Genomic DNA, 72,089 nt, shown 5'->3' with positions numbered 1-72,089 from the left:
TTTGGCATATTTCTCAATTATTATAAGCTAAAGTTATGCTTTTTTTGCTCCCCTAGGCAACTTAATTCTTAATTTTGTAATCATTTAGCGTGCATGGATTTTCTGCCCTAATTGAAGAGGCTTTAACTTTTTATCCAATGTTAACTATCTCGCTGGCCACCTGGCCCTTTAACTCTTTTTACTCAGGCACTGTGAGAGACAGCCCTGCTTAAGTCATTGGAAAGAGGAGATTCAGAGCTTTAAAACAATGTCCTGTTTGCGTGTTTCCGGTAGATGACCATATTACTACATAAGCATTGATTAATGTTTTACAATGTTACTGCTGCTCTGTAAGACAGACTTACTTGGTGCAGTAAACAAACATTTTCACACAAAATCTTTACAAAAAGAGAAATAGCGACATCGAAGGCACAAGGACCTATTTTCACATAAATATATATTTGTTTTTCGTGTTTGCAGAGACCAGAGCCATTTGGGTTATGTTGCCCTGGTCACCACCTTGTTGGCCATTCAAGCCACAGTGCACAGCCTCACCGTTTGTCACATGATCAGGGTGCCTGGGACGAATAATTTAAATGGGTTTTTGTTGCTTTTTTTGTTTTGTTTTGTTTTGCACATTTTCAATTAAACTTTTATTTTTTTTTTGGGGGGGGGGGGGGGGGGGGGGGGGGGGGTTGCTTTTGGTCCTTTTTGTATATATGGCCATGTGGAAGTGGATTCATTGACACAGGATACAGAAAGTTGCAATTTTAAACACCACTTGGGTGCATGACTTATTATTTTCCACAAGGTGGCACTGTTGTACTGTTACTACCAACGATGGTATAAGGCTTGGACCAATCACCTTCGGTATACACGCAGGTGCACAAAACAATAATAAAAACAGAAGGCACAAAGAAAAAAACAAAACAAAACACTGTTAACAAAACTACAAAATAATGGATCTGCACTCTTCAGCATTTCCACGACCGTCGCTACCCGTTACCTTAAAAAATATATTCTTTGGGGTCTGCCCAAGATTTTCCCGCTACTGCTATAATTTATTTTCTTATCTTGTTTGGTTCTGGTCTATTTTGTTGTGGTGTTCTCCGTCCTATAGGGACATATCTGAGGGATGAAAGGTGTTATTTTATAGGCCCAGCAATCCCCCAAAGCCCACCTCTCAGCCACTCAGAGAGCGTGGGAAAGCCAACACACCCTCTTGCCCACCTCTCCATGTCACTGCCATGACTGACAGGCAGATCTTACGAGGCTGCTGCTCTCCTCCTGCAGCACCATGCATACATCAGACAGTCAGTACAGATCTCCCCTGTTACACACTATAATTCCTTTATTTATTACCAAAGTTGTTTAAAAAAATAATAAAAATAAAAAGTCCATGTTCCCTACATGTTGAATTTTCATTGTACACTGTCAGATTTGAGCTGGCCAAGCTTAGATATTTTTTACAAACAATAATGTTTTTTTTTCTAAAAAGTGTCTCACTTTTTCTGTGTTTTTTGTTTTCTGTATTGGACAGGGTGAGCGTCAGACCATTTCACTTTTTTATGAAAGCCTAGTGTGTGTATGTTCATTTCATGGATGACATGTACCTGTAACCTAGTTACAGTTATAGCCACAAATCTAACGGTAAAAAATAAGCAGAAATAGCTCAGACCCTAAGCATTTATTTAGATTCCTGTATTACTTTTGACAATTTATTATCTAAAATAATTAAAAACTTGAAGCTGTCTTGTAGTTCAGAAATGTCCATTATTATAAAGCAAAACGTTTCAAAGGGGGACCATCTGAGTGCATTTTTGGCCCTCCAACTGCTCCAAGGTCTCGGACTAGAGCCCAGCCAGCTTGGTTCTAAGCATTCCTGTGGGGCCTCCATAGGGCAGCTTTATACTTACTAAATTGTTTATTCACTAAATTATTTATTTCTAATATTTTGCAAAAACAATGGATGCTCAAGGCATTATAGTGTACATTTCCAAATTGTTTGTGAGGATGCTAGCAATAGAGCATTTTCTGCCACTATTCTATCCATGTGGTGGTGCAGTGTTAAAGGAAGGGGCTTGTTATCAGGAGGTTCCACGTTCAATCCCAGCCACTGACTCACAGTTTGTGTGACACTAAACCTCCATGTGCTGTGTCCATGATGTAAAGTGCACCCCCTAGTCTCTGTAACTTACTTTGGCTAAAAGCATCTACTAAATAATAATAATAACTTTAGGGTAATGTTATTCAGGTGATAAAAATAAGAGACAAAAACATTTGTTTTGTTTTTGTTTTTAATGCTGCTTGTGTGTTCTGTGTCTGGTGAACAATCTTGCACGACTAGAAGCATTGCATTGAATTGACATAGTATTGGATCAAAGGCATGTCAGAATAGCATGCTTAAAGGCAATTTGGAGTTGAGTTCATACATTGTGATGGGGAAGGGGAGTTGGTCTTTGGCAGCATTGTCCGGTGAGCCACAGGGAGTTGATTTTAATTTCAAGACAATTATTTACCATTCATTTTATATATCTATATCTATGCTAATGTTTTGTAATAATTAAATTATCTTACATTATATGTTAGGCTTATTTTTAATTTTATACTGTGTCCCAATACTTCTGTGAGGTTTGTCTCATGCCGCACAACGTCCGTATATTCGACGCAAACAGACACCCTGTCGAGCCTTATTGCATACATATACATTAGAGGTCGGCACAGGTAGAAAATCCAGCACCAGGTATCCGCCGTGAAAGATCCGGGTACCGGGGTATTTTTATCGGGTAATGATTAAAAAAGAAAATCACATATATTAATGTTTTAGGTGCATGATACATATTTAAATACTATATAGAACACATACATTTAGTCCCTTCAGATCTGTAGACTTGTTTAACCTTTTTCAGTACTGGAAACATTTAAATAATACTAATAATAATAATAATAATAAAATAATAATAATACATCTCTGGGATTCTTTGCGACATATATTGTCCATGTTCCTTTTTAAAACTAATGCAGTAGTACAGAACTGCTATTACGTTATGGACTGTCGCAATAGCTACCGTAAATGGACAGCGGTCACAAAAGAGTTAGTGGGACATGTGCATCTGTTTGGTTGTAACAATAAAGTGCCTGATCACTAAATTCTGTCTTGTGACTACATCACAATGGCATCCAAATGTGCTGTGCCAACCTCTCTCTCTCTCTCTCTCTCTCTCTCTCTCTCTCTCTCTCTCTCTCTCTCTCCTCTCTCTCTCTCTATATATATATATATATATATATATATATATATATATTTACACATATACATATAATTTATTAAAGGATTACAAAGCAAGCATTACTGGTGCACTCCCAGCGTCCCAAAAGTAAAATATGCCAGTGAGTCAGGATTTTATTAAACATACAAAAAATACATGAGTTCAGAAACAGTAACACATTAAGATTAAAAACATACTGTATATACGAGAAAAAAATATAAATATATTGTATTGCTATGAACTGAGCTGAGTCCGTGTCAGATAGTGAACTATGCTGTCTCTGTATTGCATGCACATGATATACACAATGCTTGTAACAATTGCTACAAGGTAGTGTACCAGTGAACAGTGAACAGGGCTTATTTCTAATTTGACAAATTACATTTTTCCAGTTCCATTGAAAACCATGAACATAGAAATGTGACCTCCAAGTTTACTCATTGCAATGCTAAATGTGCTGGTAGGTTATACCAGCCTGTTGTGTTCAATTTGTACTCAAGGTCTGCAGTAGAAACCTATACTAATGTCTCAGCAGCAGAGTCATGAGATGCTGTGAAAAGGCCTGAGAATGAAAGGGTAGGAGGAGAATATATGATAGGGAATAAAAAATTATTTAAGAAAATTAGTTGTGGCCATAAATACATTGAGCACAGTTCACATATCCACTATTGAATTTTTATTTATTTTAATCACATCAGCTTTTTAATACTTTTTTAAAATTCTGTAACTGACTAGGGATTTAATAGAGGCATCTGGAAAGCTCCCACAGTAAGCTAAAAAACATTCATGATAATCACAAGCCCTGCTGAAAAATAAAACTCAACTTTGACTGACAAAGAAGTTCCTAGTTCCCAGTTCACTGTGTTGTGGGTTTTTTTTGTGATACACAAATATCTATTTGATTATTTTTAAGGTACAATTTTGGCTTGATTTTATGTGTTGTTGTTATTGTTTCTTTATAATCCAGGGGGTGTCCTGGAAAAATCCCCAAATCTATTAGGTCCAGTCTTCATGGTTCTTTCTGTTATATAAGGAAGGAATTAAAGTGAAATGGTTACATGAAACACAGCTGTATAGATTTAATGTTAACTGCTCTAACATTTTGACACTGCTGTTTTCATCAGGGGTAGGGTTGTAAAAATGTCCAAAATAGCTTATTATGTTGTAAAAGTTTTTTTTTTTTTTTAACTGTTATGGCATTAGACACATGGGACTGAACAATCCAGGTATTGCATGGTTAAAACCCTTAAAGAGACCATGTATAATACTTTACTTGTGAACCATGTCTTTAGTATGGAAATCCCATCAGAAGGCTACAGTAACTAATTCAAACCCTGCTTTGTGCCTAAAGCTTTGCATTATTTTTGCTGCATGTTAATGAGTATTAAAACCCATTCTACAGTATTTGGTCCATGGTCTCTTCCACAAAAAAGCATATTCTTTTTATGTATGCAAAGTCCCATTTCAGACATGCAATGAAAGAACCAGTAATTTCTGGAAAGAGAAATTAGAGCTTGCTGTCTATAATCCGAAGATTCAGCTTTGGGAGAAGCTGGTTAACCACAGTTTTAGTCATAATGTAACCATAAAAAAAATATTATTTTATAAATCAGATTTTAACAACGATTTAACAATTACTCCATTCACAAGGCCTGTCATATTTTTCTCAGTTCATATTTTTTTTTTTATCATTTTAACATTTAGAAACTTGGGAGAAAGATGGAAACCACATGTACTGTACATTAGCAACAGCCAGCATCAAACACAGTTACAAGAGTTTACAAAGCAAAGACTCAGCCAACACTATAGCTTATCAGATCCAGCAGGGCCTCACACAAAGTGCCGCAGTCATGTGGAAATCGGGGTTCTAGATTTTAAAATTCAATACGTAGATCAATTACTTATGCTGTCACGGCTAGCTTTATGCCCTTTTGTTTACAGCTGCTTAAGCACCATAATGCTTGGCTGTAGGTGGGTGCATGTGATGAATTATAAAGATTACTTGTTTTTGTGATTGGGTGAATCAACAAGTCAAACCCAGTCAGAGGGCTGAACAGAATTCTAAAGCACATGGTGTCAGAAGAGGTGCTACCTATCTCCTGCTGTATTAATTTGTGGAGGTTACCAAAGTGAAGGGAAAAAAAAAGCCATATAACAGGTATTGTGTTTTACCCATTAATATTGCATGTGGTTGCTTGGTGGGTCTAGTCTACCAGGTAGAAGACAGTGGTTGCCATGGTTATAGTGGGACACACACTGTTGGTGAAGCAATTGGAGGGGGTTGCAATTTTTCACGTGTTAAATAGTTGGTTTGGTACATCACATCTCAACAAAAACATGTTACATGTACAGGTACAGGTACAAGGCAGGGGATCAGACATGGAATGTGCACTTCCTGCTAAGATCACATTGCTTTTCTCTTATAACTGCTCCAATGGGGAGAGCTTTGCGACTGACTTCTGAGTCTGAGATACCAGTAAGGCTGAGATACCTGGAGCTCAGTACACAAGTTGCAGCAATAGGATATAGCAAATATGCAGCAATAGGATATAGCAAATATGTTCTTATTTTAAAATGCTGTAGTTCACATTAGCATCACACGGCATTGCTTGTTAATATAGCAACAAGATAACACTTTACTTGACATGCACAGCAACCAAAATATTCTGAAACTATATATATATATATAAATATATTATATATATATAATATATAATATATTTAAAATTAATTGTGGTCTGTGTTTTTGTAAGTACTGTAGCTTCTTTATTTATAAACCTTCCAATCTTCACATTTAAAAGATGGCTGTATAAGCATATTGTATGTTCTCCCATCGCCACAGAACCGAAACCTCTGGGTGGGTGAGGATCCCTCATGTCCTTGAGTTCATCACCTGCAACATTAAGGCACATTTTGACAGGATGTAAGGTGGGTCTTAGCCAAGGATGGTTTACTTGGCGCCATGACCAGGTGCTGCAATGTTTGGCCTTAGCATTGGAAGACAAACGTAACCTGACCAATAAATTGCCATCAGTTCCATCAAAGCATTACACACAAAAGAAAATATTCTTCCGTCCAGAAGAGCAACCACCAAGAAAAGGTGTTAAAACCAAGCCTCGCCCAGGACAACTGGACAACTGGAACTGCAATGGCTTATTTTTCCACCTGAGTTTTCCACCTGAGTTTGCAACCACTAACCTTCGTCCACACGTTGTCTTGTGGTCTGGATCAGCACACCTTGCTCATCTGGTAGAGTTAACAGTGCCATGGGAGGATGCTGTGAATGAGGAGTATGAGAGGAAGAAACTTCGGTATGCTCAACTAGCTGCTGAAGCGGAACAGCGAAGATGGAGAGTCCGAGTTTACCCAGTGAAGGCGGGTTGTCGAGGATTTGTGGCACACTCTACAACCTGGTTTCTCAGAGATGTCGGGTTCAGTGGCCAAGAGTTGTGTTCCACAGTGAATAACTTATCTGAAGCAACAGAAAGGAGCAGCAACTGGCTGTGGTTGAGACAGAAAGAGTCTGGATGGGGATCTCAAGCACAACAGAAAGAAAGCAATGCTGAAGTACAGGTAAGTAAGCTGGGCTGAGCTGAGTGGGGGATGGAGGGGGGTGATGCTGGGATGCCAGAATCACTGTTGAGCCCTCTTGAGGTGTCATGGGCTAGTCAACGAAACACAGAGGATAGAAGGTGCCCGCTTGAAGACCCCAGAGATGTACTCTACTTAGCTCAATCCAGGTGGTTGTCATGCTGATGTGCTGGGGAGACCGCACTGGGTTGATCCCCGGAGCCAGCATCGCAGCCGTTGTGTGTGCTGATGCGCTGGGGAGGCAAAATGAGCTGATCCCTGGAGTCAGCATTACACTTCAGCAATCAACACCAGACAGAAGGATATCTACATCATCAGATGGAAAACAATGCAAATGGATGGAGATGCAGATAGATCACATTAGTTTACTGCAAAGCTATGTCTTAGTTGGTGCTTAACTTGGCGAGAGCCGAGTTCAAATCAGCATGAAGTTCAACATTTACTGTCATGTAATGGAAATTATTATAAAGTAGGCATGTACTCTTGTTGATGTATACTGTTATGTGTCTTTCGTGTGTTAACTGTTTCAGTTGGTTGATTACATTTCTAACTGGTCGCTGCTGCTGTCTTACAAGACTGCTGTAAATTGAGCTCTATTAACAAGGGGAATTATTTGTGATTAAATGCATTGACAGTGACTTTAGCTAGAGGATGAGTGCATTTCTTGGTGTGGCTGTCCTTAATATTTACAGTTTTTTGTTTCTCCATTCATCTGTAATAAACTATTTTACAATAATTAAATTAATGAGTAAAACTGTAACTTACCGGAAAACATCAAATTGTATGACATTTAGAAACAGTTTATTGTCAAATTAGTTTAAAGCGCATTTGTAACCCAGCAGCAACAGGATTGAGTCATTATTCATCTCTTCTCAGTATCACGTTGAAGCAGTGCTGAATGTCAGTATGGCAAGTACTTCTGCATCATTCATGGTCTGTTAAGTTCAGTTGTTTTTTTTAAAACTAGCAGAACATAACTAAATACTTCTTAGCTTAATCCCAGACAAAACCTCACACTCACAGCAATGCTGACAGAAAGAGTGCACACCAAGCCCTAGTGCCAGTTACAGGACCAGAGAGCCTCAACATGGAATACAGAAATACACCACTGAGTCAATTTTAATAATATAAGCAGTGGCATATCTTCATGCTGCAGCTCATTAACCTCATATTAATCTTATTATTTATTTTCCAGGGTTAATAATGAAAGTAAAGAATGTGTTGCCATCACTGAACACAATAAGGTACAGTCAAAAGAGGTCCACAATATGGTTACAAATAAATTATATTTAATTACTTATAAATACTCTCTAAAGTAAAGAAACACACACTTGTGTGCAACATTATGCAAGAGAAGTCATTTATAATTTTTCAAAACTAAATATTACCATATACCGGTAAATGTTTACCATGGTAAAGGGCATTTATAATGCTTTCCACTACTTACAAAATTCTAAATTACAAAATGCTGTTCTATACTTAGCCATGGTTTTCTGTGATTTACCATGTTTTAACTATTACATACTTTATTAAACATTACCATATCATATTGCATGTATTTTTGCTCCCATGCTCCCTGGTAAACATGGTAGCTAGTTTATTCTGGTCCCTTTTTTCTAAACATGCTTAAATCTTCACATGTTTACCACAGAGATTGTGGAAGTTAGCTCAGCTTTTAAACCCTGTGCTTTGCTGGGGTCTTAAATGCTAGCGCGAGCGTGTGTGTGTGTGTGTGTGTGTGTGTGTGTGTGTGTGTGTGTGAGAGAGAGAGAGAGAGAGAGAGAGAGAGAGAGAGAGAGAGAGAGAGAGAGAGAGAGAATTTGTGTTTGAAAGATAAATCAGAATAGCTTATCAGTTTATGACATACTTGTTTTAATAACTCTGTTGTGGTCCACCTGAGGCAAGAAGCTGCCACAGCAAATTGGCTTTAGGCAACTTTCTCGAGTGATTTGAAAGCATAAACCACAGGAGCAGTTGCAGGCTGAAAGAACTCGTATTCCTTTGCATTTTTTATGAGAGCATCTGCCTGCACACTCCTCTTTAAAACCTGGCTTAATCACATGGTTTATCCTCCCAGTTCTCCTAACAGGTCAAGGAAAATGAGTGATCGAGTATCTCTGCTTGAGAAAAAAAAGAGATACAGTGGTTTGCAGAAGCATTTACCCCCTACCAACAATGTCACATTTTGTTGAATTACAAATAATGTGCGCACAGTTTTTCAAACTAACTTTTTGTATTCAAAGCTGTAGTGGTTAAACTGAACACTGTTATATGAGGAGGAGGTTAAATGTCATCAAAACTTGCAAAGAAAATGTACAACATGAAATTTACTGGTTGCACAAGTATTCAGCCCCTTAAGTCAGTACTTGGTAGAAGCACCTTTTGCAGCAATTACTGTGATGAGTCTTTTTGGTTAGATCTCTACTAGCTTTGCACAGTAGGATGGTGAAATTTTTGCCCATTCTTCATGGGAAAATTGTTCCAGTTCTGATAACTTTGTTGGGGATCGTCGATGGACTGCAATCTTCAAGTCTCGCCATAAATCTTCGATTGGATTCAAGTCAGGACTTTGACAGGGGCACTCAAGAACATTAATTCTCTTCTTGTTCAACCACTCAATTGTGGCTTTGGTTTTGTGCTTCGGATCATTGTCCTGCTGAAATGTGAATTTCCTCCCCAGTTTCAGAATCTTGGCTGACTCAAACAAGTTTTCCTCAAGGATTCACCTGTACTTTGCAACATCCATTCGCTCCTCTATTCTGACAAGCTTCCTAGTCCTTGCTGAATAGAAGCATCCCCATAACATGATGCTGCCACCACCATGCTTGACAGTTGGGATGGTGCTGACTGGGTGATGTGCAGTGTTGGGCTTGTGCCAGACGTAACACTTGGAATTTAGACCGAAAAGTTCAATTTTTGTCTCATCTGACCACAAAACCTTTTTCCACATGTCTGCAGTATCATCTACATGCTTTAAGATGAGGCTTTTTGAGTCATGGCTTCTTTCTTGCCATCTGTCCATACAGGCCAGCTTTGTGTAGGGACCAGCTGACTCCCATCTCAGACACAGAACTTTGCAGATCTCTCAAGGTCATTGTTGGCTTCAGAGTGACATCCCGAACAAGTTTCGTGCTTGGATCAATTTGGGAGGGCAACCTGATCTGGGTAGTGTCTAGGTGGTATGATGCATCTTCCACTTTTTAATGATGGACTTCACTGTGCTGAGAGAGATAATCAGCGCCTTTGAAATTTTCTTGTACCCTTCTCCTGCTTGTGCCTCTCTACCACTTATCTCTTATCCCTGACTTGTTTCGAAAGCACCTTGGTCTTCACAGTTGCTTTGTTGGATCACTATGTGAGTTGCAGCTTGAAGGTCTTTATATACCTGAGGGAAATTATCTACAAGTTAAACCACTTTGAGTACACAGAGGCTGAAACCATTTCACTAATTTTGTGACCTTTCAAACAAATCGTTTGCACCTGAGCTGATTTAGGGCTGCAGTAGCAAAGGGGTTGAATACTTATGCAACTGAGATTAATCTGTTTTTCTCTGTAACTCTTACTTATTTATATTCTATATGCATTTGGTTATCTTTATCAATGTGGAGTAGTTTGTGTAGATTCTACATCTAAAGTCTAATTTGAAAGCATCGTGGAATACGCTCAGGTTTCAACAAATTGTGAAAACTTTGCAGGGGGTGAATACTTCAGCAAACCACTGCATTCGACCTTTAACATGTTTTGATGTGAGTTAAAAGAGAAATAAATGGGTCAATTAGAGATAAACACTTGTGTTAGAGATGAATCTCCTTCTGAGAAGGAAGAGACGGGACAATGTCTGCAACCTGCTGGTTTGCTCTGGGTTAGATACTACTCTAGTCAAACTGATAGATGGAAGTGGACGAGGGCAGCCTTAGGCTGACAAATTCGTTTTCTGCTTATCCAGAACGGACAGATCTATTAACAGATAGGCTTCTATTATACAGTATACACAAATTACAAACATGTATTACTTACAGTAAAAAGGTAAACTTGCTGCAGCAGCGAATAGTATAGTTTGTGTAACTTTGAAATAAAGATAGCAGAATTCACCTGACTGAATTATAAAACTCACGGATTTTCTCAGTTCCCTCTAAAAGCTAAGAGGACTTGAAACTCATTTTAAACAACAATATAATTTGCAAGCTGCCAAAGTGATCCAGTCATGTTAAAATAAAAATGTCATCATACACAAAACATTTGTTTGATTTATAATAGTATTAATGTCTGACCTCATCTTTTGTTAAATGCCCTCTCCTACAGCTTGGGGCACCTATTATCTAGCAGGTAATGACCAGTGCAGCATACATGAATGCATAAATAAAAACACAGATAATGAGTGTGTGAACTGATAGAAAGTGTCAGATAAACTGAAAAAAGTCTGATCTAAAATGTGTACAGTGTAGTCTACTGTAGAACAAGAAGAATTGGGAGGCATGGAGCTAGTTGAGATTTAAAAAGGTCAGCTTGTTTCCAGACAAACAGGATCCCAGGCCTGCTCAACAATGCTGCAAAGGACCGAGCATTGCACAATGCATACAAGGGGAGTATTGCACCAATAAAAAACTGGTACAGCACCACGGAGCCAGCACTACCAACCGGAGCACCTACACTGTCACATCACTGCAACCTGGTACAGCACCACAGAGCCAGCACTACCAACCGGAGCACCTACACTGTCACATCACTGCAACCTGGTACAGCACCACGGAGCCAGCACTACCAACCGGAACACCTACACTGTCACTTCACTGCAACCTGGTACAGCACAAGGGAGCCAGCACTACCACCCGGAGCACCTACACTGTCACATCACTGCAACCTGGTACAGCACAAGGGAGCCAGCACTACCACCCGGAGCACCTACACTGTCACATCACTGCAACCTGGTACAGCACAAGGGAGCCAGCACTACCAACCGGAGCACCTACACTGTCACATCACTGCAATCTGGTACAGCACAAGGGAGCCAGCACTACCACATCACTGCAACCTTGTACAGCACCCTATTTGTTGTATATTGTTTATTTACTGTTTGGGACTGCAAACACACTGTTTGATCCCCAACACCATTGCTGGTAGAGGATAACCTTTTAAAAATAAGCAAGACAATTACTGTACATGTACCCTCTCTGTGGACATTATATCATTCATGCACCACTCACATCCTGACGGCTCCTTTCCAATTTGAACCAAAATCCAATGTATTGCCCCAGGGTTTGTTGATAAGAAATATGTTGTAATCTGTATATGTATCTGTGCATTGAATTCATAGAAATGCCTTTTGTAATGTTGCACAATTTAAAAGATGGAAAAGCCTGTCTGTTACTATGGTTACAAATATGGCTATCTGTTTGAAGATCCCAGTGTCCTGTTGGCGACTGGAGTGCTTTTGAAAGAAATAACAAGAAAGAAACAGACAATGCAGGCAGAACAGAAGCTTGCTATTTCAATAAAGAGCAGTACTGAGAAAACTGAACACTGGATTCAGTAAAATCTAATAAAACAGCTATCCTCACTGTGAACCAAAATAAAGGCCATCCATTGCCAACTAAAGAAGAAATAATTTGGTCATTCACAGTGTGTAACAAGCTAGTGCTGATAGCAATAAAGTGCTAGTGCTGCCATCAATAAATCATATTCTTTGAAGCCATTTTTGTTTATGTTCGGCATGAATAAACAGAAAAGTTAAAAGACATAAAAAAAAAATCCTTATTATTATAGTACAGTATGTCAAATTCTGCAGAGTTCATAAAGGTGAAGACTCCAAATTGTAGATACAGAACATAAAATAAAACTCAAGAATTTTGAATTTTGGTAATACCTTATATAGATATTTTAAAACATTACTGAAAACTACTTCAAGAGTGCTTCAAGACTTCCAGAAATAAAATAATACCTTTGTCGGTGTGGCACATTGGAAATGTCCTTGGATTAGCCTGGTTCAAATCCAGCCACTGGTTAAATTAACTGCATCCTGGTAGGCCCAGACCAACTTTAACTGGACATCATCAACCAAAGAGATTACTGGAAACAACTGGGACAGAAGCACTATTAGCATGAAACTCGTGCCGGTTTTGCCTGTGTTGAATGCTGCTTAACACATGAATGGTTTATATTCTCCTTCCGCAGTCACTGCACCTTGCATTGTATTTCACAAGTCCTGTAACATGTTCTGAGATGAGATGATAAATCAATGCTGTTAATTCGTTTTTTAAAGCTTTTGTGTGTTTTATATCTGTTATATCTGGCACAGAACATCGATACAATAACGATATTCCTGAAGTTCTTTTTTTTCTCTTTAATCTAATTTTTAACTATTCATTTTGTACATAAATTAACAGCATGTGCTTGTTACCATCTCTCTTGTGTTATTAACACAGACAATACAGAGCAATTGTTTGTTTTCTATGTCAAAGAGCTAAAAAAATTATAATAATTCAAATGCGTGTCAATATTTGCTGTACTTTCGCTTTTCTTTCATGGTATGCTGCAGTAAACTTTGAGGCTGGTTCTTTATTGGCTCGTTGTGTACCAATCATAGACTACATTGCCAAGGGCTTTTGTACCAAATACTGTTGTCTTCTATCAGAACGTATGAACTGTCAGCAAATCCTGTTATCCTGGGGGTGAAATACAAAATATGCAGTATACACTGGTGCCCTGCTTAGCAGGTGAAGAATAGTTATTTAGCAAATCAGTTTACTGTGTTCGAAAACATTTTGTTCTCTGATACATACAGCATATTCTTTTCTGTCAGTCCAGACGACTGAAGCTCGCTATGTTTTTCCAGTGCTAAAATCAAATGAGATTTTAAACCACAATGAAAAACACACATTTTAGAGTTAGGAAGGCTAGAGTTTTGTACTTGTTTTGTTATATATTATTACTATCAAACTCAGATAACATATTAGTAATGTGGCAGAATAGGGGATAATGAAGAAGTAGTAGTCCTGGAGGTTAGATTACATCCCCCAGATTGCCATGGGTTTGCTATTAAGCCAGAAGTGGAATCACCTGGCTCTACTTTAATGAGGGACATCTGATTAGGATTAGGCAGGCAGGTGTATAAAAGCAGGTCTAAATATTTGCAGAGGGATGCCTGTGTGGTTAGACTTGAAAACCTGAAAAATATTGTGTAAAACTGTAAAGTGTTACGTGTAGCACTCCTAGGTGGAGTTAGGCTTTTGTTTTGTGTATTTTGTTTTGTTACAGCGTGGTTGGGATGAATTCCTACAGTAACCATTTTTAGTTTGATATTCATGGAATTTTTTAAAACTGTTGTTAAATCAAAATGGGTCAATTGTTTTGTAAATCATATTGGACAAATGTACATCTAATCCAAGTCTCAATAAGAACATCTTTAATGTAGTTGTTATTTAAAAGTTGCATGCAGTCCCTTTTATATTTACATTTATGGCTGACTTTCTAGTGGACTGTCAATAGTAATATGACATGTTGTAATGGTTCCATCTCTGACCACGCATATTCATTTGATTCCATTGAAGGGGGTCATCGGAAGTGTAATTCTGATGGACAGTTGACTACAGAAAGTTTACAATAATGGACAACTTGGCAGTCTAATAGACAGACTAAATGTTGAATGGGCATAGAAAGTAAACTGTTCTTTCCCACTGTTTCAGGAGATCCCTCACAGGAATTGTATAGGCAGTGTAATACAATGGAAGAATATATTACAGAGTGCAGCTGTACAGTATGTGCAATACCTGGTCTGTGGCTATAACGAGTACTAATTCATTCTCCACTGCTGCACTTCTCACAACTTCCAGAGGCACTTCCTGAATTGCTCAGAATTAATGTAAATCAATAGAGAAAGCCAAAAAAAAATAATCGCATTAACCATACTGTGGACATGTTATAGCACGTATCTTATTTCTGTTCATTTTAGTGAGTTTCTAGATTTAATTTGATCGCTCACTTCAATGATTCCCAACAGTTTTGTTTTCAGATGGGTGTACAGTCACCTAGGAATTACATTTTACATTGAAACTGAAGTGGATAAATGGAGGATTTGAAGTTGTTTGAGGGAAAATACAAAACTATAAAAGACACACTTTGCTATTCCAGACAGAAACAGAAACAGGCTTGGTTTTATACTACTAACTGATAAATCCAGTTGCAGTTTCCCAAGCTGTAATGCTGACCCCCCAGATGTTGGATAAGCAAGATAACCTTGTAATAATATCCTTACCTTTTCATCACAGACCACCCTAAAGGAACACTTGAGGCTGCACATTTCATTTGTTTTTTTTCTTTCCTGATGTTTATACCGGAGGTGTAACTATAGATCTCAGGGCAAAGGGTGTTTCAAGCAGAATTTAATACATTTCGTTACAATGTAAATCATGCTAATTTCACAGTGGCATATTATAGCTACACATCTGACAAATACAAGTTGTAATTTGAATTATCATAGTATTTATAGGGAATTGTCAAAATGCCACCATGGGCAGGCAGGACAATGATATATATATTTTTGTAAATTGGCCCCTTTTGTAGATATCATATCTTTACACAGCTGACCCTTTTTTCCATCCTAATTTTTGAGAGGCATGTTGTAAAGAATCTGAAACCTTAGTTGCAAAACAAAATGCAAAATGCCTCATGTTATTTTGAGCAAAAAGAGTTCCCCATTGTAATTTAAACTCGTCTCACCATTATAACATTTCAGCACTTTTAATTTTATCAATAAAGCATCTAGTTTGGGTTTTATAACTGTTACAGATGAACTACTGAAACACAGAACAGGACTGCCATTTCAATCTGCCATTTTCTATGTTCAATGTAACCTTGCAAAGGGATTTTATTACAGGAAAATACAAGTATGCTGTTTTGGAAGCTTATAACACATTAATGTACGTATACACACACCGAAAGTCTTTTCAGTTTTACCCAATGCAGTGTAGTGAATCACATTTGCATCTTGACAAAAGGCTTAATCTCAAAAAAAGTATCTGTATCTGGAGCTTCATTTCTCTACTCTTTTTTTTTTCTGTGTGGCTTGGAAGGCAACTCCAGGGGTGAGCAGCTAGAAAATGAGACCTCCCAGCCCCAGTCACTGCACATACCTTAACAACGATCTGCCATTACCACTCAAAAACCCCGGCTTTCTCCACAACGAGCAGAATCTTATTAATCGTTTCTTCATGTGTAACTTTAAAAGCTCAGGCATAATACTAAGTAAAACTAAATATTTCATGGATAACATTTTAAAGGTTCCATTATAAACAATCATTGATGAATGACAAAGATTCTCCCCAGTGGCTCACCCAGTGAAACTGTGTGAGTGCCCTCCCTGAATTTAAGTTCTCCATTCTCTCTCATGCGATTAAGCTCACACATAACCCCATCATAAACAACTTGCAGGCACTAAAAACTGTGAAGGAAAACATTACAAAAACACGGCACCCAAAATTAGACAAATACCAAGCATGTCTGTTTACCACAGGCTTTTTTCTAATGAAAGTAGCATCTGTGCTTCTTTGACAGTTAATGCACTCTAGATAATGTACAAGTAGACCTTGAAATGCAAGGTCTACTGGGAAATAAGTATATGGGGATGGTGGTTTATTCAATATTGCACGCTTTTAAAATTAGCTACCCCGCCGGTTTCACAGCTGCAATAATGGCAACAGAGGCCCCATTGAATTTCTTTCATGTAATTCATATTAGTCTTTTAAGTTGCTCTGGCTTTAGACCAGATTGAGTGAGATTTATTCTCTCTCTCTCTCTCTCTCTCTCTCTCTCTCTCTCTCTCTCTCTCTCTATATATCTCTATATATATATATATATATATATATATATATATATATATATATATATATTATTATCCCTGTGCAGGTGGAGTTATTATTAACATCACTACTGCCTCTGTCATTGTTCTTTCAATCTTTTGGTTAATTTCGTGTTTTTCAGGATTTGCAAAAATACAATACTAATGATAAACTGTGGCATCCTGATTACAGCTAGACCTTTGGAGTGAGTTAAAACTCAACACATTAAATCATTATGTATCAGGAAGCAGCAGAAACCATTCATAATAGGTTTTCATGAGAACAGAATATTCCAAATAGAGTCTAAAATATAAGCAAAGACCCAGTACTTCAACAGTTCTTCAAGAGACAAGAAGGGGGGGGGGGGGGGGGGGGGGCAGTGATTATATAGCTGGTGTTAATAAGTATGACATGGATTAGTCTCACACACTTTCTTTTGTATTAACTTTTTTATTCTCAGGGGCTATTTTAATGATCCCCACAGAGGCAGATCTTAATCCAGCCACAATTAAACTCATCACATACTTCTTTCCACCTTGTTTATTTATGTTATTTAGGGGGCAATGGAACTCCCATGGAATTAATATAGCGTTAAACAGTTAATTTGATCAACTACAGTTTTGATTATTAAAATAAATATTTTAGTCTTTGACTCACTGAATAGCTACAGATGCATTTCAATAACACCAGTATGTAGCTTTACCTCCATGAATTTGTCATTTATCAGAAGCATGGGTGGGCCTTGATAGTACTTGGGATTGGGGATTTGCAGGGAAAACCTGGTGTTATGGCAGCCATTTTTATTTTTGTCAAACCCATAAATGGCTCTGACGAACAAAGACTAGCTAATAAGAAAGAAGAGCTAATAAGAATTCCACTAATTTCTAATCAGAAATGTTTCTGTTTTTATTTATTTATTTATTTTTGTAGAAATTGGTGAAGAAAGCAAATCTGACTGCATTCCCACATAGCCCAATGGTTAATATTTCTACAGTATGACATGCTGAAGTTGTATGGTTTCTGTACACAGCTCTGCTAAGCTTGTATTTCTACTTCTGTCAGAAATTGAAGGAAGATTAATGCACTAGCTGGCACCGACTGCAATATAACACCACAGTAGAAGAAAATGTTTTTTGTAACATTAGATGGTAGTTTTAAAAACATACCTGAGGGAACATACTAGATAACAAGAAGAAGAGACTATAGTATGAAGGGTCGTGCCCCATATATTTACTTACCCCTGGAATCAGACTACTTTACATCAGTCTATCTAAGGGCTTCTGTAGTCTCTGGTTTAATTTGGCAAATGCCCCATTGCATCTGCCATCTTCTGGAAGTTTGCTTAAAAATAATATTTTCTTTCTAGTTGGAAAATTACACATTTCGTATTGAGCCTATTTCTAATTAAAAGAAGAGTTTAAAAAAAAAATCCTGGGTTGGCTAGAGACTTTAGGTCAGAACTGTTTGTTCTCATGGAATAAACAGCAAAAACATACAAGACACAGTTTAAGTGCACTGGCCTTTTCTTTTTTGTTGTTATTGTTTTGGTATGGACTCTTATTTAACTTAAGAACCTCAGATCCTGGTATGAAAGTCTTGGTTTGGATATTTCTTTATTTTTGACATTACACTGGGGTCAGTACTGGATGGGAAGCATGGGTAGGTCGACAGCCCAGTACTTGACTGGGGTGCTGGACATAAACAGGGGTGAAGTCAGGACAGGCTGCTGCAGTTGTGCTGAGAACAGAAATACAGAAGTGGTACTGCACGCTTTTAGTTTTGTGTGCAGGGTTTAGGCTGCAAACTATTGCATGCAACCAAAAAATGGTAGCAGTAGAAAAATGTAGGCAGCATAACACTAATCAGTGTTAATAATGTATTAATGAACACTTGTTAATATACACAGATTAGTGTAACCAATCACGGCACAGAAATGTATCCTAGTCTCACGACAAAGATTTAACCTTCGCATCTACAACACAAACTACATTATCTCTCTCAACAGATGGCCAAACTGACCAAAAAAATGTAAGAAAACAAGGCCTAATATTTTCTTAGTATCAAGTGTAAAATTACCAGACTCAACTACCAATTTCAAATCACAGTAATCAGGTTGTATTATCAACACACAGGTACAATTGTACAGAGAAATTCACTACTACTAGAGTTTATAAATTAACCCTGACACAGAGTAACATAAAGTAAAATACTTACGTATTAACCCTGGACAACTGGACACACGCACACAAACCGTGATGCCCATGGATGGAAATAAGATTCCTATTGCATAGCACTTTCACCCATTCCTATTATTGAACTAATTCAGTTATCAGCAAGAAATAGTCAATTCAATTATTAAAAGTATATTACAAATACTAAAATTGTCAAAAATACCAGATGTTACAACAACCAGGCTATGAAATATTCCCATCCCTGTTAGTTGAGGCAACATTACAAAAGGGAGATACTGCCAAAGTGAAATGTTATTCATTTCCTTTCATTTGGAAAGAATCCATTTGCTAGAGGAAAAAATACTTCACTTTATTTCATCTTTCTATATAATCATCATTTTTGTTGTCCACACTTTTTCCTTTCATCTATCACCGCTAATGCTGGCTAAAGCAGCCTTCCTACCTCTTGATTCTTAGATCCTGTCTTTCTACAGAGATCAGAATATCTCACCCTCTTGCAGTGCTGCTTACTGAAACACTTAGTGCTCCTGCATGTCTCTGCGTGCTTGCTCACACTCTGGCCTGACAGGGATAGCCATAGCTACTTGTTTTTTTGGTTTTTTATTATTATTATTATTATTATTATTATTATTATTATTATTATTATTATTATTATATTTATTATTACAAACTATGCCTGCTGATAACTTATCAGTTTTTTTTTTTTTTTTTTTTTCTAAATCTATGCTATAGCTGCCTGAATTTATGAATGGAAAAACCGTTTTTATTTTTTTTAAATAAATGGTCATGAAAAATGAAGCTGGCAATTCCAGTGCTGGATCTGCTTCCTGTCACAGCTGTTAACCATCTACAATCCAAACACTTCAGTATTTACACTACCTGTTCCTAGCATCCGTGCCTCCAGGATCTTTTACAGCACTTCTACACATAAACTGATCATGTTCTGTCACCTCCAGTAACACAGCAACTCCTTCCTCATTATGCTCTAGGAGGATATTCCTTTTAACCGATCTAATTGCAACACATGTACAGGACGCTCCTGGAATTTTTCAAATATTACTGTATCCTAATCTTGTGACTTGTTAATATAATTGCATGTTTCCCTTTCCCTAAACCTACAGTAAGGCCAGTAAAATATAAAGATTTCAATTTCTTCAGCTCCATATCTAAATAAATATCCTTGTCCCAATCCCATTCTCCTCCTCTGGGTGTAGATGGCTGTTGATCACTGGTACATGGCTCAGGTTCTCACAAGGATAGGCTATTGGAACAGCTCCTTGTTTTTCTAATGAAGCAAGGGCCTTTTGAAATATAGTTTGTTTCTGTGTTTGATCTGGATAGAAGAGTGCTTAGGTTTGTTTGAAAGCCAAAATATTTGATACACACCAGAATTCTCACCAAATCAATCAAACAGTCTTTGTAAGTTTACCTTCCTGCTTTCTTTGTTTCTTTCTTGCAAGGCTAGTTTGGGGTGAAATGATTAATTGTCTATCAACGTATTGTGATACTTTCTTCATGTTTATATAATTTGTATTGTGACCAACAACACTACAAAGCTACTTGTTGTCCACCATCTAGCGACAAAGTTGCTAAGTTGGCAGCACTGCACTTAGCCTACCTAGCCCCCAAGAGAAACTGTGATGTTCACTACTGCAGCATCCTCAAACTAGACAGTACTACTAATACGTGCAGCACTGTTGATGAGACCTACACATACTTAAAATAAGAGGCACCACACCTATTTTAAATCTATACAGTTTGATCAAGAGCCCTTTAAACCAAGGGGGTTGTGAATATACATATTTTAAGTTAAGGCCCCAATTTTCATTCATCTTTCAGATCCCTGACGAAACTCAATTAAATCTCAGGAATAGCAATTTCATCTGAAATTGTCAGAAAATTATGATTTATAGCTCATTCTTTATTACTTTAAGAGGCAATAGACAATAAGTGGTGTGTCACTTTCAGCTGAGTTATGACTAGTTTTCATCCAAGTAGAATTAGTGAGCTTGGGCCTGGGGAGGTCCAATCTGGTTGAAATTTATAATGAGATCTCACAGCATGTTTAAATATTTAGCAACTCTCTGTTTAGCCGGACTGTCAGCCATTCAGGAGCAGCTAAGCATAATCACAGTGAAAAGGTTTATCACCTCCACTTCTGTAATTGTTAGGACATTCATTAAGTAACTAATCGACAGCATGGAAAAGACAATGAAGGGCAGTGCAAAACAATGAAGCGGAAAATAAAAACAGGTTCAGTGCAAATTCAGACATGCAGCAATAGATCTGTATAAAACGTTTACCATGGTAAATGGGTATTGTCATTTTACAGTTGAACATTGGCAAAGACTAATTGTATTAATAACTGTAAGTTTAACTATTCTATGCTGCCAATAGATTAACTTCACTTTGCAGTGGTTTTACCATTGAATATCCAGTATTGTAAACATAACACTTTAAGTAGAATTGTGTATTTTGGTATCTGCAGCTAATTCCTTACATACAACTATGGCCAAAAGTTTAGCATTACATACAATTTTAGGATTGAGACATAATTAGAAAAAATAAAAAACTAAATGAACATAATTTAGATATTTAATTTAACAGTGTGTAATCAACAAAACTGCAAAATGACATCGAAAAAGTCTAACAGAAGCCATAATAGTAGTACAGTTAGATTTTGAAATGACACATTTTTAAATTTGCCAGTTTTTTGTTAAGTATATGAAAAACTGCAAACTAGTATGTAATTCAATATGTTAACGTAGTATTATTGTGCAGGTTTCATTGGACCTTATGAAGCAAAATGAGTTAATTCTATAGGTTGATGCTATACTTTTGGCCAGAGCTGTATATAACATCATCATATGATTTGCTCTGTGCCTTGTGAAAGATGATGGACTTGAGCTTCCCTATTTATAGATTGTAATTGAAAACGAATTGGAACCTAATGGTTTATCTATTTTGAGAACTGCAAAAACAAAAATAAGAGGATTGCTCTAATGATGTCACAGATTTGCTTGAAATGCAATAGGAACCAAGTTTGGACCTAACTTTCAAAGTTATCCATTGTGGACCAATTGTTCTACTATCAATGAAAACTGGATCAGTCTTGTATTTTGTGACCTTGACCGAGGTCGAATGTCAAAGGTTTTTCACAATCCTTATGTGTATCCTATGTGATAATGGCCTTCGTGACCCACTCATTCACAGCATGAAGCCTGTTTGTACTTATTATTACACAGCTGCAAAATGAACCAAGAACAACTTCCTGTTGCATTAATATTTAATTTATATAACAAAAACCTGCCATATAAAGCATTAACCCTTTAACACTATAACCATGAACAGTTTCTTCTTTGGTTAATTCTTCAATTTTTAATAACTTGAATTATTATTGAATAACTACTCCACTTTAATAATGAATAAAAAACATTGATTAAATTACAATTGAACTTAGATAAAATACTCCTACCCATTAATTATTTTCTCAACAGTTTTCCTTTCAATAATTCAGATGTCTTGTTCTGTGGCTTTTAATTTACTGTTTTCTTTCCTGTCAACATAAGTATAATGTTTGCTAACATGTCAAAATGTTGTTAATTCTATACAAAGTGCATTTATCCATTTGAACTTCATTTCATAAAACATTTAAAATTCAATTAGAATGTCTGTTTGTTTTCCTTTGCTTCTCACATTAATATATATCACCCCTCTTCAAAAGAAATATTTATCATGAATAACAAATGCACTCGTATCATATATCATATTTTTCCTTTTATATAGCTATCATCTATTTAAAAGCAACAAACATATTTTCCAGTTAGAAAAACATGATTTGGTATTTATATGTAGAACAACTAAGTTAAAAAAAAAGAAGATTTGTGACTATGTGGCATCTACAGGCCCATATTAGAAAAATCCTGTGATGAAAATGGTATTTCTTTTAAATTGCAGTGAAGTGTTGACATGCAGCATCTAAGACCTCCCAGCTTCAAATTGAAAGATTATCTTGTTTTAAAACAGGTGTGACAAACCATAGATATTCCATAAAGACTGGCCCCGCATACTGTGTTTAGCAACATGCGAACTATAGTACCGATTGGTACCAGTGCATTGATGTGATGTTCCAGGTGAAATGATGCATTATTGAGAAATGAAAGTTGGCAGGTGAGAAGACAACCCTAGTCCATGGTGAAGAGGCAGGTGTGCTTAATATGACCACCATTTATTTCCACAACAGCTTGCATCCTTGGGATGTGATATAATTAGGGTCCCAGCTATTTTCGCCTGTTTTTTTTTTTTTTACTGTTAGATTTGTGACTATAACTATTTAACTATAGAGGTTAAAAAGAAGAAAAAAAAAACATTTAAATTATTCGCCCCAGGCAAGCTGATCATGTGGCACAAGGTGGTGACCAGGGCAACATAACCCTAAACAGCTGAGGTCTCTGCATCTGATACACAAACACGAAAAATAAATATATTTATCGGAAAAATAGGTCCTTGTGTCTTTGGTGTCGCCATTTCTCTTATTTTGTAAAGATTTAGTGTGAAAATGTTTGTTTATTGCACCGAGTAGGTCTGTCTTACACCCACATCTACCGGAAATACACAAGTAGGACCTTGTTTTAACAGGGCTGTCTCTCACAGAGCCTAAGTAAAAATAGTTAAAGAACCAGGTTGCCGGTGGGATATTTAACATTGGGTAGACCCTAAAGAGTTTTTTAAGGCAGATCGAAAGCCATTCATGCAGGTTTGCTGTCTTCCGTTGTGGGTAATATCATCTCAAGGAAGCAAGTCATTGTATATGACACTAAACACCTGCTGTTGCTTCTATCTCAGTTGCATTGTCCAGCAGTACATACCCACCCCCTACCTAAACTGTATATTGATCAGTATACCATCTGTATATGTTAGATATAACAGACTATAATAGACAAAATTATTTATTGGAATTATTCTCTTCTATGTCAAACTTGAAATGTAATTGGTAGGCATTTTTAGAAGCCATTTTAGAGTACCAAACTGATCTGACCGAATGGATTAGAACAGTCCATGCCCCCCTCTTTCTCTCTTTTATTCATGAAAAGCAGTGAGCTACAGCAAACCCCATTACCTGTATTAGTCTTAGCAAACCAGCTCAGATTTACAACACTGTGGCACCATCTAGAGGTCTACTGTCCTTCAATATGTAGCAGGCGTGGAGGGAGACAACACAGACTCTGTTACAAATTACAGTGATTTTGAACTAAGAGTAGGACTTTACTTAGAACTTCTTCCACAGTGACACAAAATAGCACTTCATTTAGCAACCCAGGCCAAACAATTAAAGTTTTTAAATCTACTGTTTCCATAAAGGAAGTCAGGGATGTATACAAACATGATTTAATCAAATGTAACCCTGACCAAGGTGACCGCGAATCCTTCTGGTCTGGCAGTGGTGCATTTCTCTGACAGACTGAGAGGTTGCAGTCTAACTCTTTGGTCAGACTATTATTCACCACAACTGGCACTTTTTGTTTCAAAGGGACTTCCTTTTGAGAAATTGAAGAGCATAAATTACTGCACCTCTTATTATGGTAGAAAAAAAAAAACAGTACCAGTATAGCCCACAAACATGCTTTGTTTTCACCTCAAAAGATAACTGAAAAAAAGACCTGGCTAATCGAATTGCTGTCAGAATATCACATTTGTTGAAAACCTCTTATAACCACAACTTATGTGCATTCTTAGCCATAGCTTCAGTAAAACCCAAATTCATACAGTAGGTTTCCACAATGTCAATTCCTGGCTAGACTCTAATTACTCCACACCTGGTTGCAGAAGTGCACAAGCACTCTTTCATTAACATGTATGATTTAAAGGCATTATTTTTGTGCTATTGTAATTTATGGATAGACACAGCATGCTTGGTGGACTGGCTGTGCTGTTTGTGTATGTGTTTGCTGTGCAGTGCAGCACACTTTACCCTGTCATGCTGCCTGCTGTCTGGCACTGTATGACTGTATTTCAAGTACACTGCCACATCCATTGACAGCCTGGGACTTTATGCAGAAGTCAAGACATTCCATTCCTCCCAACACACTCCCATGTTTTTGTCTGACAGCAATTTATTGAGTTCCAGTTTCAACATCGCCACGAGGCTGCATCTCCCTTGCTTTCAGGCTCAAATTCTTTTAAATGGCTTCAGGATAATGTGAATGTGAAACCTGTGTACTCTCGGGTCATTTGCTGTAAAATGATCCTAATGCAATCCAAGGGAAAGTTTAGACTGGTGATAGTCTCTGCGCTCATTTATATATGCAATAAGCTTCTGACAGGACTCATCTGGTGTGGCATCCAATTGCACATTACTGGTTCTAAGGTGCTTTGGAGTTTTACATACTTATTGTGAATTTGAATTACCTTTTTAAACTCCTAAGGTACAATATGTTACAGCTTGCTGATTGTGTCACCAGGCTTCCTTTTTCAGTGGGTGCATTTCTGCTGGCAACATTTGCAGGGTGAAAGGTGGAAACCTGCCCCTTTAAGTGAAGGAAGTATTTAGTGAACAGATCAAAAATGTAAATGTCATGTGTGATGATATCAAACCCCACCGATTAGTTTTGCTGCCTAGGGCCAATGTTCAAATCTTGGTTAGTGAAGTTTGAGTAAATAAACTCTTCTAGCAATCACAGTCTGTCTGAAAGTAATTTTTTCTAATTTTCAAAGAAGAAAGGACTTTTGATCAGGTACTTGCACGAGTGTCTTTTTTTTTTTTTTTTTTTTTTTTTTGCCAGTAGGAAGGAAGCCAATTACAAATGTGTTCCTATTCCAAACAATTCCTGGTCACCAACAGTGACACTTAATTAATCACACGTAAAAAATTGTATCATAAACGGTCTACCTACTTTTGCCTGAACAGATTGTTTGCCTCCAGTTCTGCCTCCTCCCTTGTCTTCTCCACTCCCCGTGCATGTAAACACCAGGCCCGGTCCTCTGGACTTCCTGTCAGCAGCACCACTAGATCTGGTGTCAGCAGGTCCCTGGGCCACCGGTACAATTCAGAGTGAGAGGGGGGCAGGCTCTCCAGCATCCCCCCGACCTCTGTCGCAGTGGCGTAGGCTGCAGTGCTGTGCCAGTACCTGAAAGGGAACAAATTAACATTTAAATACAGAGATTTAAAAAATAACTTACATATTTAATTCTAATTGGGTACATATTCAACTGCTTAAAATACAACAACTTGCTCAGACACTAAAGTGATAATAAAACAGTAGCTTAATGCCTGAACTCACTGGTTTGTTTGCTCATTCTGCCGAGTGATTAATCTGTGCAGCTGATGACTGCAATGACATTTTAATATTTAATATTTAATTAGTTTATATTTTAAATATTTTGCAAACTTGTGGAATAGCATGCATTATTAGTTTATTAAAACATGTGACATGCCTTTTTTTCCCCTTACAGACCGACATCAAAGCGCATTCATAAATATTGACGCTTGCTTTTAAAGGGAGAGGCAGCCTTTTTGAGTTACAGGCACCAATATGCCTGAGCCCCCAATTTTTTGGTTTTTTTTTTTTTTTTTTTTTTTTTTGTCGCATTTGCAACCATTTGTACTCTGGAGTCCTGTAAATAATAATAATAATAATAAATAATAATATAATAATAATAATAATAAATTGCCATTTTTGGAAACTAAAGTTTTTTTTTTTCAGAAGTTCAGAATCTAAGAAAAACAAACTAAAACAAACATCATTATTTTATATTTTGAGTTTTTTTTTTTTTTTCTTGAGGAACAGTAAGTGATCTCATTTTCTTATTCACACAAATCCAGTGGATTTTAAACCGGCCGCCATGGGCCGAATTTCGCTGTTGCCCTGATGAGATTGTCAACATTAATAACCCGCCTCCACTCAGCTTCCATTTCACTCAGCTGCCGACAGACTTGACAAGAAACACCCTGAACACAGTGAGTGGTAGGTGAGGCTGTTAGAGTACATGATAATGCATAATATTCTCTTAGTGTATGCTCATGTTTATGTTAACATATCAAATTTTACTTAAATAAAAAAAATGCTACCATATGGAACCCCAGTAACAAGTACCAAGGGGAAAAATTTGAGGAAGAAACTCACCCCTATGCCTATGTTAAAAAGGTCAACTCCAGGATTTTGAGGATCGATGACAGGTAGAACCTAGTGAAAGTATGGGGAGTAGCCCACACTGACGCATTGTATATGTCACTGACAGATGCACCCTAGAATAAAGCCCACAAAGTTGCCATGTCCCTGGTGCAATGGCCAGTAAGCTTTTCTGGAGGGGGCAATTGGCCAGCTTATAGGCAGTCCTGACTGGCAGTCCAAAGTAAAACGCCAGGGCCTGCACTGGACAAAGTGTATGGCAGATTGCGGCCAGTGTACGTTGTACATGGGGGGAGGTGTGTGGCAGAGCAAAGCTCTGCCCTTTTTAAATTGGCAGGGATGGGGTTAATTTCCCCTACCTGCCTGGGTTTATTATGTTCAGGTGGCTGGAGTTGATTAGTTGATTAGGTTAATTAACGATCAATCAGCGCCCAGCCACCTGACATAAAAGGAGGCCTCTGCTTCTCATTTGGGAAGGGAGCTGAGGAAGCAGGTTGGTGTTTTGTTTGTATGTTTGAAAGTTTGAATCCAGTGAAGGCATTGCCCAGCCTGGAAATTGTTGTTTTTGCTTTTTTTCTTGCTTTATTTGTGTTTAAATCCCTTTATTTTGGCCCTTGTGCCCTTTCATTTTTGTGTTTATTTATAATAAAATAGTTATTTTTTTGAACTACAGACTGTCTCTGGGCCTCTATCAACTCGCCAGCCTGCCACAGACCGATACAAATTTCAGCTCAGCTGAATGCATGGGCTCAAATGGAGTGCATTAAACACCACATTTAGCCTCCGGTGAGGAACAATATCGTTCAGAGGCGGTCAAAGCTGCTGAGCCACTTTCAAAAACTGTCCCGCCAGAAAGTGAGCTCCTGGGGAGACTAATTTTGACATAGCATGCCAAATTGGCTGCCAGATAAACCTTTAACGTGGATGGTGTAGGGAAAAGACCGGGAGGATTGGACGAAATAAGAATGGATGGTCTGGCAATTCATTCCAGGGAAAGCTGGAAGTCGATCATCTAGAAAGGGGGCAGAGCCACAGTACACCAAGTCATTGCCGCAGATGAGAGGCAATGTGGCAATCGCGGATTGGAGGAAAAATAATTGCACTCGCTAACCAAGGGTATGTGGCCGAGCAAACTGCTCCTTTCTTATGCTTACGAGAGAACCGCTGAAGGACCATAAAGTTACCGTGAGTGTTTCGTGTTTGTTTGCCGTTCTAATTGTACTCGTTTGTTATTAGACAGCTAACACGATCCGGGAGCTGTCTCTAAAGGCCAGCACTGCACTGCTGCTTACTAATAACTTGTATTTCACCACTTGTACGTTAGCACTCACTCTGGACTTGTGATCCTGTTTGTGTTCTGTGTGTGTTTACACCATGTTTATTACTTTGGGACTGTATCCTGTGGTTTGAACTGTGCAATAACAACATTGCTGTGTATTGCCAGGGATAATTATTTACGGTCGTCAAAAACTACCTGGATTAAAAACAAGTAAATAATTGTTTGGACCGTGAACTTTGTTGTTTACACATTGCAGCAACTCTTCACCTGCGCACTACAAACCACTTTGCTACAATTCCTTACGCTGGGAAAAATATATGATGTCATACAGTGTATTATGCTGTAATATTGCAGCTGTTATTAGTTTTTTACCAAGTGCAGCATTGCAACCGACTTCGAAGCTGTAGAACACAACTGTGTTAATAATATTCAGCAAAGAGTGATGATATTCTGGTTTTATAGCCAGGATTATGTAGTGTTTAGCAGCACCACATGATGTAGTGTTTTGCAACCTTAGTACACTCTTTATCTCTTTGTGACCACACACACTGCTGTCACAGCTTCCCATCTTCAGAAGAGACATAGATGCACATATGAAACTCCTCACTTTTAATTAGATCTTTTAGCATGTTTTCAGTCGAAAATTAGTTGTTCAAGTCTGGTCTGATTGCAACTTTTTGGTAACACAGAAACAAGTCTATCCTGAAAGCCACAATATGATCTTGCCCTTTTGAATTCTGTCATCTGTAGTGGTGTGTACAGAATAAGTCTTTCCTTGACTGAAAAGCTTCTGGAAAAGCAGGTTGCGGTTCTTATCCACAGCTGGGGGCTGTGTGCTTAAAGGGAAATAAACCGGATCACATCTACCGTCAAATTCTGCGACAGACTCGAGAACGTCACTGACAGCTCAAACGTCTAGCCAACTTTGAACGGCAATTAAGTCCGACACTCCTTTCATCAAGATATATAATACAAATTATACTTTGTCTTTCTGATGTGAATTCCCAGACAACATAAACAAAACAAATCTGATGTGGAGTATGGAAAACAAAACTGGCTACAAAACATGGGTGTTCTTTGTAGGAAAACGAAAGCATTTAATCAGTTTCTGTTCCCTCTAATCGTGTTATTAAGGAACTTCGTAAGTTAAGCCTGGGTATATCGATGCAAATTTTACTGTACAATGGTAGCCACTGTATACAAGACTAAACAAGGTAGTAATGTACATTATATTTTGCACTGTTTTGTGAACAGACTGATTTATGTGTGTGACTGTTACGTATAGTTCCCTTTCAATTTGAAGATGACCACCAACAATACTTTTGAGATATTATCACAGGTCAGGTATTCACTGAGCATTCTATATCAAAGCTGTCAATATGACGTCCTTGGTAACGCCTGCTGAGGAAACAAACAGTCACTCCATGGATTTCACGTCCTCTTTTGCTTCTCACAGTAAGGTATTAACCTGTCCATTTGTTGTGATTGAGTCTGCACTTCAGTTTTCTGGAGTTCCCCTGCAATTATATTGCTGGAAGTCGGCTTGCCATTCCTGGGAATCAGAAACAAGGCTTTTGTAAACTATGTTGTTCGTTGCAGGCTGCTTTCTAACCCTGTAGCATCTGCTGTTGTGTGGTTGTGTGTGTTTTCTTTCTGCTACCTTTGCAGCTTAAAAAAAAAAAAAGTTTATTTTGTTAAAGCTGCTCAATGTCCTGGGAAAATGTAAATCAAATTCTGTTTTTATGTGTCAAACTGTAGGCCCTGAATTTTGTTTTATTAGGTTTAGGGTTAGATCCAAAACCTGGAGATACTTACCTGTACACCTCAAAGGCACAAAACTACAGTTACTACGCACACTTGTGGATTGCAAAATGACTTGTGAACGTAAGACTTACCTTGAGTGGACCTGTGCCTGGAGACCCCAGACAGGTGACCTCAGTTAACCAGCGGCAAGCGGGAAAACCTGGACTGGACTGAACCAGTTTCTGTTTAATAAGTCTGTGTTTTTACTTGTATTGAGAGCAGCTCGTGCAAGGCCGAGCCTATGACATGCACAATGTGTAGACAGGGTCCAAGTGGGCAGGTTTTCTTTTATTTATTTATTTATTTATTTATTTATTTATTTTTAAATGCCAGATTGCTGTTTGCACACAGTGTAAAATGAAAGTCCACACTTGAATTGCATTTTTCTGCCTTCTGTGGCCTCTTTCGTACTGCCAGTTTCGGTATTCCCTACCAGCAATATAACAGATTTTTCACAATATAGTATATTTTGTATTTTTAAGTTTAAATAGTATGATGCCTTTTACTGGAACCCATGAATGTGTGCATTCAAAATACAGGACAGCAGTGATATGAAGGATTCCCGAAAACCCCATTTTATAAACACATAGACCTTGAATATCAAGGCCATACTGTGTAAATGGACTGTCACTCATCTGAGTGATTAATTTGTAATGCAATGTAAAGTGTCTTTAACGGCCACTCTGAAATCTCTCTCTCTCTCTCTCTCTCTCTCTCTCTCTCTCTCTCTCTCTCTCTCTCTCTCTCTCTCTCTCTCTCTCTCTCTCTCTCTCTACCTCATGCTGCACTTGGAAAACAGAACGAAGGTATTACCCTGATACAGTTCAACTGATTGTCAGTGAAATTATTTCAACTATCTACAGGATCAATATATCTGTTTTAGCTGTTAAGAATCTGCCAACATAAAAGTATTATAGTTGACCATCTAAAAGTTTGCACTAAAGTTAGGACCTAGTACTAGTTATTGAGATTAAACAACTAGAAACGCCTATCATAACACTATCAATAAGTGTATGGCCAGCAGGCAACCAAGACGGGATATGATAAGCGTGTAGAAGTGTAGTAAAATTGCAGTGAAGGCTCTAGAATAGCGCCCACTGCTAACATGTTTGAAACTGTTTCTCATGCTACCAAATAACTAAATCATCAGTCAACGGTGTTTGTGCAATAACTGTATGAAATGGGTTTATCTTTCCAGTTTCTGAGTTACTGTTTCGGATTTTATGAAGTGATCTTCTGTTTCACAATAAAATGCCACGCGTTTCTCTTTCTCTACTATACTCAAAATGCATTCCAACATTGTCTATGTTAAAGTCGTCAAACTTTAAACTTCCTCCAAAAGTATGTATTATTACCAAATTATTTTTACAAGAACGTTACTGTATTTGTGAACATTCATCGGTTTCAGAACATCACTGCACTTGAAGTAATCAAGGCATTTTGGAAAAATGTGATCATAATCCGTTTCGTTTTCAGGGCACAGAGCTCTTAATCACAGCGTGCATAGAAACGTCATATTATAAGGAGGGTATACAAATATGACACCCTCCATCAGCTGCAGTCGAAAACAAACGAATAAAGAAGCTACTCCTGCAATTTTGCGTGTGCAAATTTAGATGTATCTTTGAAGGTGGATTAGCTAAACTTCGCACTTTGCTTGGAATAACAGCACTGGTGTATGGAAGGAGAATCGTCAAGTCAGAGGAGAATGGTGCAGGAGAGACCCCTACAACTCCAACTCTAACCAGTGTAAATCACCAGTTTATTTGCCAGTGCATTTACACGTGTGCTTTGTGTTTCCACACTGCCAAAACAAAGACTCAGGTAAGTTAGTACGCCTATGTAATTATATTAATTCCAAATCAAGTAGGTAATTAGGTAACTATTATTGTTGTTCTAATAATGCATCAACAATATTCAACTTTTTATATTTTATATTATCGGGAACACACTTAATATAAAAAAACGCAGTGTTTCCTTCAAGTGTGTTACTAAGATAAATTAATTAACTGCATTCACAATGTGTTGTGCCCTAACAGGCAACATATTTTATATACGATACCGTCTGTAAGTGTATTTATGGTGCTGTAAGTACAACTTTACTACAGCCACTATTTATAGTGACTTACTGTAGCTGCCTAACGGACACTTTTTCCTTTCCACTTACTGGACACATACAAACAGCTGATGCAGACCTGTCAACTCTCACGTATTCACCGGGAGTATCCCGTATTTTCCTTCTCCCGGACATCGCTCGGAACAGATTTTCTCCCACATTTTTCTCAAAACTATACTGTTAAACCCTCTACTGTCAGCAAATCTTTAATGTCTTTAAAAAGTCATGTCTCGTGTGTGGTTACTGCAATCCTCGTTTGTACCTAGAAGGGTTTAGGACCCAGGAGAACCCTATGGCAGGCGCCGCCGCTGCTGCCCTACAGGGCTAAAAATAAAAAAAAGCTATTATGGATTGCATCACCACCACCCCCACTCCCGAGTTTGTATTTTCAAAAGTTGACAGGTATGCTGATGACTAAATGGTGCTTTCCGGGCATTTTCAGTATCAGTTTGAAACTGATAATAATTGAATATCCATAGTTAAATATTTTAACACAGATGGACACAGCCCTATATTCAATTCAATTATGGCACAAGTAAGGAACACGTAAAATGCATTGCTAACACATTTAAACCTGACATGGAGCTTTATAAATCCAACCCTTACATTAGCTACACCTACAGGGAGGAAAGATACAGTACACAAGAGTATGACTGCGTTTAAAACCATGTACTATATCCTGTAGATAGTAACACAGGTGTATGTACCACAATGTGTGTTACAGTATCACTGTTGTACAATGTGCTGCTGTATTTTTCATTGTATAGAAATACTGTTAATATAAATTGATAAGTAATAATAATTAAACACAGCAGAGTTATAGGAATAGAGTTTTATTATAACAGGATAACTGATTCTCTGTATCTACCATTATATAACATTCTAACATTTCTATTAGGTTTTAGATGGACTGGTTTAGTGCTTTTCTCTAAGGTGTAGTAAAATGTTATGGGCAAAGACAATACCTTAGCTTTGGCCGGTATGATGATTGATTCCTGTTGTAAAAGTACTGGGGTTATTACAGACTGAAAAGAAGCCCTGGTCTGGCTGTGTCAGTGCATGTGATAACCAGGGAAATCTTTTATTATGTTTTTTGTAGGCATGGAGGCGATCAACTTTTCTGGAGGGGAACCATTTTTGCATCAACTAGGTGACTTTTTGGGGAAGTTAGTTCAGTTCTGCAAGCAGGAACTGCTGTTGCCAAGTGTCAGCATTGTGCGCAATGGAAACCTGCTAACTGAGAAGTGGTTCCATAAATATGGTATGTTTATACACTTGTTCTGTACTAGAGACAGTGCTGATGGTTTGTTCCTGTTCTATTGCTAAGCAGTTGTGGGTTATGTTGCTCCAATATTGTCTTATTACCATTTTCTTTACATCTGTCTTTACATGGCTCTAAGCTTATCTGGAGAACATCTGCCTTCCTTCCACCCAGTATTTCTGCATTTGTCTTAAATGGATAATATTTGGGATACCACTTAAGTTATGAAACAAATTGATCTTTAAAACCTTTTTGCATGTGCCAGTATTTGAAGATGTGACATTTACAGCAAGATATTAAGTGGTAGTGTATTGTAGTTCAGCATGCTTAATAGTGAATAACATTTTGAGAAACCACTGCACAGATATTTAGCACAGTATATACTGCATTAAAAGAGGATAATCCAGGGATACCAAGGTATTTAGAAAGTAGGGTTTGATGTGGGGTGAAATGCCCAACCCCAGTCTGTCTACAAATATTAACATAATGCTTGCTGGGATGGTGTATGTGTTTGTCAGCTAAAAAAAGGCTAACTTAATTTCCTCTTAACAGATCCTCAAGGCCTGCTATCGTCTTGGTTGGCTTACTTTACCTATCATCCTATAAGCAGAACTGCCCAGGAATTTGTACAGAGAAGTTTCAACATTTTAAAAGATTGCCTGGTCCACAGCATAACACATCCAAAAACTAAAAGCTCAACAGGAACATTTCCATGCAACAGGCTACGTTGTACAACCTGCAAATATACCATCTCAAAACTAGAGATTCCAGGACCTAAATCATCATTCATCATCACTGAACACTTTACTTGCACCTCACATGGAATTGTCTATTGCATTATCTGTAAAAAATGCAACAAACTGTACATTGGAGAAACAAAAAGGCGTTTAGCTGATCGCTTTGTGGAACATTTAAGAAATGTTAGGATCAGCTCTGCCACATCATCCATAGCTAAACATTTTAAAACAGCTGGACACAGCCCTAATGACGTTGCAGTCTGTGGAATGTATCATTGTTATGGAACACATTCTGAAAGGAAACAAAAGGAACGCGAATTTGTCTTTAAACTTGGCACCTCAGAACCTGTTGGGATGAACATTTTGTCTTGAGTCAAAACATTGTATGACTTTATTGAAATTCAGAACCTACAGTACATTCTTTGGAGATCTACAGTAACAGAAGAAAGTCTTATTTTCATAAATAGTGTTATGCAGAACAATATGTTTTATTTAACTAAATCTAACATTTGACTATTTAAAGTTTTAAACAAAACAAAAAAAAGCTACGTTTTCAATTGCTACATACCCTGTGTATTCAACAGTTTTATAGAAATGTGTTCCCAAGTTTACCCATTCATGAAGGTTGGTGGCTGAAGTACTAATTTGGGACTGTAGGTGGCAGTGAAGTTGAATGTGAATCTGCCTGCTGAAGGCAGGAGAAGCAGAGTACTGCCTCAGGTGCTCCCTCACACATTTGGTTAGTTCACAGTTAGGCCATGTTGACAGGACGATGTCATGTACTATACTTTATGGTGTAGAAATCCTTCACTAATCCATGTTGGAAGTCAGACAGTGAAATAACAAGCAACTCTATATTATATATTGTATTAGTATCTGTACCTTGGAGAGTGAAGGCACTTTCCTAGAATAGCAGCCTTGACGTGGGTATGGTAATGAAATGTAAATTCTTAAGTAATAAAAGTGTAATCGCTTACCTGAAAACCTGTGTGTGGATCCTTATATTCACAATAAGCCAGGATACACCAGTCTGATAAGTTATTCACACACACTATTGTGCTGGGTTAATAGATACCCCAACCTAAGCCTGCCACTCTGCTGATGTAAACAGTGTGACTGTTCATTGATTTTCATCACACGAACACTGTCCTAGACTGACAGTTGTTGATGCCTGGGATAAGTTATGCAGCCTCATGGAGCAAATAGGATTCATAAAAGCCTGTCTGGGAGAAAGGGCCTTGCAGAACAGTACAATGCACGGCAGAATACATTTTTCGGGAATTCAATTAATAAAATATCAATACACAACATATAAAACTCACAATAAATTTACACATTGTTGTGAGACGTCTTTCTGGAGTTAAAAATAAGGGACATTCCTTTTGTCACATTTGATCTTTTCAGAGACATGACAGTGTACAAGTGCATAGAATTACAAGAAGCAAAACCTCAGTTGAAATAAAAACACAAAAACCAAGAATCACAAAGATTTAACAAGTCAACAACTAATGAAATCAAAGAAAACTAAAATGCTTTCAGCACCACAAGTGATAATTATTATTGTTTTTGTCAGGAAGCCATAATGATAATTCTTGTTGTTGTGGAAGGGAGCAATTCATTGATCTATGATTTAAGACAATCTGAGTTGTTTTAAATCGTCCTCCGGTCACTTTTCCATCCACCCGGCAACGTTTGCAGTAAAAAAAAGAAAAAGAAAAAACCTACAAATCCTAGAATGATAATTCCTGTTGATATGTAATGCAATGGGGGGGGGGGGGGGGGGGGGGGGGGGGGGGGGTAGTAATACATTGCTGTATGCTTTATGATAAAAGCAGCAGTTTTACTGCCTCGTCCAGCCAGTTTGGTCTCGGTCCAGCTTTTGCCCACTCCCAAGACTCAGAAACAAGCATTACTGACAGCTTCTCAGGGGAATAATCCATTAAGAGTGTGCAATTACTGTAACAGTGAATGCAACCTATGAGTATTTATGGCATGTAAGCAATGCATTTGACATATTTTTGCCATTTATATTATAATCCGTGTCATATTGGTGGTAAATGTGTGTTTGTTATGGCTTTTTAAAAATTATTATTAAAGCAAACACATAAACAAATCTGCTTTTTATAGGGGGCACACAGGGGTCGTAATTTAAATCCAGTGCATGCCAAAGATGGAAATTACAGACCTAAAGCCTTGTCTCACTCCCTGAACGATTAGTTCTGCATCAATTGTACAGCAACTGGAGCACTTGTCAGTGTAGTCATTTGTCCTACAAGGGGCGCTGTGCTGGACGTCTCCCTCACTCCTACATACAGCCTAGTCTATTTAAAGAATTGCAAGCAAACACACAGACTAATAATGGCGTCTTTCCAGGCAGATGTACCAGCTGTTTTCATCCCGTGCTTTTAGTGCTGCAGCAAAATCATTTCTCGCAGACACAGCGGCAGCTTCACCACAGTTAGCATTTGCAATACATTATCGTTGCATGGTAAAATTGAGGCAGTGATGACAGAGAAGTTACAGAGAAAATGGACGTCGCCCAGTTGCTTGGTGTAAATCGGAGAGGTTGATTTTTCTTTCCTGTTGCATTGTAGATGGAAACGGTGAGTTATAACATATCAGACAATATTAATATAATAAAAAAAAAAAACTTTCTGAATTTATTGTACACTTTTTAAAATATATTATTATTATTATTATTATTATTATTATTATTATTATTTTTCCGCTCCACAGGCTTCAACAAATTCCTTTCTTCTCCCTGTCCTGGATTGAGTGATAGATACCAGGAGGTGTCACATACCACAGTTACTTTCGTCTAGTTAGCGGTACGTTTTTATTCGTTTTTGTTTGCATCATTTATCTGTTTAATCCCAACGGAAATAAATAAAGGAGGTATAAAAACGAGTTTTCCATTGGTAAATGCTGGAATAATGATAACAGCCCTCCATTATTGTGTGCATTAAACATCATACAGTTTCTCTGTAATAACAAAACCGACTGTGTAAAATAGGATGGTGTGGCAATTCGATTTAGGTTATTTTTATTATCATGAGCTGACCAAGTGTACTGTTGTGTTGCTTATTGTTAGTTACAGAGTTGACAGTTAAACCATCAAGAGGAACATTTCTGATTCAATTAAAAAAAAAAAAAAAAAAAAAAAACGTTTCCCGTCTGCCTTACGTGATTAATTTTAAATGGTTGTACTGCAATTAGTTATTGGATTTCAGAACACACAGGCAGTCGCACAAATGGTTAAAATTGTCCTTGTACTGCACGGTTGGTGTTTTGGAGGGAATAATCATTTATGTACTGTGCCTATGTGTTCAAATATTAAGTTATGATTAAAAAAAAAAAAAAAAAAAAAAAAAGACTGTTTTTATTTCTGAAGTCTTATTTACGGTTCGTTTGTACATAGCCACCAATCACAGTGAATGTATTTGAATTGATTGGGTTTGTTTATTTAAATCGTGAACTGTTAACAAAAAAGTTTTGTAGTAGTCCGGGCATTGCATGAGACTGTGGGTCTTGTGAAAATCCCTGTCCTGTTTACTGTTTTGCTTATATGGCGACAGGGGGCCTCTTTAGCACTCAAGAGTATCATTGGACTGGATTACTGTTTAGTAAATGTTTACATGTCTTTAAATACACCTTTTTTTTTTTTTTTTTGTATGACAGACCATTGTTTTCAAAGGTAGTGTGGAAATGCTTGTATCAAAATAAATGTTTGTCAGAATTTACTGAGTGTTTTTGTACCCTTAAAGTCAAACCATTGTTCTTAATAAATCACCCAGAGTACATACAGGATACACTAATGTTTTAAAACACCACTTGTTGAACAGAATGTACAGCAGGCAGGTGTCTGGAGTCCCATTTTCCCTTAGGCTCGATGTGGAGATGTAATTCAGTTTTAAATATGAATGTGGCTGTCTCAAATTCAGTCGACAGGATACAGAGAGATTTCTAATGGATCTAATTTGTCGTTTCTAAAGTAAAGCATGTTTTCCAAATCTGCCACACAAATCTCAAGCTAGTAGTTTTAAACCCTTGAAGTGATTGAAAGCAGTGTGTTACTAGTTCTAATAATTAGTAGTAGAATTGAGTTCCCTTTAGATTTTATTTTATTTGATGGAGTGTGACTATTTAGTTAACTGCCAAATAGTCACACTCCTAATTCCTGCAGTTAGTTATGCATTCAATCTTCAAGCTCTGTCGTGCTTGCTGTTTGAGATATTGATGGCAGTTTGCTTCAGTCTTGTTGAGTACTGTTATACATGCACCCTGTCTGTGGGACATCACTGCAGATTTTTTTTTTTAAATTTTGAAAGTGACACATTTGATTTTGAAATCTTCTGATATAGTGTATGTTTGTTGTGAGTTGTTAGTATAACTTATTTTAGGAATCAGCTGGTTAGAGACCTTAAAACTGCTCTATGTAGAGCATGTTTTCAGTTACATGACTTATGTTTGTACAACACTTTGTGTAATACTGAATGCAAATTATGTATGTACATAGTGCTTCAAACAATCACATTGCAAGAAAAGATGATAAAGAAAATGTTACTCTATTTCTACTGCCTTGGAACTGGTATGATGTACTGTAGATGGCAGCCCTTGATGAATGTGTCTTGCAACGTATTGTATTTTGATGGGCAGTGTTGTGTTTCTCATGTTGGTGCTGGTTGCTCTGTGGATTGTAAAGATCTGTGTGTGTGTTTCTCATGTTGGTGCTGGTTGCTCTGTGGACTGTAAAACGGGAAGTGGACCACTTTCCTTTGGTTGCATTCATTTCCTGAGGCCAGTTCTGGGAACAAGCAGCTGGTCAAAATGCTACACTTTAGTGAATATAGATAAAAACACATATTCAAAGTGCAATCCAAAATGGACGCATTTATGATGCATTTTTTCTTCAGTGAATATAACCTTTTTTTGAGGCCCTTTAGTGTAATGGGTGGAGTAGTGTAGGAAAAGCTAAAATAAATCTTTACCAGTGCTGTGTCAAATCGGAAATGCACAGAATTCGAGAATTTGAGCTGAATAAACAAACCTGCAAGTTTTGGTCTCAAAGCCACAAGCTTTATACTCCAAGCAAGTACCATTACAGAAAGTTAACCCTAGGATAATTAATGTATTAGTTTCAGGGCCTTGTAATAAAATAATGAATACATTTCAGGCAGTTTTTAGGACCTTGTGCCAGGAGATGATTCAATCTGTTGACACGTTCCAACTTACAGAAATCATTGGTGGAAAATGGTGATTTACAGTTAACAAAAAAAAAAGTGGCTTTTTCATAAAGCTATAGACCAGCTTAGTTTATTTTTTGGCAGATCATCTCTGTTTTCTGTCATCAGGCAAACGTTCCTCTGGAATTTGTAATGGTAGTTATGAAGCTGTCCAAAACTCCCCTTAGCTGTTCTAGGGGTCTGTTATAGAACTTTGAATAGAAAGTAGTAACATTCAAGAATCTGAAAAGTATTTTAGCAGCCACATGTTGGAATATACAGTGTAAGCCTATATTGTTTTCATATACTGTACAAAGCAAATAGTCATCATCTTATGTTGGCCGCACCAACACTGTAATTGCTTTCTTGAGCTTCAGAACAAACTCATCTATTAACATGTAGGTCAGCAACTTATTTCATCCCCCTGCCACAACTGTAAATACAAGTACTCCTTTTCATGAGTTCTGATTAGTTGGACTAATGCCGGTTTGCTTGAATCTTGCATGAACATGATTTCAGGTCATAGTAATCTACTTTCTGCTGTACTGCCATACTGTACTGTACTGCCATATTATATATTATTTCCATGCCTGTGGCAAAGATTTACAGAACTGCATTCCCTCTGTTCTAATGCCCTCTGCAAGGATGTTTCTACTGTGGTGTCAAGGCTCATGATACCAATGCAATCCCAGCCAATGTTTATGGTAGGGTTGGCCATGCTTCGTCTCTGGCGCCCTGGAGCCAGCTGGGGGGGGCCTGAAGCCAGAACAGAGCTGGGGTCACTGGAGCTGGGGTCACTGGAGCTGGGGTCACTGGAGCTGGGGTCACTGGAGCTGGGGTCACTGGAGCACTCTGGAGCTTGGAGGTGGAGCAGCTCCACTATTTCCTGCCTTTAACAGAGACTGTTGCATGACATTTATAATGTATATTATAGTAATACATATCATAAGACATACTTGATACTGTACTGTATCACTCATGTAACATATTAATTGTACTGCTGGAACACATCTGGTATTTCATGTTCAGATATTTGTTCAGGATTCAGACATATGTATTTGAGTATTAGTTAATTTGCAAAACATTATCAAATTCATTCATTCCAAGAGTGGCAGTGTTGATCTATATAGATCTCCCACACAGTGCTATTTTTACCATTGCTAACTTAGAAGCTGTTGCAAATTTCTGGCAAGGCAGTAAATCGGTGCAAGACAAAACAGATTGTGATATGTATTTCTCATTTCTATCAACTGTGTCATTTCCGACTGACACTTACATTTTTTCCCCTTCAAATACCTGGATATTGCTCTTAGCACTTATATATATATGAGTTAATATTTTGTCCTTATTGAAATGTACCACAAAAGCTCTTCAAGATGGCCATTGCTTTACTTGCAAGTTTTTAGTCTTGGTTTCATTTTTGTAAAGTTGCCTTACAAATGTACAGCAACTAGCCATATTCAAAAACTTTGAGAGAGGTGAAAACAGGCTATTCTGACCTGTTTGCGAGTGACAGATTTATTTTAAACGTAGTGGGAAAACAAGTTCATACTTAGCTGATTTGATTGTAAAAAAAATTTAAAAGTACCCAAATCTGATTATCGGTTCTACTGCTGTTGTAAAAAAGTCAAAAAGAGAGAATCAGTTCTGTATTCTGTGGCCTTGACCTGGAGGTGAAAAGTCAAAGGTTTCCCACAATCCTTGTATATGCCTTAATTTAACCTCTGTGACAATGACCGCCACCACCTTTGCAAGTTATGGAGTGTGAAAAGGAAAGCATGATTTTAGTAATAAAAATGTAATAGGATGTTACTGTGATAGCCAAGAACATACAGTGCTGATTAGAGGTTTTAGTGGCTCTGGAGCCAGGCAGCTGAAAGCAGCCCGAGCTGGAGCTGCACCACATGGGCTGCTGACACTGGAGCAGGAGGTCTCCATCAGCTCTGGAGCCAGCCTGGAGCTGGAGCAGGGGGTCTCTATCAGCTCTGGAGCTGGAGCAGGGGGTCTCCATCACCTCTGGAGCCAGCCTGAAGCTGGAACGGGGTTTCCATCAGCTGTGGAGCTGGAGCAGGGGGTCACATTCAGCTCTAGAGCTAGCCTGGAGCTGGAGCAGGGGGTCTCATTCAGCTCTGGAGCCAGCCTGGAGCTGGAGCAGGGGGTCTCCATCAGCTCTGGAGCTGGAGCAGGGGGTCTCCATCAGCTCTGGAGCTGGAGCAGGGGGTCTCCATCAGCTCTGGAGCTGGAGCAGGGGGTCTCCATCAGCTCTGGAGCTGGGAGCTGGAGCTGGAGCAGGGGGTCTCCATCAGCTCTGGAGCTGGAGCAGGGGGTCTCCATCAGCTCTGGAGCTGGAGCTGAAGTACCAGAGCCACTCCGGAGCCAGAGCTAGGAAAGCCGGAGCACTGCCAACCCTAGTTTATGGCGAGACTGTTTCTTGTTTGTTAGAATATGCAAGCTTGTTTACTGACCTGATGTCACCTGGGAATACTGCTGCCTGATTGGATTTTCCTGTAAGCATTGCCTAGCAGCAGTGAGCCAAACAAGTGTTTTGTGTTTTGTCAGAAGCTACCAGTGAAGAAAAGTGTGAGTGGTGTCCTGAAGCCACACCAGAAAGTCTCTGGTTTGATAGCCTTCAAGTGCATCACGTTTAATTTATTAATTATAAAGTCATCTGTTATGCTTTGTGAATGAAGTGCTGATTTGCTGATGATTACCCTATTTATTGAAGCTGACAAGTGGGGAGCAATTAAGAGTGTTAGTTTAGGTGCATTTTTAATTGCTACCAATTAACTTTATTTGCATACGTCGTGTAGCAGAAAATAAGAATCCTGCCAATTTGTTTTAACATTGATTAGCTTGTGAAATTTACCTAAGTCCCACAATGACTGGGTGAGCTCCACGGCATATTTTATACAAGAAGACTAGAAGTCATCTTCAAAAAAAGGTAACGCTGAAAACAACTAATGTAGCTCTGTGCAGAGATGCCATTGGTACTGTTTGTACCGGCCCGATGTTGTCGCTTTATAATTACTAAAACCGTAACTTTACAACAGCAAAGTTTGCTTGGTTTCTTTTTGAGCATCCTAATTGGGTAGGGGGGGCGGGGTTTTGGTCTGGTCCAGAACTTATCTATACTCAGTGAGACTAATCTAAATTTTTGTTATTATACAATTATATAAACTGTCAATGCAAAAGCTTTATTTTAACAGTTGGTTATTTGTTATTAACATTAACAATGATGTCAAACTCCTTCTAATTAGGTCTTTGAAAATTGTCAAAGTAATTGAAAACCCTGATGCTTTTAGAAACTGCTGAGAGCATGAAGATGGAGACAGTTCAGTTTGAATTTGCCAAACACTTTGCCCACAGACTGAGGCTGGAACGCTGCTTGAGGTGGTGCCAAAACTGCTAACTCAGAGTGGTGGAATTCTTATGACCGAATATTTTGTATTAGGCATGTGAATGACTGGGGTCAAGCCAGCAAGCGTCCAGCAGAGCAGTAAATAGCCTGCTGTAGCTGCTCTTTGTATCCACGCTGGCTCTGTGGAATTAGACTGGACCCTGCCTGATGGCCTTCATACTGACAAGTGTTTTAAGCTTTTTTTTTTTTTTTTTTTTTTTTATTTTTTACAGTACTGTCATCTACTATACCGTATAATTATTGGTTTAACTACTTTTAAGCAAAAAAGATAATATAAAAAAGGTAATCTTTGAATTGCTTTTTTGATTTATGAAATTCATAAATGCATGGTTTGATGTTTATTAGTATCATCATGTAATTTTCTGATTTTTTTCTGAGCAACATGCTTTTAAGTGACATAGTACTCCATCAGTCAAGCAGTCACTAGGTCCACAGCTGTGTGGAATAAGTGCCCAATCTGTGATGTGAATACATAAGCACTGCTGTGTCAGAAAAAGAAAACTGTATACAGGTGTTTAATAACAAGCCCCTGCTGGGGATGCATATCCCCTGTGACAGGGATCTGGTAGAGGTGCCCGTATGTAGTCAGTTACACTGGAGGATGACCAGCAAGTTGGATGTCAGTCATATCAATAATCTGCCTTGGCTGACTACTCAAAGCAAATCAGAAAGACTAGCAATCCTGTTACTGTAGGATATATTCTGATTCATTCTAAATTCGTCTTTGCTCTACAAATCAGAACGACTCCTCCAGTAACAAGTGAGATGGGGAAGCTTTAGCATTGCACTTTGCACTGAAGCCCATAGATGAAGCATTGTGCAGTGAATGTAGTGTTGCCTGTGGGGGCCTTGCACACCTACATATAGATACTGACTTCCTATATACACAGCATAGTGATGTCACCTATACCAGTGCCCCTGTGAAATACTTTTCTGACACGTTGAAGTCGCACTGTAGTGTGCCCAGGATGCAGACCCCATTCCTGTGATTGCATACCAGTGTCAGTATTGACCTTCTGCCAGGGCGCTTTCGTTCCACTCAGCAGTGTATTCATTCATTCATTCATCCATTCAGTACTATAGTCCATAACCAGCAGTGCATTTTAGTATTTATACTGTATAAAAAGGAAATCTCACAAAAAGTTTGCATGACTCTAAAAGAAGAGGGGTCACCTTACAATTCAAGAAGCTCAGAACAAATTGTTAATTGATCTAGATCTTGGCAAAATATAATATTTTTTAGAGTGCTTTTCCAGTAGAGATGGCAGCCGTCCCAGATCGAAGCTGTGCTCCGGTAGGACTGTGCTCCTGGAAGTAGTAATTCATCATATTATTCCACTGTAACATTGTACTACTGCTACTGTATTCAGCCACACGTTTGGATCCGAGGTCTGGCTGTGGTGTTCAACGACTAGAAAATAACCTGTTTCTTGATAACTATCAATGGCAAACAGCTGGTACAGCAGGAGGTTTTCAAAAATTCCACCATCAATCCTAATCTTGCCTGCCTAGTTCTGTTACAACAGCATGAAAACAGTTCCCTCTTTCTTTTTTTCAGCATTTGATTTCATCATCTCAGTCTGACGCTGTAAATGCTTTGAAACAAACGTGGCATTTCTAAAAGTGAAGGGTTGAGTATAACTATTTGTACCAGCACGCTAGTCTGTTGCTTACATATGAACTGCAATGTGTTATACTCAGTTATATAGTCATACTTGTAAGGTAGTCCAAGATTACCGCTATGCCCAGGGTCTGCAAAACCAACCTTGATTTATTGTCTGTAGTATATAGCGGTGTTCTGTCATTTTCTAAATTAAGTTCCATAAATAGAGGACAGCGGTAGTAACCATTTCACTGCCACATTGTTTTAACCTGTAAGCTGTATCAGTAATACAGGCTTTACAATGATACACACTTTACTGTCTCTACAGTTGATACTCTGCTGCTTTCTGTTGTTTTTCAAGTTACTTTATGGTGTTGTATCTTTACACTAAAAGATTAAGATGGAAGGATGTGGTGGATTAGAAACTCAAGTGAACTCTCTGTACTGGGTTCAACTCATTTCTCTGATTGACAGTTAGCGTCTCTGGACTAAATGTGTCATAGTGGCATCTCTGGTGTGAGTGTTTTAAATTGGTTTCAGCCTAGTTTGTATATTGATAGGCATTACATAATCCCTAGGCCATAAGCTTCCAGAGTGCTTTCTAAAGCAGCAAACCACAGTATACACACAGGTGAAGAATGGCAAACACCTGTAGTGTGAATTCATTATTCCATTTACTGTTATACTGTACATTCATATTTACGCAGCGTGACGGGATATAGTTATAAAATATTTTTCTCACAGCAAAATGAATGACCAAGTATTATTATTTTGTCAACTACAATTGTAGCAACAAAAATCGTAAGCCCATATTTATTCTGAATTATGTGTTTCCAGAACTGCTGTCGGTTAGATACATGCCACTCCTCTGCAGCGAGCGCTGGGAAGTCGGCTCTGTGCTGGAGACTGAATTTCGAAGGCACTCTTTTGTGTGTTGGAGACTGAGTCGATTTCGCCTGTTACTTTTAACCCATGAAAGTACAGAGAAGGAAGCTTTACATTTGTAGGTTGACGGGTACATGGAAATAAACCGTTTGGCTAATTCTGTGATTTGTGGAAGAGGGCTCACTAATTTCATTGTCAGAGCTCTTCAATTCTACAAACTCCATAAGCAGTTCAGAGCAAATTTCTTCCATTTTGTTCACCTCTAGGTGGAATGGATTATTCGCAAGAACCACATGTTTGTCCCACTTAAAATCTTAAAATCTTGGAATCTAGCAGCGTAGTTGTCAGTCAGTTCTTTCAGCACCTCACAGAACTCCTGATGACTAGTAGAAACAGCAGCACCAGGAGTTTGGTCTAGGACTCTGCACGTGGGGAAAAAAGCAGATATTTCCCCTTACTGACACTGTTTTTTTTTTTTTCTTGCTTTGCGTCTTCATATTTAACTCATTTAAGAGCTAAGTAATACCACACAGAAATGCAACACACAGCAGCCAGACAGTATTATCCAAGAACGGAAAACATGCAGTTTCTCCACATCCAATAATGAAAAGCTGAGTGGTTCAAACACATCCAAAATATGGGCTAGAATGCACGCCTGAGAAAGCCATCTTATTTCGGTGTGCAGAACCAAATCCCTGTACTGTGTATCAAAGTCCTCGCAAAAAGTTGAACTGCTGGTGGTTCCTAGCGTGTGCCCTGACCAAATTGAACAGGTCAATAACATCTTTGATTACGTCATTAAGATAACTATACTTTGTAAATAATGTTTGCTGGTGTACAATGCAATGGTAAGATAGCATGTCATACTTTGTTTTACCAGACTTCAGCTCTTGCTTTAGCAAAGAAACGGCACTGATTCTCTTACCTGGCACAGCAGGGGCCCCACCCTGTCTGGTGTAATCACCGCTATTTTTCCTGGTGGTACATCTAACTTTTTCAAGACATCCATTACAGCATTTTTATTTCCTCTGCTGTTGTACGGTTTTGCAGTGGGACCATATCCAAAATTCTTCTTCTCATATCGAGTTCAGGAGTAGTTATATCAATAACTGCGGGTTATCATTGATATCCAGGCTTTCGTCTGCCGCAAGGCTAACAAACTCGGAGCCAGACAACCTTTCCTTCAGTATATTTTCAGTGTTTTCGGAAATGTCTGAAGCCCTCCTTGACACAGTAGAATCTGAAAGTTGAATTTTTTTCAACTCTTTTTGTATTTACTTTTTGTCAGGGAACAGTGTTGAACATAACAGTCTTTATTCATCTCACCGTCTGCATATGGTTTTATTTGTATTGTTTTGTGTGGAATTTTGTAGGAAGCCATTATAACTTGTTGGTTTATGTTACAAACCTTGGAAAACATAGTAGTTTTTTTTTTTTTTTTCCCACTGTAATGTAAGACACTTGTTCCTTCATTGTGTGTGAGCGTGTGTTTTCTTTTGAGCCAGAATTATGATTAAGAACCAGTAGTTAAACCAAGTTTGATTTAGCATTGGGATGTTGACGATATTGTTTGAATTATCACCTCAAATACCTGCTGACCACCCTTATTGAAATGTCCTATAGGATCCTATAGTTTTATTATAGGACATTGTGGGACTAAAAAGGTTTTAGAGAAATCCTAAAGGATTCTTTAAAAAAAAAATATAGTACTGTATAGTACCTCCTATAGTACTCAAAATGGCCTCCCTACAGTAGTACTAAAGGACACTCTATAGGACTATAAAGGTTTTAAAGAAATCCTATAGTATATTTTATAGGACTTGACCAATTTACTATAAGACTTGACCAATTTTACTATAGGACTTTCTATAGGTTATTTCAGTAAGGGCATATTTTTACAATTTAATGTAATTGTATATCAAATAATATAGAATATAAGGATTATTGTCATGCAGAAACGTTTGTCTCATGGGCAGCCTTTAGCAGAAATTTTATGGTAATTATAAAAAAAACAAATCTAGAGAGTCGTGTGAAAGGCAACTGCCATTCAAGAAATTGGACGGTTAGAAATATTTTATAGGTGAACTTCAATTCAGTAACACACTAGTTTTCAGACAGCATAATTTATTCTGTTATTTAATCTTCAGCCACATTGAATGCCTTATTGATTCTTCAGTTTTGTATGCTAACAGCATCTCAATAATTATATTGCCTTTGACACATTAATGCAACGACAGATATGAAAAAAGAGGGTGAGGCTGAGGGATATTGTTACTACCTCAGGACAGATTTTAACATGTTACATTCTAGCTTAGGGGCAAGTGTGATCTATTTCAGGCCTTAACAACACCACAATACGTAAGGCAGAGCAAGATATTAATAGACCGACAGACCGGTACAACAGTGTGGACAGACGCACACAACCTTCTGCAGACTAAGGATTGCATGTTCGGGTACACAAGGGCAAGTCAGAAGTAACACAGATATTATTTATAATAGTTTTATAATGTATAAACATTTGCAGGTGCATTGGCACATTTGAGTCTCATGCTACAATATCAGATTTGTTTTATAAACTTCTGTCCTTTTTTTTCAGACAGGATGGCACTCCTGATGGCCAACTTGGGCAAGTTGCCTACTTCGCCTGTTTGTTTCTGAGAATGATGTGTTTTTTTTTTTTTTTGTTTGTTTTGGTTTTTTTTTTTTTTTTTTTTAAATCTTCACATGTTGCCAGCATTTAGTTAAGCCATTGCTTTACAGCCAAAGTTTTACCATTAAAAACTGTCGTTTTCAGCTGACCTTAGGCAAGAACAGGGTTCTGACGAATGTAAAATTATTTTGTGTTTCTTTAAGAAGATACAGATTTCACTCACAATGACTACAGCAAGATATAGGCCTACTTGGGATTTGGCGCTGGACCCCCTAATGTCCTGTAAACTGTGCCTTGGAGAATTTCCGTTGGAGCAGATGACAACAATAACCCAGTGTCAATGCATCTTCTGTACACTGGTTTGTATGCTTCTAATATTGGGCTTTTTTTTTTTTTTTAAGCGGGTTTTAGGTGTAGACAGTATAAATATGATCTTTATAAAAAGATAGTCTTTTAATACAGATTAGATGGAGCATTTAATCAAGTTTATTTTAATTTATGTAATATGTACTTGCATAGCAGTGAGTTACCACTGTGTTAAACACATTTGGGAAATGATTGGGTATTCACAACCAGCATCCTAGCAACACCAGCGTGTCCATACCAGTGCCTCTCTTGTATGTTATTTATGTTTTCTGGAATACAGAGCCTGTACTTTTTGTTTGGGTAAATTCAAATAATAGCGATACCTTCAGTGGACTGTTATTAAGATGAAAACCGTCTTTGCAGGTTAATGACGTGTCATTGTTGTTGCAGACAGTAGTCCCTGATAGACAACTCATTAGTCGTGCATAGACAAGGGCTTTAACGTGTGTTGAAATTCATCTTGTCTAAAACCTACTGGCTACCACAATCATCGAGCAGCACACCGCACAAAAATCGTTGGTAGTAGATGGATGTATTCATTTGATGCTAATTTGTGGTGTTAATTTGAAGGGGTTCATTTTAATTTGTCGCTTTTCCATTAAAACAAACTCAAGACCAACGGATGATTATTTAAATTGCTGCCTTCAGTAAAGAGGCAGGTTTTAATTGCCTGTAGACAGATATTTCACTCAATAGAACGGCCCCCACCCCCCAGCTGTGAACGCGTCACATGAAAGCAGTTATTATCGAGTTTCGATGCTGGCGAGTGTGGCTGAAGAGAACCACAAAAAGGAGAATAAGAAGGGTGTTATCTGTATCTTTTCATCTTCTGGCTTCCCTAATGTAGAAATTAAAGCAAATTGTTTTACATTATTCAGGGGAATCTTTATTAATTCATAAGCACAGATACATTTATAGTCCATCCTCTGTGTTGCCTACAGTGCCTAAAACAGTATGTGGAACTCCTGATCAGAGAGGGCCTGGAAGTGGCTATTAGCTGTCCCGATGCTGCCTGTCCGCAACACGGTCATTTACAAGAAAACGAGGTATTGTCTGGGATGTTATTTTTTATGATTGTATTACCATGGCAACCTAATAGCAGGTTTCTGGTACGCCAGAAATATCAAACACTATCTAGACCAGAAGTAGGAGTGTCAAGTATGCACGCTTGAATTTTAGTTACTATTGTTAACCATTCAATGACCGTTTTAAACTGAACTCAGATATTGATCACAAAATGAATTCAGTAAGGAATGTATTTGCTTTGTTGTCTGCATTGCTTACTCACTGAATTTTCTTGTGATGTCATACCCCTGTTCAGTGTAAAGATCCAGTACTTAAACCTGTCATTTGTGAAACTGAACTTTAAAAAGTTTCAATAAAACAGATTGATTGGAGTTTTTAATGGTTTTGTGAAAAAAAAAAAAAAAAAATACCCCTGAATTGAAAGTGATCCCCAGTGGGGAATGTGCACTTCTGTCTCATAAAAATTTGCAGTCTTCTGTGCAATAATTTTCCTCCAAGCCTCAACTCCAGTCAATATTTTTATAATGGCACACCTCAGTTGTTCTAAGTAAACGCAGAACTATCTTAGCCTGCTATCCCTAAGATCAAAACTATTTGCTTACGGTCAGTATTTAGAAGTATACCTGTCGCTGTAAAGGAAATTTCAAGACTGTTTATATTGTGTGTTCTACAAATAGTATTTAAGCTGCTGGAAGCTGCAGAGAATTGATAAAAGATCCAACTGTGCGAACTAGATTTACACCTCTGACTTAATTTGAATACCTATCTCTTTCAAAACATGTTATACTTTAATATGCAGGTTGTTCATCTGGTATGGGTGCCCTAACATTTCAAGAAATGAAAGTTGAGCTGTGAATTGGAGAACTAACAGGGACTGTGATGTTGGCAGTGCAGCATTCTTGAAACAGAAAAGGAAACCGTCCATGAGGAAAAGTAGCTACAAGATCATTATTACAAAACTAGTCACAAATAGTGACTCAAGTCAAATATATATTACATAGAAAAAGCAATTTCGGCAGGGGGGAAAAAAGTAGTTCCTTTAAGAATAAAATAGGGACAAACACAGCTGAGTGGTCCAGTGGTTAAAGTCCAGAAGGTTACCAATTCAAATCCCACCACTGCCATGGACTGATTCACTGAGTGACCCTGAGCAAGTCACTCAACCTGCTTGTGCTCCACCCTGCGGTTGAGATGTTAAATCAATGTCCTATTGTAAGTGACTCTGCATATCATGCACAGTTCACAGCCTACTTCTGTAAAGTGCTTTGTGATGGTGGTCCACTATGAAAGGCGCTATATAAAAATAAATATATTATTATGTTATTATGTTGGGGAGCTTTAAATCACTACTAGAACTTGTGAGAATACCACAGCTCAATATGAACTTGTGAGAATACCGCAGCTCAATATGTTCTTTTGGCAACACAAATATTTATATGCATTGCATTTTTACCTGGCAAATTTGGCTTGCAAGGAAAATGTATGTTCTGTTATACTACAAGCAAATGCCATAATCAAAGGCAAGGCAAAGTATCTTGGTTTAATTTTAATTGCAACCTAGCGAGTTCATCTTTTATACTGTGTTGCAGGTACATGACTGTTAATTGGGTGATATAATTAAATCATTTCCATGTTAAATTCTAATTAACTGAGGTGTTTAAAAAAGTACCATTGTAAAATTGTAGCTGGCGCGGTATATAACCTGTTCATTGTGCTCTCTGCTGAGGTATCTTTATAGTTCTTTAACACTGTTCTAGTAATACAATCTTATTAGTTTAAAATGATGAAAAAATCGTTACTGCAATAGGAATCCTAAAGATAGTAAAGCTTTACCACCTGAAACTGTGTTTATGACAGTATCAGAGGATGCCATGTAAGTGCTGAGGTTCGGATTTTACCACTGCTCGTATTTCTTATGTTTTAACAGATTGAGTGCATGGTGGAAGAAGACATTTTGCAAAGATATAAGAAGTTACAGTTTGAACGAGGTAAGTTATTGTTTCTTACATAAGGAAATTGCTTTGTAAGATTCATGTCAGGAAACAGTCTCTGAGTGTTGGTATGTTTGCTTTTTCTTTTAAAATAGTTTACACATATAAACTAAACACAGTTTCAGAAATGCATTTAAAACTAGAAATTTCTTCTGGAAGTCATGTGAGTTTTTGTACCGAGCATCACAGCAAGTTGTACAGTAAATCGTGCGTATATATATATATATATATATATATATATATTAGATATATTAAATATTAAATATTGTAATAAAATCAATAGCTTTTTGCTGAGAGCTTGCCCTGATTGATGGCATAACCAATGGAGTACCAACCTTGCCAGGTTCTGCATGCATGAAAGGCTCAAAAGAAGCCTGGAAGTGGGAAGATTGGGCACCAAGCCTGAAGAAAAAGCAACTGCACTTTTCCTTTTAATCTCCTTAGGTTTGCCTTAGAAGGTATTTATTGCAACTGTCGACCTGAATCAGATTGACTACACATATTCTGTGCCGAAAGTCACCTTGAGTTTCTTTTCAGTTGTTGTCAGGAAACTTGGTATCCACCTTCCAGTTCAGTCTGAACCCGGATGAATTTTGAGTTTTGGACTTTGACCACGCTTAAAATAGCATCATGCAAGCCTGTGGAACACAATCAAACAAGCAAGAGCTTTTCAGACCTTGTCTGTCTGGTTTTGAGTGTGCTTTCGTTACAGTTCTTATCAGATTGACTTAGCTCTATCAAAAGCTAGGTCACAAGGGGAAATTACGGGTGGGTTCTTTTCAACTGGAAAAAAAGTTCTGCATAAACCTAATCAAAATGTATGGCTAGGTAGATAGAAAAAGACAAATAGTTCAGTTATTTTTGCATTTTAAAATGTATGTCGTTGTACTTTTCCATACTGTGTACTATGGTGGGCCTCTCATGCATGGTCTTTATTAGTGTGGGGTGGCAGGTTGCAAACACCGCAGTACATTCAGAAATGAAATGCACACAACAAGGCTGTGGGCCTTTCAATAAGGATATATATATATATATATATATATATATATATATATATATATATTATATATATATATATATATATATATATATATAATGATATATATATATAGTTGTTATAGTAAAAATCCAGTCACATTAAAAGTATCAACAATTGTATTTCAGCACCAAATTTCCTGTTTTTTTTTTTTTTAAATAATGAAAAGAGGTGATGTTTACTAAGAAGAATAACATGAGTTAGCATCATGTGTTGAGTAGAATTACAGATAACAAAAAAAAAAAAAATGTGACTTGGTTATGTATAAAACCTTGAAACTGTTTGTAAAGTATTGAGAACACATGCCAGACTTTCAGTGTAATTCCACCAGTGGCATTAACAAAACACAGAAGTGTTCAACGTGGTGGGTCTTACTTGCCTTGAGCGAATTCAGTCAGGCCAGCGTTGCATGAAGAGCTATGCGTGTGCTGTCACATTGTTGGATGGCCGATCTTATCAACATGTCTTCTAAATGTGTTTTTAAGCAAAGACCTATAAACAATCTGTGAGAAATCTAAATATCGCAACTGGCAAAACATTTTGTCTTTCTTAGTGCTGATAAAGATGACAGCATTAATATTAGTTTAATATTAGAGATGTACAGAGGGTTCTGTTTTCCTTTGTGCCATCAGGCACCAGCAAGGATTTGTCTGCTTTTAATTAACAAAACTGACAGAACACCAGCCTGGACTTTAAGCAGTGAAAGTATATGGTGCCTGTTGGAGTAACAGACCATTGCTTACCAAATGCTGTGTTTTATGCCACTGTCTCTATCAACTACCTTATGTCTATTTCTCTTCTCATTAATTATCAGCACTGACACTGTGTCCACATGTTTAAATAACGTGCCTGTCAGTTCTTTCCATTGTTAACATCCTTATAACTTTTTACACTTCTAACTTTAAACTCTGTTTAAAAGTGCTTTTCAAAATGGCCGCTTTAGTGCACTGCTAGTGTAAGGATTATTGCCCGCATTGACAAACGGGTAACGCTGCAGTAACGATCCATGGTGTGGTACGGAACTGAAAAGCCAGAGCTCTTGTTATATAAATGTGTTTGTTTTTAATCGGTCTCCCTGCAGTGATCTAGCATGGTTTTCAACCTGTGCTACGCCTACCAGTACTGGTGTGTGACAGGCTTGCACACCAGCAGTTGCTCTCTATGATGATGTGATTCCTCACCCTCAATCGCACCATAATGCCTCAATCTGTTTGTACCACTGAATCAGAGTAATGAGAAATTATGATGAGAGGTATTTGTTGTGAACTTTCAAAATTACTGAGGGGAACCAAAGGATCCACTCTATGTTGCTGATTGTGGTGAACTCTTGTCAAATAATTAGATGATGCTGTCACATTTTCAGTGAGAAAATCAGCTGTAATCGGGTAGGCCTCTGTTTTACAACAGCCCTGTTGGAAACACTGGTACTTGAGATGAAAATGTTGAAAACCACTGATTTAGTGAACAGATCTCAAACCCCAGAGAAATTACAGACGTGTTATTTAAACATGGGAGGTATAACGCTTCTATGGAACTTCGCTACTTACTCTGTAATGTGTTCACATGTGTAGACCTGCTCTAGGATCACATAATTGAATAATTATAACAAAACATTTTAAAACATCATGCCAGTATATCAATTGCAGTGGAGCTTCCTTCACATTGAGGCTGTTTGTTTTTGTTTCTTAACTCCAGGGGTTTCCACACGTTCAGTTCATGCTGGCTGCCTTTACTGTGCACTATAAACCCTAATTTATACATATTGGTATGCATTGGTTGTACAACTTATAACTTACAACAAAAACATTCAGTTCAATGCATTCACTAACTGATTTGTACTGTAACATAAAATATCTGTTGAGATCATATTCACATTTAGCCTAGTGCAGCTTTTATTTTGTTTTTGTTTTGTTGAAAGATAAAACAAAGCAAGAAACTAAGGTGAATGTGGGAACCTTACATTTACTGCATCATAAACTTGAAAATTTTATGATGCAGAACATTGAGATTTCACTTCTTGCCTCTAATTTAAATGAAAAGCGTTCCATCTCAGTTCAATACAGACTGATGCATGTACCTGAGAAAAACCTAATCTCTGTATATTAAGACTAGTGTTTTTGTCTCAGAGGTTCTGTTGGATCCTTGTCGGACCTGGTGCCCGTCCTCCTCCTGTCAAGCCGTGTGTCAGCTGAATGAAATGGAGCCCCCTGCCTTGCAGCTGGTCCAGTGCACAGCCTGTAACCTGGAGTTCTGCTCTGCCTGCAAAGCAAACTGGCACCCTGAGCAGGTCTGCCAAGAGAATGTGCCTGTGACATCATTCCTTCCAGGAGAAACAAGGTAACGTATCTCCTGAGGCTGAGTGCTGGCAGGAGGGTGCCTGTTTGCTCTATCTGTATGTCACACTTCCTTTTTTACACATAGTATACTGGTAACTAGGTAACAGCTTATACAGTTGTCAAGAAACTTGATGGGGATATTTGGAATGTCCGCCTGTCTGTTTGTCTCAGTTTCACTTTGTGTATGTACAGTACTGGTACAAATGACGGCAACAACAAATGATTTACAGCAAGACTGGGGGTGGGGCTTTACTGCTCAGACCTTTTACTTACTAAATATCTTGGTATCCCTAAATAGATAGTCGTCTCCTCTTTTTAAAATATGCTAAATATTTAAATTAGCAAGATGTCGTGCACATAGAGTGGCAACCAGAAATGTTCTCCTTTTTCTAGGAAAACCGTACAACCTTGGATGAGGAGTTTGTTGCTGGATAACGTTTCGGACTACATGCTCTCTAAATATCGTGGTATCCCTGTATAGATAGTCATCTCCTCTTTAAAAATATTCTGAGGACTTTAATCGACAGTCTGTCTCAAGTTCAGTGGTGCCCTAAATATGATTAATTTACTATTAATGTACTCATTGTCCCTAAAGAAAACGTGCCCTTAAATTAGGACACTGCTGTAAGAAACAAATGACCCCCCAATTAAAATCTCATCCTATGTCTGGTTCATCCTCTGTGGAGATGAATGTAACTCATTTGAGACTGTGTTAAAAACCTCATCCTTGGGCATTGCAGATGTGTCTTTTATCAAAGTACTGTAGTGAAATGTCTCATGTAAAAATGGGTTTCCCAGAAAAAAATCTAAGTTTAGAGCAAATCGTTCCAAAGAAGTCATTTAATGGGAATCAATAAACCATGAATTGTCTCTTCAGTTTAATAAGTGGACACTGCTTTTTTATTATGTAATACAGTGAAAGGAATTTAGTAAATAATAGCGTTATCTTTTGAATATCTGTATATTCCAAATTTGTACAAAAAATAATCATCCATACCTGTAAATCACTCAGTGGCAGAATGTGTACTAATGTGACTTGAAATCTTACTCAATGCCTTAAATTAATCGATAGATATTCAACAAAAAAGGGATACCAGTGATAATATAGCTTGTGCTAAGAGGTAAGAAAATGTATTTGAAATCCTTGGATACCATTCCTTTAATTCAAAGTGTATTTTCTACCCATGTTTCCCGAAAGACTACAAAAGTGCTATGCATTTAGTCAAATATACTGCATGTGCTGTTGTCAAAGCCTTGGTTTGTGTTGCCCACAATTTTTTTACACAATGTCATTCTGGATGTGCCCGTCACATTTTTAACCATCATTTTTTTGTTAGAGCCCACTGATAAATTTGAACCAAAATCAGTGAAATTGCCATGAGACTGAGCAAATCTGGTAAAGGAAACCATTTTTTAAAAACTCTGTCATTAAGTTGTGCCTGTGAAACGACATTAATATGAGTGTATTTGACACAGTTAATTGTTCTCTATGTATGTGTGATAAACTGTAAAAGGCATTTATAAAGAAATAAAGGAATTGATCATACAGTGATCAGAACCTATAGACAGTAATATGTAGAATCGTGTTGGTAATACAGATTAAATCCATATTTGGTTTTGTTGTTTCTTTCTGTTTCAGTTCATCCTATAAGAGTGATGAAGATGATGCTCCGATCAAGAGGTGTCCGAAGTGCAAAGTCTATATCGAACGTGATGAAGGCTGCGCCCAAATGATGTGCAAAAACTGTAAACATGCCTTCTGCTGGTACTGCCTGGGGTCTCTGGATGTGAGTATGAGCTCTTACCAGTCTGGCTGCTCCCTACACCCTAGACAGGGCAAATGTCTTCATTATCAGGTAGATCAGAAGGAGTTTTATTATGACATGTTTTTGTTTTTATATTTATATAGATATATATATATTATATATATATTATATATATAATAATATATATATATATATATATCTATGGTATCGTAAGCTATTTCTTATTAAATGATTTAAAAAATACTTTTTTAATTCTAAGTAATGTTTATAGTAAATAAAATAATCAACACCCATATGTTAATGTCATAAATGTGCTGACTAAATTCAAAACAAATTATTCAGATTTGCTTTTCATATTGGAAAATGACAGGTGGCTGGTGTTTCATGTCGTACCTCAATCCAGCTAATTTTGCATTTACATGAAAATCCACTGAACATCCAAGAATACATTATGGATGCTTGTGGCAGAGCGAGAGCGCTGCCCATATATATTGGAGTTTGGTAGGGATGAGGTTAATTCCTTCCTGCCAAAAACATATGAGAATGTGGCTGGAGCCTGAATTAGGTAATTGCTAATTATTGATTAATTAGCCTCCAGCCACATCCCATAATAGGAGAGCCAAGGGCTCCATTTGGAGAGAGGAGTTTGGTGAGTCAACCTGTGTTGTTTTTGTGTCTCTGTATTGCCTTTAAAAGTTGAGTGAAGGCTCTGCCCAGTCTGAACAGTTTTTGTATGTTTGTTTAAACCTTTATTTTTGCCCTTGTGCCTTTTTGTTTATACTTTTGTGTTACTTTTGTTTATTAAAGTGTGCTTTAGCGCTTGTACTGCAGTTTCCTGGCTTCTGAGTCTGTCTCGCTGCTACCCTGTCACAGTGCTGTATGTAGCTACCTCATGTACTGTCAAACCTCTACGAAGGACCACGTGTCTGTACGCCTAAAAATCCTGTTGTGAACCAATGGAAAAAGGAAAGGTTTTCAAAGCATTGTTGTGAGGAGATTTAAAAGTAATAATGTTTATAATAAATACAATAATCAACATCCATCTGTTTGACTTTAACATTTCAAAATAAGGTTTTAATGTCATAAATGTGTATGAGTAAATTGTAATCGGATTGTTCAGATTTGTTTTCTAACAGTAAATCTGTTTTCATTTCAAACATGTCCTGCATTCCGTGAGCTAGTATAATAACGTAACATACCACTTTTTGATTGTTCCTTGTGTGGTCATTTTTAAGCAGGTTTGACTGTGCATGATGTTTTGAATATTCATTTTGTCAATGGACAATAGGCCAAAAAGAAAAGCAATGCAACCCTTGAATAATTCCTTACAGAAGTAAATAAATTCATTACATTACAAGAGTTTCTAGCCACCCCTGGCTATCATTAGGTTGTGTGTGAATCACAGCTGTTCTCATGTTCTGTAGCTGTAGCTTTGGGCTAGGCTCTGCTGATGGTACTTTTGTTCTTTGTGTAACAGGATGATTTCCTATTGATACATTATGACAAAGGACCTTGTCGCAACAAACTTGGACACTCCAGGGCATCTGTAATCTGGCACAGAACACAAGTAGGTACCCAGATCACATTAGCAATTCTTATGTTCCATTTATAAAGAGAGGTTTTGAATTCTGATTTCAGATCCCTCTTTTATGGCAGATGCTCCAATGGTCAGTTTTTCCTTGTACAATAGGTCTTTTATCTTTGTCCTCAGTGGATAATAATAGTTTTTATTTTTATATAGCACCTTTCATAGTGGACCACCATCACAAAGCGCTTTCCAAGATACAAGACTATGGTGGTTGATTCACACCCCAAAACCAGCCTGACGTTACTGTGACCACATTCATCACTTTTATTCATCCTTTTGAAGAGACAGGCATAAGGCTTCTACCTGCACGCACTGTGCCTGGTTGTAGCCATTGCTATTAGTCTCTGTCTGATTTAAACTGAGCAGTTGGTGGAGCAAAACTGAGCACAAGTAGTATTTTTTTGAGCAACACAAGCCAGTCCGTGTTTTTAGCTTATAATGGCCATGGTTCATAGTAGACACGGCAATATATTTATATGCAGTAAAACATGATCCGTTGAACACACAGTAATACAAGTACTGTAGCAGACACAAGTGACTTTCCAGTGGTATTTGTGATTATTTTTCTGGCAAGATGTGCACCTGTAAGACAAATTAATATAAATTTAAAGCTACATTTTATGTTCTTATATTTGCCATTCAATCTACAAAGAACATGTCAAGCCCAGTTTACTTGCTATAGTGCTTCCACTTTCATTCTTGAATAAATGAAACATAATCCTCCCTGTATCCACTGTTAGGATAAGCAGTCTAGAGACCCCCTTGTTCACTTTACCACTGCCTGATATTTGTAACCCTTTGTCTTTGCTCTGCAGGTGCTGTCCTCTATTTTGTTGATCAATCTCAGAATCTCACTGAAATTCACATGATAGCACTTTTAAGTTATGGTTGCCTCTCCAGTCTTAAGTGCACCATTTCCTCAGTCTGAGTAGTACTTTACAGTGTTTAGAAAGCTTGAGATTTTGCACAATTAAAATACTACTTCTTTGATACTAATACTTAAGACAGATCTGAAGGTGAAATAATCAGACCTTCCACAACTCATGATCAATAATCATTCGTATATTTAAGCATCCTCATGAGGGGAGTTTATACCGCGTGTGCTTTGAGATACTGACTTCATATTTACATTGTTCAGAAAACTCCTTGGGCAAAATCTAACTCTACCATTCACACATTGCTTACAAGCAACAGCTCAAAGTATGTATTCAAGCAACTGTCTAGCTAAAAGCTCAGAGTGATTTACAAATGGTTTACAACAGACATGTATTAATTGAATTTATTATTTACTGACTTCACTGGTATAATACTGTGGAGAGAGGTGGGGTCTTTAGGTGGTAGTTACCTTAGCTGCAGTGTTTTCTCCACTATTTCACACATTTCTGTAAATATTTGGGTAGTTTCCCAGAATGGAGTGATTTGTTTCCACAGTGGGACAGTATTCATAGCATTCCTATACTTTTCTGCTGCTGTTTTCCTCCTGATACTAAGTGGCTTCTGTGTTTCACCTATACGGCTACAGTACATGCTGGTAATACAGAATGTAAAAATAATGACTAGGTGTTACACTTGAAAGATTCCAGAGCCTAATGGTAATTTAGATGTTTTTTGTCGCACTTTATGTGAATTGGTACAGTACACTTCCAGCCAGCAAGCAATTCATCATTTCATCTTTCTTGGCATACAGAACCCAGTACAGCACAGATTAACCAATAAGAGCCGGTTTAATTGTGAATGAGGTTCTTTTGGATTGGGTATCTGAAGGCAAGCCACAAGGTAGGCTGGTATAGACTCTGCCCTTTAAAAATTGTACATTACCTCATTCACGTCAACGCTTTACATCTGGGGCAAACCAAGGTTTAGCTACCTTTTACAGCTCCTTTCAGTCTACAACACAATCCTTTACAAGTGTGCTGTCTCAGAGCACAATTTGCCTTCATTCGGTACCTGTCAGGAAATCCAGGAGATCAGTCACGGACTGATATATTCTTTGTAGGGAATGAACAAAAGCTTCATTGAGACAGGATCTCCAGCAAACAGTCCTTGCTCTCTTGCACCCTTTGTCATTTTGAACAGTTCTAAGAAAATTGGAATTTGTCAGACTGACTTGCCGTGCACAACTGCTTGAAATGTTGAGCGAACAAAATAAAGATTACCAGCAAGACTTCTGCTTTTTTGGTATGGAAATGCTCAGTGACCAAAAACATTGAAAATTAGAGCACAGCAGGCCAGATCAAGTGTGATTCAAAGGTAGGTTTTGTTTGTTTGTTTGTTACCCAGCACCTTGATGGTTTGGAAGCTACATACTGTAGCTCAGGTAATTCCAAAGCTAGATTAAAGTGTTGGCTTTTTCTGTATGGGTTTCTTAAACAGCCTGAAATGCAAAGTTGTTTTTTTTTTTCTTTTTTTTTTTTTTTTTTTTTTTTTTTTTTGAACAGCGCCCTCTTCTGGCTTCTGTTATAACCACACTTTTTAGTTTTAGGACAGAGGCAATGAAATAGAGACCACACTGCATTTTCACAAATCTGTGAGTTTCAGGATATGCCAGCATACGTGTTACATATTTCACTTTCCTAACTATGTAAATAATAATATTTTGTCAGGCAGTAACTAAGGAAAAGCAGTCCAAAAATGTATTTTGGACTATTTTAACCCGTAATGCTGGGACTGATTTCTGATAGAAGTACTAATGAAAAAAACTGGAAGCTTAGTGTTCCAGAACACCCTGCAAAGTTTACCAGAAAAGCATGATGTTGCCTTTGCTGTGTTCTGTGTTGTCCGTATAGCAGCATTATATTTACAAAGTAACGATTGAAATACACATCATAGGTCATCAACATTTACTCCTGAGCGTTCATCTAAGGAAATTCTAAGGATCGCAGTGTGTATCCAGATCGCACTCCCTCCTGCAACAATGCTGGTTTTCTGTTCCCTCAGTATCAATACGCCACTCATTTCAATAAGAGTCCTAGCGTTGGTGCAGGAGGGAGCCTGAACCACACACGATGTTAAGAAGAGGAAACCTCTGTCTCCTGGCTAACATTCCTAAGTAAAACTTGGGAAAAAAAACAACAAATACCTAGTTTACTAATCTGTGGTGTGTGAATAAAAAATATCAAAACTATTGGGTATATGTAGGGAAAAAATATTGCTGTGATATACAAATAGTACAGCAAAGGTAAAGTAATATGTTTCTTGAAAACAGTGCAGGGCATTCTGTAATAATGTCTCTTCTCCCAAAGCTAGTTTCATCTGAGTTTGTCTCCAGTAGTCAGCAAAACATCCATAACGAAAGCAGTCCCATTAAAAGCCAAATAAAAAGATGAACTTAAAAATTCTGTTTTAAATCAGACTTTGTTATCTTGCGGGTGGTTGGTATTTTGCAGGGTTTGGCTGTTAAATCGAATCAGACTTTCTGTTCTCTTGCAAGTAGTTGGTATTTTTGCTGGGTTTGGGCTGTTTAAATATTTCTGTTCTCTTGCTGGTGGTTGGTATTTTTGCTGGGTTTGGGTTGTATAAATCTTTTTGTTCTTCTCTTGCAGGTGGTTGGTATTTTTGCTGGGTTTGGTCTGTTGCTGTTGGTGGCCTCTCCCTTCCTCCTTCTGGCCACTCCATTTGTCTTGTGCTGCAAATGCAAATGCAGCAAGGGTGATGACGACCCACTGCCTACCTAGTTGGCCGGCTGTTTTCTATTTGGAGCGCTTTGTTTCTATTCACCAGCACTGTTTCAGCCTTACCTGGTCCATCTTGCTTTACAGTACCAGCTCCAGTGCTCTGCTTTCCGGAAAGGCATTAGAGACTGGATCAGTTCTGAAAGGAAGAGTGCAGAGACAGAACGAACATCAGTTAAGTGGCAAATAAAATGTACTGTGAAAGGTCCCTTAGGAGAATCTGAACGAAAGGTGTCTAGCAGCACAGTTATGGAAAGAGGTACAGGTGTTGCAAGGGGTGCTGGTAGCTATTCATTTTCCAGCTTGGACAATGATATGGGGGAGGGGAAGCCCAACAAAAAACCCAGCACAAAGTTATAGTTTCACTTTGTTTTTGTATAAGATCTCTGTGAATCACAACTAAATGAAACAGTTCCATTAAACAAACAAAGCCATCTTTTTTTTTTTTTTCTTTTTCCTTGAACCATATGATAAATAGTAGGAAGCAAGTGTATTTTTAAAGTGTTTTACCTTCATGTATTTAACCCTTTTGAAGTGCATTTTTAACCCTCAAGTCAGAATGACTCTGATACTGTCACAACAAAGAGACTGGCATGTTTGTGTAAACTTGCTTCTAAAAGTCCTAAGGATTAGGAAGCTTCACTTTACAGTCAGACTTTATAGCTGACTAGTAGTATTCACCCTACTTTTAATTCTGAGGTTTGTTTTCAGTACAGTAACAGTGATTACAAAGCTAAGCATTGACGCACATGTTGCTTATTGTTTTTACAATGCTAAGTTAATCTGCATTATATCAGTTCATTTGGGTTTGAGACCTCCAATTGTAAATAGGACTGAATATTTCTAAATAACGTTTGAGGGGGAGGGGGAGGGGGAGGGGAGGGTAAAAATTCAGCACCAATAAACTGCTCATGCTTTTTTCCTCCTGGTTATATTCATTCAGCCTACCCCATCTGACCAAAATACCTCTGTTTTGTTAACAATCAATTAAAAAATAAATAAATAGAAAAACACATTAAACACAGAAACATGGGTCATAAGTGCTGGTTTTCTGTTTTTTCTTGACGCAATCCACCCTTTAAGTACATTCTGTACAGTTTCATTAGTTTATGTATATACTGTACTGTGAAGACATTTTATATGTTTGAATTTAACCAGTCTAAATCATATTATTACTGCCTTTCGGTGCTGATATTGTATTTACCTTTTATTTAATGAAAACAAGCAATTCATTATGTAGGGTTGAAGGTCCATTTTTGTTTATTATTATTTTTGTTGTTGTTATTATTTCAAAAATAACAATACTGATCTGTATAGTCTAGTATGTGCATGTACTGTATACATCATCTTTCTCATCTCCCATCTTCTGTTTTTAAAGTATTTAAAGATTTGCACAGTATTATTATTTAGCAGACACCTTTATCCAAGGTGACTTACAGAGGCTAGGGTATGTGAACTATGCATCAGCTGCAGAGTCACTTAGAACACTTCTCACCCAAAAGACAGAGCCCAAGGAGGTTAAGTGACTTGCTCAAAGTCACACAGTGAGTCAGTGAGTGGCAGGGGTGGGATTTGAACGGGACCTCTTGGTTACAAGCCCTTTCCTTTAACCACTGGACCTCACAGCCTCCCTACAATGGAAATCCAGTTTTTATAGCACCTTTCCCAAAGAGGTATCCTAAATTAGTTTTAAAAGCATGGGACGAGCAAGTTTTCATTGTATATTTTAAACCAAAGACGCTTCAATATTGGTTTCTCAACATGCATTGCACAATAGTAACATAAAGTAACAATGAAGACTGAAGTGTGTGTGTATACAGTGTCTCTCAAAAGTATCCCCCGCCCCCCCCCCCCCCCCCCCCCCCCTTGGACTTTTCCACATGTTATTGTGTTACGACATGGAATCAAAATGGATTTAATTAGGAGTTTTTGCCACTGATCAATACAAAAAAAGTTCATAATGTCAAACTGAAAAACAAATTTCACTACAAATTGTTCTAAATTAATTACAAATACAAAACAGAAAATAATTGATTGCATAATTGATTTCACTGTCTTGAGTCAATATTTGGTAGAGGCACCTTTGGCAGCAATTACAGCCATGAGTCTCTACCAGCTTTGCACATCTGGACACTGCAATTTTTGCCCATTTGTCTTTGCAAAATTGCTCAAGCTCCATCAAGTTGGATGGAGACCTTTGGTGAACAGCAATTTTCAACTCTCTCCACATATTCTCAATTGGATTGAGGTCCGTGCTTTGACTGGGCCACTCCAGGACATTGACCTTTTTGTTTTTAAGCCACTCCAGTTTGGCTTTGACTGTATGTTTGGGGTCACTGTCCTGCTGGAAGGTGAATCTTCTCTCAAGTCCCAGGTCTCTTGCAGACTTCAGCAGGTTTTCCTCCAGTATTTCTCTGTACTTTGCTGCATCCATTTTGCCCTCTATCTTCACAAGCTTTCCAAGCCCTGATGCAGAGAATCATACCCATAGCATGATGCTGCCACCACCATGCTTCACGGTAGGGATGGTGTTCTCAGAATGATGTGCAGTATTAGGCTTGCGCCAAACAAAGCTCTAGTTTGGTCTCATCAGACCACAGAATCTTCTTCCACTTGGTCTCAGAGTCTCCCACATGCCTTCAGGCAAACTCTAGCCGAGATTTGATGCAAGTTTTGTTCAACAATGGCTTTCTTTTTGCCACTCTCCCATAAAGGCCAGTTTTGTGAAGCACCCGGGCTATTGTTACAGTATCTCGCAGCTCAGCCGATGAAGACTGTAACTCCTTTAGAGTTGCCCTAGGCCTCTTGGTGGCCTCCCTGACTAGTTCCCTTCTCACCTGGATACTCAGTTTTTGAGGACGGCCTGTTCTAGACAGATTCACAGTTGTGCCATATTCTCTCCATTTCTTAATAATGGACTTTACTGTGCTCCGGGGGGATAGTCAATGCCTTGGAAATGTTCTTATATCCTACTCCTGATTGGTGCTTTTGAAGAATCTTATTCCTTATTTGCTTTGAATGTTCCTTCGTCTTCATGATGTAGTTTTTGTTAGGAAATGTACTAACCAACTGTGGGACCTCCCAGAGACAGATGTATTTTAACCTGAAATCATGTCAAACACCTTAATGGCACACAAGTGGACTCCATTCAACTAATTATGTGACTTCTAAAGACAATTGTTTGCACCAGAGCTTATTTCGGTGTGTCATAGCAAAGAGGGTGAATACTTATGCAATCAATTCATATCTGTTTTATATTTGTAATTAATTTAGAACAGTCTAGATTTTATTTTTCACTTTGACATTATGGACTTTTTTGGTGTTGATCAGTGACAGAAACTCCTAATTAAATCCATTTTGATTCCATGTTGTAACACAATAAAATGTGGAAAAGTCCAAGTAGTGAATACTTTTGAGAGCCACTGTGTGTGTGTGTGTAATATATACACACACACACGCAAATACTTGTCTGTTATACACTTACATTTAATTCTCTTTCGGCAGTTTTATTTTATCCATTGACACCCTCATTCAAAACAGGGAAAAGGCAAAAGAGAGCGTTTTAAAGCATTTTCTTCAAGTAGTTTACATAAACCGTGCCAGTGCTGAGAGTAAAGCATAGTAAAAATGCAATGTGGTATGGTGAACATCCGCTAAGGCTTTTGTGAAGTGCGGTGGCATCCAGAAGACTCAACTCCTGCTCTGATTGGCTGAAAACTCAGTAGAAGTCAGATTAGAAGGGTAGTTGACAGTCAGGAAGGAAGGTATAGACAAGGTCAACTGCCATGCCATCTAATCAGGATTGTATTGTGATTAGAAACTGCAATGCCTGTGTTGCTATTTAAAACATTAAATTACATGGGGATTATTTATCTTTTCAATGTTATGCTTTTTTCTTTCTTTTTTTATACAAGACATTCTATCGGAATGTTTCCGTAATGGAGCATCCTAATTTGTGGATGGAAGTTGATGTTTCTAATAAGATAATTACATTACCCTCATTAGAAATCAGTTATGTAAGTTTTGGCTTGCCTTGCCTTGTATGATTATGTTAATACGTTTTTACAGTATTGTAAAATGGATAGCGAATGGCAGTACACCATTTTTTAAAGAGATTACACAGGACAGCATTAAACCAATCCCCTGCAGTATCTACATGTTAATCATAGTTTGTAATGACATTGCAAATAAGATCATTACTCGTTTGTTTTATATGAAAGTCCTGTCGCCATGCTGAAGTAGATAACTGCCACTCCCACTCAGTGAATTTTGCTTGAGGGCTGATTGAGGGAGTCTGGGCAGGGTTTCAGTACCTCTTGCCTCATCTTCTCAAGAGTGCCTTGAGGTTAAGCATCCTCAAAGCAAATGGGACCATTTTTCATTGTCAAGAATGGCAGCTCTAACAGTACTGTCGAGCCCTACATTGAAGCAAATGCAAAGGCAAATCTTTAGAGAATAACAAAGTCATGTTAATGTTATCCTAGCAAACTAGCCAGTGTATTCAATTCCTTGTGTGTAATTTTACAGATAGCAATTTCACATAAAAATAAAAAAAAGATAAACAAGGGGTCAGTCTGTCCCAGTTAGACTTTTCCTATAGATACAATAGAAGCAGTTCCCCATTGATAAAGAGATGTCAAATCTTTGTTGGACTATACTTAAGTAAATATTTGATATTACTGTAATAATAAATACATTTATTTTCATGAAATAATTATTCAAGTATTGTTTGTGTTCTACTTTTGTTTAGTTAAATTACTTGATAATGTTGTTTTCTTAATACAATGTACAGGATGTAACCCAATTGTGTGGCAGATTTGATGGCAACAGACGGTACATTCGGTGGTCAACATGCCAACAACGTGCCTGGGGCAACACGAACTTGTGGAACTGGTGTCACGTAGTAAAAAGCTATGTGGACGCATGATTTGGGATTAAGAGTACTGGTGGGGCCCTACATTGAAGCAAATGAATTCTGATTGGTTTGCACTACTTTGTTGCTAGCATGTTGACTGCGGCCTTGCTTCTCGTGAGAACACCACATTTACAAGGCAGCACTTGGGCAAACAATGTTTTTGTCCTGTAGCCATCAGCAAAAGCTCTTGTGTGATAGCAATTTTAGTTTCCAAAACCTGCATTTATTTATATCAACTCACAGTAAAGCTTTATAGTTTAGCCTGCCAGGCTAATGTAGTCTTTCATGTTGACTTTCCTTGCATGTATTGTTCAAGAATAGGAATTTGCATTGACTTTGTTGCGCAATATTTTTAATGGATACACATAATCTTGTCTGATTAACAAACGTATTTACATTTTATTACATATGCAATTGAATTCTACCTGTAGTATAGTAACCTTGTATATTGATAAGCATGTTTTCTATATAAAAAATATATAGTTCAGTTCCTCTGTAAAGTGTATTTAAATGTAAATGTATCTATTGTGCCACTAACACTGTGATATTAAACAAAATGTTTAATACCTGTTTCATAATCTCGTATTTAAAAAATAATTTAAAAAAGAATATCATTTATTTTATTATTCAGAACAGTTTAGAATTTTGAACCACGTCATCAATTATTTCTTTATTCATTTATTATAATAACATGGAAAGGTAGGTCATGGTGAGTAAATAGCTTGTTCTCTTTCAGCACAACTTAACTTTGCTAAAGGCAATTCATGTAGTATGTGTCTAATAGAGAAATAAATTATAACAGGGCAAATCCAAGGGCTGGTTAAAAGGTTTGCACTTTTAAAAATAAATGAATGAATGAATGAATAAATAAATAAAACATTTCCTGCCCAGAGAACCCGAGACTGCTGTCATAACCCATACTTAACACCTGCAGAAAGTGCTACAATGGAGCATTTCTCATGTCTCTGGACAGAGTCCTTGTAGAAAAGAGCCAAAGCAGATGACAGCAAGCTCAGCTAGACAACGCTTTAGCCTATGCCAGAATTCCATTAGTATGGATTCTGCCTGAACTTAAATCTCAACTTTGAATTGTGCTTACAGAACCTCAATATTTTTGTTACATCCCTGCCAGCTTCTTTTAGCTGGTATGCTGTACAGATACAGATAAAATACAGGGAAAAGAATGACCAGGTTCATTTATAGATTACAAGCCTGGCAGAAACACCGAACACATGCAAACCAGCCCCCCTCCCCTCCATACAAACACATTCACATGCTCACCTGTATAACAGTCCTTTATTACCTCTCGTCTTTAAAGACATGTTTCACTGAGGCAAAAAAAAAAAAAAAAGACAAGCTTCAAATTACAATGTATACCAAACAGTATACATATATCACTTCCCACCAGTGTCTCTATTCATGAGGCTGAATCATTCAGAAGACGATGGGAGAACATCTGCAACTCTGGCTGACCTGAGTGCATATTGTACAGGACTGGGCAAAATAATTGAAAGAGTAACCAAGTGCAAAATGTCAGACTGAATCTTCACACCTGTAGGACATTAAACATTTGCACCTTGTTTCAAGAAGAACAGATTAATTCTATTTTGCTTGAGACTGATCTGTGCAATAAAAAAGGTGATAAATTAAGTATTCTTGAAGTCATTTTGTGTTGTGTTATTGTGTGGGCTTCAGACACTGCATCAGTCAGCTACTTGATTCATATCAAAAACCATGTACAGGTAAATGGAGACTTCTTAGTGGTTTGATACAACACTCTACCTTTTAATATACACCCTACTGTGAATGCACTTTATTGTCTTTAGGGTAGAAATGCGATATCAAAAAGATAGTTCCATAAATATCTCAGGTATGATATCGCAACTTTTTTTTTTTTTTTTTTTTTTTTGCTTTCATACAGTATGTTTTTTCAGCTTTAAATGCTTCCACAAACATCCCATGGGAAACAGCTGCAGAACTGTCCTGTGATGGTACATCGTTGGAATTTTCAACATCTCAAACTAGCTTTTGATGTATATGCCATGAAATGTATTAAAGTTATTTGGTACTCCAAATGTTATGCAGGTGCAGTCCAGTTGGTTTCTTAATAACTACGACACACTTCCTGAACTGTAGCATTGCTTTGGGTACCTCACAGCTGGATGATTCAGAAAGCACTGCCCTTCACTTGACAGCTCCTGAAAGCAGGGAAAGCAGGCCACAGGAGTTTTAAGAACCCACAGTACTAGTCAAGTGTTGAGCATCTATAGTAGAAGGCTGTGTTCTGAATGCAGTTATAGAGTGAATTTCTCCTTCCACAAAACTATGCAAGCTATAGCCAGGGGCACAGTGCTGTACCAGTTTACGATGCAAGCAGAAGAGTCCAGTCAGTCCTGTTAGGCACAGGTAGCCATGGAAGTACACAGAAGCGAGTGGTGATGTGATTACATAGATATCCTCACCCAACCTGTTGAACTCTGGATGAAATGCAGCATGGACCACAATGGAAATATATAATTTCTAGAAATTTCTCGAAAATAGAATTTTAGGAAAAATCTTTTGTAGCAAAAATTTTGCTTTTGTGGATGAGGGAAAAAAAGCTCCTAGAAGTAAATGTCTACAATTATTCAGCAATTTTTTTGCTAAAACTCAAAAAAAGCTAATTCAAAAGTATTCATATCCTTTGAAGCTATGGTAGTATTGTCTACAAAGTGCTAGAAATTTGATAATGCGGAACCTAATTCTAGAGAAGTTTAGAAAATGATGGATTATAGGTGAATATTCTTAGAGAGTATAAAAGGGTTAGACATAGGATGATTGCTGTCATTAGCAATAAGTCAATATGGGAAAAAGTAAAGCTCAATTTCAACTATTGTTTCTATTATCAAGAAGTACAAGACTCATGGTACTGTCACAGCGATCCCTCAGTCTGGAAGAAAGAAGGTTCTTTCACCAAGAACAAGTAGAAGAATTGTGAGGAAGGTTAATAACAATCTGAGATTGACAGCCAAAGATATTCAAAGTGAATTGTCTGCAAGTGTGACTGGGGTTTCCATGTCAACCACAGGTCCAGTATTGCATGGTGAAGGTCTCAATGGTTGCAGGCCAAGGAAAAAGACACTCTTAGGAAAACGTCACAAGGACAATCGATTAAAGTTTGCAAAATGACATTTGAATGATGGATATCAGGTCTGGTCAATGTTTTTGTGGAGTGATGAAACAAAAATTGAGGTGTTTGGTCAGGCTGATTGTCGTTACGTTTGGAGAAAGTCTGGTGAGACGTACAAAGAAAACACCATACCTTCTGTCAAGCATGGAGGTGGTAATAACAACTAAAACTATATCCACTATGGGGCATATCCACTAAAAACAATACCTGCTGTAAAAATAGCAATGTTGTTTATGGAATAGCCTGTGAAAAATGTGATGAAATAAAATATGTTGGAGAGACTGGAACAACTTTATATAAAATAATTCAGAACCACCTTTCATTAACTAGAAATACAAAAATTAATTAACCAATAGTACAGCACTTCACCATGTTTGTTGTTATTAGAACAGCTAAAATTAGACAATGAGACATATAGAAGAATAAAAGAAAGTAAATGGATAAATAGACTGAACATGATTATGCCAGCGGGACTCAACAGAAAAGAATGAGCTAATTAACTAATAAATATATAACATTTAAATAAATAAATAAACAAAATTAATTCAAAGGTTGTGCATGCTGATGCACTGGGGAGGCCAAATCAAGGCTGATCCTCAGAGCCAGCATTGCATGATAATATAAATACTGTATAAGTTTATATAAGCTAATTAGAATTAAAATTAGAATTAATACAGATTTAAAAGTACAAGTAAAAATGATGTCACAATATTCAGAACACTATTACATCATGTAAGAATAAATCATGGATTTGAATATAAACAATAACAAGTAGTTGTCATGCCGTCAAAAAGCAATATATACCTCCCATGTTTTGATTCAAACACATGCTCCCTTGAGAAAGTTTTGTACAACATATCGAAATGTTGGGCAGCTGGATCTCTGAGCTAAAATAAATATAGATAAATAGATAGATAGATATTATTGCAGTAAAGTGAGCATTGACAGTATGTTCCTGTTATAACACTATAAACACATTTCCCTGGACTTTTTCTGCATCAAGAGAAGAAGTAAACTTCACAATTCAAGCTAAAATAAACTGCTGAACCCAGAGACAATGTGAATGAATTGATTAATGTAGCTCTTGTCCAGATGGTATTTGTGTACACTCTTTCTGTCAGTTGAAACAAAAGGCATTTCGGTAATCTAGCTGCTATATTGTGTACCTAAACAAAGCACTCGCCAAACCCAACAGGGGGAATCGGATGTTCCGACTATAGTGACCCAAAATCATCTGTCACAATTTGAGACACCATTGAGGTTAGTGAGATGTACCACTTGTCTAACCGACCATGGCATGTTCTGCACAGGGTACTCGGTAACTAGAAACTGGAATTTCAGGGATTTAAATAGGCTGACATATAACAGTCACAAGCTGAAGAACATCTCTAGCAGCAATCTATGGTATGTCATAGGGGTAAAAATATAGTACACGTTTGAAATGTATTTAGAACGATCAAATTACTACAATTTGATCAAACAGAAAATTAAACCAAAACCAACAAAGTAGATGTCAACCACTATCTTAAACCATATCCCACTGACAACACAGGCTTGTATGAACTTAATAGAAGGGAATTACAAAAAATATTATGACGAGACTGGGTTCAAAATGTCAGAAGCAGGATCTTGTACACCAGTTAAGTAAAAAAGAGACATTTCTACATGCTTTTACAAAAGCTTGCCACCTTAGAATCTATTATGCTTGCTTTCTCTATTATTGCTTCTAACCCCCGATAAACTGGACGTTCCATCATTCGCTCACTCACCAATCCTTCAGATCAATGAGCCATCTCAACAGATCCAATAGAAAAGCTATTCTAATTCACAGTATGCTTTATACACGGATGTAGGAGCAGCCCCTTATTTTCATTTCCCATGAAACATTTGCTGGATTCATGATAATCTGTCTAACGTGACAATAATTAATGGCTCCTGCCATCCGTACAGAACAAGCCTCTTGAGTGTGGCTCACTCTGCTGAAGTACGGAGTGGTCCTCTCAGAGCAGGACTCACTCTGCTGAAGTATGGAGTGGTCCTCTCAGAGCAGGACTCACTCTGCTGAAGTATGGAGTGGTCCTCCCAGAGCGGGACTCGCTCTGCTGAAGTATGGAGTGGTCCTCCCAGAGCGGGACTCGCTCTGCTGAAGTATGGACTAGTCCTCTCAGAGCAGGACTCACTCTTTTGAAGTAAGGAGTGGTCCTCTCAGAGCGGGACTCGCTCTGTTGAAGTACGGAGTGGTCCCCTCAGAAGTGGAGCTC

General features: G+C 37.7%; 1 protein-coding gene across 2 annotated transcripts; it reads left to right on the top strand.

Moving 5' to 3' along the window:
• Positions 1-36,479: 36,479 nt before the first annotated feature.
• Positions 36,480-63,185, top strand: LOC121317547 (probable E3 ubiquitin-protein ligase RNF144A-A). Of its 2 annotated transcripts, none has more exons than XM_041253609.1 (9): positions 36,480-36,789; positions 36,923-37,014; positions 48,171-48,323; positions 49,272-49,376; positions 51,284-51,344; positions 54,510-54,720; positions 56,359-56,506; positions 57,963-58,052; positions 61,616-63,185. In XM_041253609.1, the coding sequence occupies exons 3-9, from the start codon at positions 48,189-48,191 to the stop codon at positions 61,745-61,747; spliced, it is 882 nt and encodes a 293-aa protein (XP_041109543.1). In that variant the 5' UTR covers positions 36,480-36,789; positions 36,923-37,014; positions 48,171-48,188; the 3' UTR covers positions 61,748-63,185. The 2 variants fall into 2 exon arrangements, with proteins under 2 accessions (XP_041109543.1, XP_041109542.1); XM_041253608.1 differs by having other exon boundaries at positions 48,168-48,323.
• Positions 63,186-72,089: the final 8,904 nt, after the last annotated feature.

The sequence above is a fragment of the Polyodon spathula genome, chromosome 6, assembly GCF_017654505.1.
Source record: "Polyodon spathula isolate WHYD16114869_AA chromosome 6, ASM1765450v1, whole genome shotgun sequence".
In the NCBI taxonomy this organism is placed as follows: domain Eukaryota; kingdom Metazoa; phylum Chordata; class Actinopteri; order Acipenseriformes; family Polyodontidae; genus Polyodon; species Polyodon spathula.
The sequence above is the reverse complement of the archived record's forward strand: the minus strand, read 5'-3'. Positions and strand labels throughout refer to the sequence as shown.

Excerpts from the sequence above, each read along its gene's own strand:
- LOC121317547 (XM_041253609.1), top strand. The coding sequence starts at position 48,189 with ATGACTACAGCAAGATATAGGCCTACTTGGGATTTGGCGCTGGACCCC. Across the intron at positions 48,324-49,271 it reads AATGCATCTTCTGTACACTG|TGCCTAAAACAGTATGTGGA; the intron begins GTTTGTATGCTT and ends TGTTGCCTACAG. Across the intron at positions 54,721-56,358 it reads TTCCTTCCAGGAGAAACAAG|TTCATCCTATAAGAGTGATG; the intron begins GTAACGTATCTC and ends TTTCTGTTTCAG.